The sequence below is a fragment of the Leptosomus discolor genome, chromosome 5 (assembly GCF_034619465.1).
Source record: "Leptosomus discolor isolate bLepDis1 chromosome 5, bLepDis1.hap2, whole genome shotgun sequence".
NCBI classification, from domain to species: Eukaryota; Metazoa; Chordata; class Aves; order Leptosomiformes; family Leptosomidae; genus Leptosomus; species Leptosomus discolor.
The window spans coordinates 71,045,183-71,115,076 of NC_141395.1; the positions used below are offsets into that span (position 1 = coordinate 71,045,183).

General features: G+C 51.1%; 2 protein-coding genes across 2 annotated transcripts; one reads left to right on the forward strand and one right to left on the reverse strand.

Moving 5' to 3' along the window:
• Nucleotides 1-15,800: 15,800 nt before the first annotated feature.
• Nucleotides 15,801-44,174, reverse strand: RHPN1 (rhophilin Rho GTPase binding protein 1). The gene is made up of 15 exons (XM_009961529.2): nt 44,073-44,174; nt 34,737-34,855; nt 30,609-30,737; nt 27,144-27,219; nt 26,666-26,743; nt 25,494-25,618; nt 25,033-25,199; nt 24,294-24,481; nt 23,969-24,125; nt 21,746-21,865; nt 19,309-19,503; nt 18,936-19,012; nt 17,559-17,705; nt 16,154-16,312; nt 15,801-15,995 (listed from the first exon to the last, which is right to left on the reverse strand). Exons 1-15 carry the CDS (start codon nt 44,172-44,174, stop codon nt 15,801-15,803), a joined length of 2,034 nt encoding a protein of 677 aa, XP_009959831.2.
• Nucleotides 44,175-48,744: 4,570 nt separating this feature from the next.
• On the forward strand, nt 48,745-68,399 carry TOP1MT (DNA topoisomerase I mitochondrial). Its single transcript, XM_086464996.1, has 19 exons — nt 48,745-48,788; nt 49,037-49,136; nt 49,265-49,341; nt 49,573-49,666; nt 51,310-51,368; nt 53,473-53,545; nt 53,696-54,621; nt 56,965-57,080; nt 59,227-59,348; nt 60,100-60,222; nt 60,742-60,929; nt 62,121-62,265; nt 63,144-63,287; nt 63,810-63,995; nt 64,594-64,662; nt 65,745-65,859; nt 66,344-66,471; nt 67,199-67,293; nt 68,246-68,399. Exons 1-19 carry the CDS (start codon nt 48,745-48,747, stop codon nt 68,397-68,399), a joined length of 2,958 nt encoding a protein of 985 aa, XP_086321122.1.
• The last annotated feature ends 1,495 nt before the right edge of the window (nt 68,400-69,894 follow it).

Here is a 69,894-nt window from a genome sequence, read left to right on the forward strand (position 1 = left end):
TCCATCACCAGCTTGGCTCCTCTGGGACAAAGATAGGTTGAACCTGCACCTCTTTGGGACAGGAAGGGTCTGGGATGAGCCTTGCTGTGAAGCTGCTCAGCTGGAACCAGGTCAGGAGATGAGGGGATGGAGAACAGTTGTGAAATGACATGGGGTGCCAAGCAGAGAAGATGGGACCACTGGGCACCTGGGGTTTCTGTCTGAAGAGAAGACACTTATTGCTTCGGTCCCGAGGGTTCAGGAAACACCAGCCTTCCTGAGCGCTGCCCCATGCACGCATGGCATCTGTGCAAATGCACACAGGGGTCCCACATGTGAGGGGGATGGCTCTCTTGTGGGCACCCATGCTTTTGGGGCAAGTGGAGGCATCACACCTCGATGTGCCTCCACCTCCTACCCACCACCAGCAGCCCTGTGGGATTTGTACCTGTTCTGCTGAGCTGGTTGCACTTGCAACTGCATGTTGGCAGGGAGTGCAGCAAGCTCACGTGAGGAGAAGGTGCTCTCTCTCTTCTGGATATGTGGGTGCATCACTTGCTTTGGGCTTAGGATGGAAAAATTCAGAGTAAAATCACAAAATTCCCCTACCCCAAGGCAGTCATCACTTCTGCACCGACCTCTACAAGCCCTCTGCTCTGCAAGGGTGAGTATACACCCACATGCACATGTATAGTGTGTTTCCCACTGTCCGTGCAACGTCACAGTGCAATCATAAACAGGAGAAACTCTCTGATTTTAACCCCACCAAAACCCAGAGTGGATCAGCTCAGTCGCTTTCTGCGCTCCGTTTGTACTAGTGAAGTTGTTTGCAAATTCAGTAATCGGGGCATGAAGATCTATGGTTTTACTGCAAGTGGTGTTTCCTCTCATTTATGTTTATTTCTTTTGAAACTCTCCGTGTTTTCAATGAAAAAATGAAAGTGCAAAGCCTCAACTTCCAAGTTTTTGATAAAAGAAAACACTTTTTAAAAAGCAATGAGAGGAAACCAGTGGGTTAGATTTTAACTAACACACCTAAATAATATCTTGAAGCAGTCAGTGAGACTTAGGCTTTTAAAGAAGACCATCCAAACACTACTTTTTCTGGAAATTTTTCCTAAGTAACAAACTCCATTTTCCCAATTCCTCCTTCTCCAGGCGGAGGTTTATGCAGGCTCTGGAGGGTTTTAATCTTTTCTCTTTTTTCCCCTTTCTCCGTCTTTTTTTTTCTTTAAAAAAAATATAATAATCTTTTCATTTAATATTTCTGAAAGAAACCTACCGTTAATCTGTCCAAATGTCACAAGTAAGGGCCGCCCGGTGTGCGGTAACAGCCGTCTACCTTACAGCAATAATGCCGCAAATGGATCCCCGAGGGCAGGTGAAAATCCTGATATACTATCGGCAGCGAATCCCTTTCAGCAGAGATGTAACCATTTTACAACCAGGTAGGATTGTGGAGAAAAGGGGGGGATCAAATTGGAAAGGGATAAGTGCAGGGATGAGCACATTGCTACTCCATAAATGTAGGATTAGGGCAGGTGCCCGGGACCTCTCTGGCTTTGGGGCTGCAGGAATATGAGTGGTGGCGCTTGCACGGTGATGTTGGGGGACATCATCCAGTCTCTTCTGGCTTAAATCCATGCAAATCTGGTCATGCCACAAAAAAAAACACCTTCCTGGTTGTTGCTAGTGAGCCCTGCATTGAGCAAGGATGGGCACAAGATAAAGACACTGCGGGAGAGGGGTCAGATGGGAGATAACATGAGCGGGGCTGCTAACAGGAAGAAGGCAGGATGCTGGGGTTCATTTCCCCTGAAAAAGACCCCCTGGATGCTCTGGGCGATGGGGTTCATCCCTACCCTGCGCCTTGGTTGCAGAAAGGGGTTCAGACCCCTGGCATTTGGTGCCAGTGCTGTGGAACACAGAGTTGTGTTGGATGAGTTCTGCAGACGTCTCTGGTCTACAAAATCCTGAATTCGCCCCCTCTGAAGCTGCCCCCAAACTAAGGCAGCCCCGTGGATAGCACATGGGGAAGTTTGAGGGTGTGCAGGTCTCTAGGACTGTTCCTGGTCATCACCACCCTGTTTGAGCCAGACCCCTCTGGTCTTGCACTTTCTGGTCGGAGTCGTGCATGAGCCCTTCATGTTCTCAGGGTGCAGAGGGATGAGGAAAGGGTTAAAGAGGATTGAGGGTTGCTCGGGGCTCCCTGCTGTGGGGCTGGCAGCCCCCCACTGTGGTCTCGGGGTGGAGAGGAGGGCTGCGGGTTAAGGACACCCCAGGGAAGGCTGCCTTGCAAGCAGCCCATTTCTAGAGGCTTTTTCCAAGCCCTGCTTTATTTACCTGTTCAATATCAGAGAGCAATTCCCACCGCAGCCTTAACATTACACGCTACAAAGTGCTAACTCCGCAAAACACAGCTTAAAGGAGCACATGCCATAACACCCTGCACCCCACCGGTACCTGTGCACCTCCAAAACCTGCCCCACGAGCGGCCCGCAGGCTGCCCAAGAGCATCTGCACGTGGATTTGCACACGCAGCATCTTCCCGCACGCACACAGAGTGCGTTTGCACACTTGAAGGTGGATAGCAGCCCCACGCGCACGCCTGCAGCAAAGCTCTGTTCGTGGCACTGCGCGCACACGTGGAGCTGAAGGGAAATTTGCTCAGATGGGGGCCTGGGTGGAGGCCCCAACTTGCTCATCCTGTACCTGTCTGGCTCTGAACCTGTCTTATCCAGGCAGATATGGAAGTAGGAGCCCACTGCAGCAACAGAGAATGAGGGAAAAGCAGAGGATAACATACGAAGGGGCAAGGAGATGTGTCCCAGAGCTCTGTGTGTTGCTATTATTTGTTTTCAGTGGGGTCTGGGTGAGCTCCAGGGAGAAAAGGGGCTGAGAAACCACTGCCAGAACGAGAAGATGCTGCAGGGTAGAGAGTCCTTCGCGGCATCTTGCCACCAGCAATGTGCCTGTGACCCGTGAGTCTCAAAAGACCTTGTGCAGCCGTGGGTTCTCCCTCGAGTACACCAGTCCCGAAGCCCGTGGGCAACCCAGGAACCCTTGAGCCACCAGTGGTCCCCATCTGCAGTGTGACACCCCTGTCACCCCCCCCAGCCCACTGATTTTCACTGCTCCTGTTTGCACCTGCTGCGGTACTGGCTCGTGCGAATTCCTACCTCCAGTCCCACTGTCAGCCCCAGTTGTGTCCTGAGGTAGGGAGGAAGAGGGAGGCTCGCGAGCACCACAAGCTGTGATCCCTCGCTGAAGCTCCATCCCCTGAACAGGTGCCTCTCCCTGGGAATCAGGATGTTGACCAGGGTTTTCTGGTACAGGGGAGGCCCTGGAGTCCCCCCTGCCTGCCGGTGACAGATGTGCTCGTCTGCTGGTGGCTCGTGCTGCCGGTGGCTCCTCTCCTCGTGCCAGGGTGATAAATGGATTTACCCTGCATGAAATTGCTGGCAGCAGCTTGGCCGATCCATCAGCTGCTCCTTGCTCACCACTTTTCTGTTCCCCAGGTGAGCTTGGTATCCACAGCCTTTCCCCAAGGCTCAGAAAGCCTGGGGATGGGGACAGGGGCAGGAGGAGCTGGGGTGCAGGAGAGCAGGGACATTCTGGTGGGGTTGATCCCACGAGGTGCCCAGGACTTGGCCTGTGGTTTCAGTGCTTGCAAACCAGACAGAAAGCATCTTCGCATCTGTATTTTTTAATTCCATATTTTTAATTCGAAGCTCTACTGTGTATCACCCCAGCCGTATGATGGGTTCTGTCCCCTTGGAAAGCCTGATCCAAGGTGGGGTCAGCTCTGCCCTCCATCCCTGAGGCTGGCAGAGGGATGGGGAGATAGATTGTGGGGGGGTACAGAGGGACGGTGGAGCCAGGGGGAGGCGATGGGTTGGGGATAACGCTAGGGATCTGCTCCCCGCCTTGAGCTCGTGCTTCTGCTTGGCAGAGCTGGACTCCGCAGAGCTCAAGGATTAATGCTTGTCCTTGCATTTCTGATGGAAACCCGTCTGCTCCGGAGGAGACGGCTTGCCTGGTACTTTTCCTGCTGGGACAGGGAAAATCCTCGCTGGGAGGATGCTGCAAGGCAATCAGGAAGGTCATGGGGCTCCAGCAAAGCCTGGGTTTGGGTTGGCCTCGTGGCATGGGCAGCAGCTGTGGATGTCAGTGCAGTGGGGACGTTGACCTGGATTTGGATGGGGTCGTTCGTTCGAGGGGACGAGGAGGGTTGATAGCAGGGTTGAAACCCGCAGCCACAGCCAGGAGAAACATGAAATAAGTCAGGTTCTGCTAAATCATGGGTGCCCAAGCGCCCAGCCAGGGTTTGAGGATATCGTAAATGCCTCCACCAAGGGGATGCCTTGATTCACTTCCATCGGTTTCAGCTGAGCCGAAACCTTTTCCCATCCCCGACCACCCTAGACGTGCATTCAGATGCTGCCTGCCAGGGCTGGGAGCTGTGTCTTTCTCACCTGCAGCAGCAGAAGGGAAGGAAGAGCAAGGACAGGACAGAAGGAAGATTACAGCTCATGGACCAAGGATTGCACAAAGTCCCAGCCCAGCTGCGAACAAAGACTCTCCTGTTCCCTGTGGGTGAGGTTTAAGAGACCCACTGGGCTGCTCTGGCAGCTCACAAGGAGCATCCTGGTGCCTCAGCGAGTGTGTCTCTGGTGAGGGGACCCCCCCAGGGTGTGGCACCCATGCAAGCACTGCTCTTTGCCGCTGTAGCACGGTGTTTGGGCTCAATCAATAGCTCTGGATATAAAGAGCTGCAGCAGCAGCATCCGCGTGGGCTTGGGCAGGGTAATGGATGGGAAAAGCCAGTTCACCGAGAGGAAAGAAAAAAAAAAAAGAAAAAAAAAATCAATGGGAAGGATTGAGATGACATCATATCGCCATTATTATATCATCAGTCCCATGCTGATGATTTATCGCTTGGGTAATCACTCTCTTTCCACACGAGCTCGCCTCGGCTCAGCATCTCCTGCCCTACTTACACCAGAGCTCTCAAAAAGCAGCTCCTGGGTTAAAAAGCAGAGACTGGGGTCATTACGGCCCCTGTGACATCCCTCTGGCCTCCTTATCTTCTGCAGGTGCCCCCAGAGACATTTGGGAAAAACAGCGCTGTTGGTTCTTCGCTATTTGCTTTTTCGCCAGGGCATGCTAGTGCATCGTTTGGGGACCTGAGCCCGTGCTAATCTCTTTGCTTTAATCATGTTTTCATCATTTGCCTTTCTTTCTGCGGAGGAAAAAATGTGAAGGAGAGCCCAGTCCCCCTTCGAATGGCCAGAACTTCAGTGAGGGGATCAAAACGCTTCTTTCAAACCTTCTGATGCATCATCTGTTGTACATACCTATCCTGGTACCAGGACAGAAATTCAGCTTGTTGACTTTCCCACTCTCCCAGCCTCTTTTCCCATCCCTTTCTGTTGAGTTTTTGGTGGAGATAACATCAGCACAGCACAACGTCTGCAGATTTTCACTGTGAAGATGGAAGGGAAAAGGCCACGGTGAAGATGCCACCTCCAGCTACAATTTTCTCTAGAATCACAGAAATAATCACGTTGGCCTCGGTCTCATTTAAATAAAAGACACACACACAAAAAAAAAAAGTCAGGAGAAAGTAAACATGCCCAAAATTGGGTAATTAAGAAGTTCAAATCTCTGTAGAAACATTAGTTTAGCAGTATTACGCATGTATGGCGATTTTTAATGTCTGTTCAAGAAATTTAATATGCACTTTAATATATCTGTGTTCTCCACAATATGCGGCCTGGGCAGGGAGGCTGATTTCGGCTCAGTAAGGATTAAATGATTTGGTTATAGCGCATAAGCAGCTGAGGAAACGCCACCTCCCATCCCTCAACCTGGCGATTAAAGAAGATAAGGGGCAGCAGCAGACCCAGCCTGGCCATCTGACCCCACATGCCTCAGTTTCCCCTCTCTGTAGAACAGACTGCTCCAAGGAAACAACAGCATGATAGATTTGGGGGTGCTGTCCAGAGGACCAAGCCAACTAGACACGGGAAAAAGCCAAATTTTCATACAGGGATGAACTGAACTCAAGCAAAGCCCCTGCCAGACGCAGTTCCTTGCAAGCCACGTAATCCTCCTCCCTGTTTTTCACAGAGCTTAGAGGCACCCTCCCAGCCCAACCGGCTGTTCCCACTGTGGGACAGGCTCTGAACCCTCAACCCTCCCAGTCCCACCACCTGCTATTCATTTTTGAGCTTCGCCAGGCAGTGACTCACTGGTTTTGCTCACACCCCGCTATAGCCTTGGTGCAGCCACCCCTTTCCCTCTGCTGCTAATTTTGTGGCCTCGTTAACAGTAAAAACAAAACTGTGGTGACATCCCGTTTGTTTTGGCAGGATGGATTCCCTGTGAAGCCCCTCGGCCTTTTTTATTGCGGTGCTCCTGCCTCTCCGTTAAACCTGAGTTCGTGATCTGATCACCGAAGCTCAGCACTTCGAGGCTGCAGCAGCGCTGAGGCCGCACAATCTCATCGCACCCGACCTCCTCCCGGGTCGTGCAGCATCCAGGTGGGCAAGGCTCAGCGGTCAGCTGGGCTGGATTTGGCATCCAGCTGTGCCAGGCTCCGCATCCCCACGTGGAGCTCAGCACCCAGATGTGCTGGATTCACTATCCAGCTGTGCTGGGCTACTCGCGCCTGTGTCAGACTCAGCACCAGCCCACGCAGAGCTCAGCACCAGGCCAAGCAGCATCCAGATGTGCAGGGCTCAGCGTTCAGCTGGGCTGGATTTGGCATCCAGCTGTGCCAGGCTCCGCATCCCCATGCGGAGCTCAGCACCCAGATGTGCTGGATTCACTATCCAGCTGTGCTGGGCTACTCGCGCCTGTGTCAGACTCAGCACCAGCCCACGCAGAGCTCAGCACCAGGCTGAGCAGCATCCAGGCGTGCAGGTCTCAGCATCCAGCTGTGCAAGGCTCCTTATCCTTGAGTAGGACACATCATCAGCCTAGCATAGCTCAGCACACAGCTGTGAGGCATCCAGCTGTGTGGAGCATCAGCGCACAGGATGCAGGTTGCAGGGTTCAGCATCCAGCTGTGCAGGACTCAGCACCCTGGGGGATCCTGGCCATGGCGGGGGGGAGCTGTCTTGGACATAAGCTGGACATTCCCCCTAAGGCAGGAGTCCAGGGAGAGGCAGAGACAATCCACAGTTGGTGGCTGACAGCAGGGACTCACTCCAGGGAAAGGGCAGGGAAAGTCTCGGCAGAATGGAAATGTTTCATCACCAAGATATCATCAGGCTGAGATTTTTTCTTGGTGGATAATTTTTTTTATAGCAAAGCATTTCCAATGAGCATTTCCTTGTCTGAAAGGGTTACCTGCACGTTATGGGGGGGTTGCAGTTTGGTTTTCTTTCAAAAAAGTCGAGGACCTTACACTCCTGGATATTATGGCACGCGAGGTGCTGCACATCAGTGTATTCATTGACCCTGGGTGCAGCATCTGTGTGTCTCCTCTTGGCAACTTGCAGCATCGCCAAGGGGTTAATGAAGGATGCAGGGGAGGCAGAAGGGACCTTGGAGACCCCATCAACTTGCTGCCTGGGTGCTGGCAGCCTGGACCGTGGTCTCCAGCTGAGCTGATGGCTGGAGGTGGCAGATGCCACCACTCTGCCCTGCCACACAACTCTGGAGGCAGCAGGTTCCCCTAGGGCTTGGCAGTAGCGCAAGGTTATGGACGCTCTGATTTTTAATTAATGCGATTGACTCGGTGCGTGTTGGGAAAAGGGAGGGACAGGGACGGGAAATTGTCCCTTTGAGGGACAAACCCTGACAACCTTGTCATCCCCAATTAGTGGGTAATTACCTCAATGACGTACATCTTTATTAATCCAATTAATAGAGCGGGTGGCGTGACCTCGGCAGATCTGCTGACTCAGGGTGATGCTTGCCAGGAGGGGACGTGGGAAGGGGGTGGAGGAAGGAGTGAATTCCTCCTCTCCTGACCCCTCTTCTTCATTACTAATTAGAGTGGCTGTTTGTGAGCCCACACACAGGCATGGTTGGAGCAGGCAGGGATGTCTCCCAGCCTGATCCCAAATGTTTCCTCTCCGTTCCTCCTTCCCCTATCTGCCCTCTTGTCTGTTCATCCCCTTTTTCACCCATCTGCCAACAGACACTTCTCTGGGCAGAAATAACCCTACCTCAGTTTGTCTGGCCCCAAACGGTGGTTATCCAGGACATGAGGATGTCTCCCAGCCTGGAGCGTTGGGCTCATCCCCGGTGACCTCTTTAAAGGGTTGCAAAGGTCTCGATGTACAAGGCTTCCCTGGATGGAGAATAGCTCAGTGCTGGATGACAGGATGGATGGTGAGATAGATGGATGGACAGATGGATCAATGGAAGGATAGAGAGGTGGATAGATATATAGATAAACTGATAGGTAGATAGATGGATGGGTAGATAGCTGGATAGATGGACTGGTAGATAGATGAATGGGTAGATGGATGGACAGATAGATAGATGGATAGATTGACTGATGGATGGGTAGATGGATAGACAGATAGATAGGTAGATAGATAGATAGGTAGGTAGATAGGTGGTTAGACAGACTGATGGAGGTAAATGAATAGACAGATGGATGGATGGATGAATGGATATTGATGGGGCTGGGGCAAAAAGATAGATGATGCTGGTGTGTATGTGTATGTCTAGGAACCTGCGGGGATAGCTGAACAGCCTGATGGGTGACTGGAGGGCCACCTGCAGGTCAGATGGGTGGGGAGACCATCAGATCAATCACCCAGGCCATACCTCTGTGCCGCAGAGCACAGGCGGCCGATGCTGCCCAGTATGGATGGTGGTGCTGCTTGCACATGCCGATGGGCTTTGTGGACCACAGCCACTTGTCCCGGCCGATCGTAAAGGGGAGGCTCTTGCAAAGCCAGAGGGGATGCATCACAAATCACCCCTTTCATTCAACAGACAGTCCCAGGGGGCTGGTGGTCTCCCCCAAGGAGAGGACACTCTGAAGGTCCCACATCCCCAGGGCCACTGGCTGAGGTGGGATTTGCTGATGAGCACTAACCAGGCAGGGCAGGAGTGGGGGAAGGCGGAGAGAGTTCTTCTTTTTTTCATAGCTCTCCTGTGGAGCGACCTCTCCTCTGTCTTTCCCCACAGATGGAGCCTCAATTAAATTCGGAAATACATTTTTTAATAGGACTTTCACCTCAGCTCCCTCCTGGGCTATTAAAGCCATTATGGCAGAGTTAAGTAAAGAACTAGCGGCCAGGCAATAAGCTTGAGAGCCTCTGTTGCTGTCATCATATGTTTATGGCCCAGGCAATGTTTGCTTTATTAAAGATTCAGGAGCCATTTCCGAACAGCTCAGTTCTGTCCTCCCCATTAAAGACTGGGCTTTGGTGAAGGAGGCCCTTCGTGACTGCAGGGAAAAAGAGGAGGACTGCTCCTGAGACGGGAAGAAAAATAGGATGAGTTTGTTGGGAGAGTCTAGGGGCATGGCAGGAGTTGCTCCATAGCAGGAGAGAAAGAGGGAAGCGGCAGAGAAGGGAGATGCACCCCATGGCTCTGTTTTGCATTTATTCCCCCTGGGTGCTGAAGGTAAGGGCCCCCATCCATATGCTGCAGGTTTTATTTGGCCCTGGTCCCCAGGAGTTGAGCAAGACCCACAGCTCCCAGAGGGTCATGCAGGCTGCTGGCTTGGCTCAATGCAAGGGAAAAGCCAATGCAAGGCAAAATCCAATGCAAGGGAAAATCCCTGCCCGGCCCAGCTGTTGCACCCAGCCATGCAGGGTGAGGTCGCATCAGCTGGGCTTGCTCCAAGCCATGAGAGATGCCCACTGAGCACCAGGACTCTGAAAGTCCCTTTTCCCCACAGCGTGACCCCCTTGCTTCACAGGATGACCCTCTTGGCCTGTAGTATGTCTAGCGTGCTCCATAGCATGACACCCGTGACCCACAGCGTGACCCTCTTGCTCAATAGCACAACCACCTTGCACTGTAGCATGATGTCCTTGACCAACAGCGTGGCCCTCTTGCTCCATAGCATGGCACACTTGCCTCCTAGCACGATCCTCTTGCTCCACAGCATGGCCCTCTTTCCCTCATTCGTTGATGTAGATCCAGACAGTTCTCCCAGTGCATTCTGCAGCCTGTGAAAGCCTCATATCCCTGGTCCAGCCCCAGTCTCCTACGCCAGTGGAGTGTGTGCCACAGTGGGAACTTGTCATCTCTTATTGCTGCTGTTGCAAAGAGATGGTCAGAGGCAGCTCCTCATCCAGGGGTGCAAATCCCAAAGCGGGGCAGCTTCATACTCTGTCTAGGGTAAAAATTTTGCAGATTAAAGTAAGGAAGAGGAGGAGTTGTGCAAAAGCTACTAGCTTGGAAAAGCTGATCCATGACACCTCAGGACAAGTTCTGTGGATGAATCCAGTAGAGGACCAGCATCCTCCCCCATCCTCTTTTGGACTACGAAGTGCAGACACTTCAGAAACACTCATACCCCACAGAAAATAGGGCACAACAGATCAAAGGAGGTCCCAAGGGGTCAAAGGAGGTCCCATCTCCACCCCTTCACTGCTGCCAGACCAGGTCCACCCTGGGCCATGCCTGACCTGCTCCCACACAGGAGGCACTTGCTGCTGAGCATGGGAAGGCGATTGAGCACTCCCCAGGGTCCACAAAGGGATGGAGGGATATCCCCAGCCACCGCTTTTGTCCCTGACAGGAAGCAGCTGAGGATGACGGGCCCTGGGGACAGGCGGGTGCCTGGCAGGTCCCCGCTCGTGGCAGGTTGTCTTCCCTCCTCTCCCACTGGGCAGACACACAAAGATTTGCTGTCAGGCAGCATTGACGCAATTGCTAGAGCAAGTGCTGGCCTGGGGGTGACCACGTAGATCAGTTTGGAGATATTCATGTGCATGGAGGTACATGCATGGGGGTATGTGACAATTTGGGACTCGAACACCACCCTACCGGGTGCTGGGGTGGCTTGGGGTGAAGAAGGGCTGGCTGGAAGCAGGATTCAGCGTGTACCAGCTCTGCCCTCTAGTGCAACGCTGCCAGCTTACATCTTCACCAGCTCCTGAACCTGCTGGTCTTTCCTCTGCAGCCCCCAGTGCCTTGAACTGAAGCCCAGCCTTGATCCCTTGGCTTTGCTGCTCCGCTGGCTTCACATCCCTCTGGCACAGCCCCTCTCTTGTGGCCTCATGTCTGATGAGTCTCCTGGCGCTGTTTGCTGCCATGCAAGGCCATGCAGGAGGTCTTCAGCACCTCCAAGCTGCTGGGGAGCCAGGGCCAAGAGGGGACTTTGAGAATCTCAGTGAGCACCTTGGCAAAGATTTTAGGATCAGCCCAGAGGAGCAAGTCCCCTCTTGCAGCCCCAGCGGGGCCAGTTTGTAGGAGCAGGATGGGTGCTCCCAGTGCTCCCAGCAAAATTTCACTTTATGGGGTGGATGGAGCTGGCTACGAACTCAAGGTGCTCTACCCCAGAGGATGCTGCACTGCAATGCTTGGCTTTATTTTTTACACACTTCCCCCAGGACTATGCAGGATATACGATTTAAAACAGCTTTTTGTGCCATGCTTTGCAAGGCACTGGTCTCCAAAGCACCCCCAGGGACACCCCTGCTCACCCAGCAGCGTGGGTCGAGGGGTGCCAGCCCCACTGGAGAGATGCAGGGTGCTGGCGCTCTGAGGAGTGGGTGCGTTGGACAGGGTGCTGCTGCCCTCCAGTGGGCTCAGGCTGGAAAGGAGGGTAGCTGTGGGGCACCCTGCTCCACAACGAGCACATGGATGTTTGGGAGGGTCGAGGTGGGATGCGGGGCTGAGGGTGACACCTTTCATGGGATGGAGCTGAGCACCGGACAAGGGACCAAGAGGGCACAGCATCATTCTCCTTATTGGGAGCAGGAGAAAGCCTGCTCTGCCCCATCCTTCTCCTGAGGTGATCTGCTCCTGGCCCAGGACTGTTTGAAAGCAGCCCCAGGTGCTGCTGAAGGGCCTGATGCCACTAACAAATTGCAAATCGAGTGTGGTGAGCAGCGAGAGCACCTCGCATGGGTGCAGTGCCCCAGCACCAAACCATGCTGGGGCTGGAGGCCATCAGCTCAATACCTGATTTCCTTCTATTGCCCCCAGGGACAAGGAGCATTAATTTGTAGCCAGCAACAGCTCTGGAGGAGCCATTATGGGTTACGGTGCCAACAAGCGGTGAAGCGAGGAGGCAGGCGTGCAGTCACAGCTCCGACACTGTGGGTACCTTCTCCTCTTCGATTGAGAGCGCCGCTGTCTACTTAATTGAGGGGGAAAATCAAAACACCTTTCCACCACACTGGAAGGGCTGATATATGAGTTTTTAATCATTGAGTGTGAAGCTCTGAGAGGAGGAAATCTCATCCTCAAAGGCAGGAAACTGGGCTGGACCCCTGTGGGTTTTCTGGGCTCCCCCTGATGGGGTTTCCAGGATAGTGGGCACCATTGTTTTCTGTCTCAAGGACCCTAGAAATCAACAAGGGATAAAAATAAACCCTCTGTGGACCTCCTCTCTGGTCATAAGATGCCCCCCTAAGGGCTGCATTAGCTGGTCCCAGCCCAGGATGCCCAGATTGAAGAGTGTTGCGCATGGCCTCAGCTTCTGAGCCCATCTGGAGCGGTTCTCCACAGAGACAGAGGTTGGAGAGACCTCAAGTTCTTAGTTACTGTAAAGCTATGTTTGCAATGGTTCTTGTGCTTTCAACCCATGTTGTCGTCCCTCCCACCAGGATCCTTCAGGATCCCTTCACCTCCTAGTCCAGATGGAGAAGACAAGGATGGAGAGATCCAGCGAGGAGGCAAGGAGCACCAGGCTCAAGCTGATGGAGCACACATCTCGGTGGAAAATATGTCATCAGAGGGCGAGGCAATTCCTGCAGTGGAGTCACAAGTTTCCCACATCCACTGAATGTGGGCGGGAAAAGGATCTACTGCTGCAGAACAAGTTACTGTGGGTGGCTTAAAAACCTTGGTATGGCTTTGAAGTTGGTGCTGGGTACAGGAGGTCTGAAGAAAGGAGAAACACCTTAAATTCCAAAAATACGTCAAAAAAAAAAGTCAGATTCCATTTTAACCCTGGCTTGGTAGACAGGAAAAAAATAGGGGGTTTTTAACTCAATGTTGAAAGCACTGACTCTGGTTCATTCCCATCTAAGGGGGTTTAAATCCACCTCTGTGCCTCTGGAGAGGAGTTACTCTGTCCTTTCACCTCCTGTGGGTTGCACTGGGTTGTGCTCTCCCTAAGCGAGGGACTTGTCTGGCTGCTGGGAGCCATGGTCCACAGCCATGGAATTGGTCAAACCCCCAAGATGGCTGGGAGGTGGGGTACCAAGTGAAACACAGACCCCCAAGGGAAAATAGAGGGTAGGGTTCCAAGTCAAGGCTTTGCTGTTTACCAGCTACCAACGAGCTCCTTCAGCGTGAGCAATACCTTCATTCCCATCGATGAACTCTTGCAAAAACATGGGTTTTGGAAACCCTTGTTGGAAACACCCTTGGAAACCCTTTTTGGAACCCCAAAACCAGCAGATCAAAACTCTGTGAAGCAGAGATTACTTTCTTGAATAGTTTCCTTTTTAACTTTCCAGGAGAAAAGCCCTCACAGGATCCCCACCTCCCTTCTTACTTCCACGAAATAACTCACGTGACAAAGCCACCGGCTCACATTACACCACACTGGAGATGGAGGCTCACCAAGGGCTACCAGGCCAATCTGGATGCTTAGGAGCTCAGTTTGCTCAGCAGCTCATCAGCCAAATGATCTCTCCTAAACTCAATAGCTCCACATTTCGGTAAAAATGACCCAATACCAACCCATTTGCAAGCCCAGTCCAGGGCTTGTTCCCCTCCATGGCTGGTGCACCCAGCTCACCTGTGATTCGCAAGAGATGTGCGCTACCAAGTGTTTTCCAATCAGTGCTTTTTAATCCATAAAAGGTGGGAGTCCGTATACAAATTAAAAAACAAAACAAAACAAAACAAACAAAACCACCGTTGTTAGGGAAATTACCCAACTCGCACAAAACACAACCCCTCCGTCACCACCAACGCAGGAGCCGGGCGATGCGAGTGGCAACGCGACGCGCAGGCTCGCCGCTTGTGCACGCTTCTTCTAACGAAATACATCTCCAGCTCTGAGATATCTGCGTCAGCAACACGTTTAGGATTGGGGAAAGATGTTGCCAAGATGCTTTAGTGGCAAAGGTGGCCTTTTCTGTGAACCTGCTCCCTTCCTTACCACCCCCGTGCCAAGCAGCTGGCAAGATTACGTAGAAAAGCTGACTGCGGCAGATGGCCTCGTGGTGGCAGCCGGATCTGTAATCCGGTTTGATGATGTCTCGGTCTATGGAGAAGCCTCTTGGTCAATAACACGGAGTTAGAAGCCCTCCTTTAGTTCTCCTTAAATAAAACCAGGGCCAAAAAGCTTGGCACATGGGTGTTGAGCCACCTAGAAGAAGTCACGGTACAACCCCAGGGGGATGCTCGTGCCTGCCGACAGCGCGTGTTCACTTCTGTAAAGTACCTCTACAAATTTGTCACGACTTAAAAAGTATAAAAATACAATTGCCTCTCTGAAGGGTATTTTATACCTACCAAGATCATCCAAGCACTGAAGACCAGACAGCTCTTTAGCCTTCAGAGAAATAATGCACAAGGCAGAAATGGGATTGAGAAAATTTTGCCAATATATCTAAAAATGCGTATTCAGAGTCTCCCAGCATTTCCAGTACAATTACCAAGATGCATGTATCCATCAGCCCAGCTCCGGTACGAATGCTGACAGCACAGTGTTAGGGTATTAGCAACGTGTGCAAGATCCAATACTAGCACAAATTTAGTAGTTTAATAATCTGGAGGAGCTATCTTCTTGGAATTTTAATCTCATACCAAGAAAAAAAACAAGGCTCTTAGCTATTAATCTACTCACATATTTAGGGCAATCCACCTCTACTGATTTAAAAAAAAAAAACCAACGAGACAACAAATGCACGTTAAGTCTTTCCCTTTTCTTCCAAAGAAGCAGGCTGTGCAGCTAGGCTGTATTTGCTGGGCCAACCTGGGCATCCGTTAAAAAAAAAAAAACAAAAAGCACTTAAAAAATAGTTAAACCTGTCCTAACTTCAACTCATTTCACTGGGACATCCCTAACTGGTACCGTGGCAGAGATGCACAGCCCAGTGCTGCCTGGAGAAGGTCTGCACTGGACCCCATGGTGGGGTCATGTTGAGTCATCGATGCCCATGCTATCCCCTCTCCTGAAAAAGGGGGGGTTGAAGGTGGCCTCCAGCTGGAGCTGCTGAATGATTCCATTCTGCCAGCAGCTCTCGGCGACCAGTGGCAGCGGTGCCATCTTCTACCTCGCAGAGAAAGCCTAGGAGACACTCAAGAAGGTTACAGCTTTTACTTTAATGGCTGGGGCTTGGTTTGGCCGCTCCTCGCACCGAGCAGAGGACACAAACCAGTCCCTGCTTTAGACCAAAGTACAGCTCCCCCTGACCACTTAAAAGCAAAAAAAAAAAAATTAAAAATTGAGAATAAATCAGTGTTTCCCAATATTGTTGAGCTGAGGATCGTTTAACGCAGGAGGTGGGAGATGGAGGAGTTCGGTGCTCTGCATCGCTTGCCTCTTTGGAGAGGATCCGACCAGCGGCACGTCCCTGGGGCGGAGGTGGGGGGGGTCCTTGCAGCACCGACTCCAGCACAGCCCCGACAGGCCACCGGTGCTCGTGAGGGTTCACGGGTGGGTAGCCAGCCCTGGAGCTCGTGGGACACGACCTAACCCAGCGGCTGCTTCAGTACATGACCTCGTTGTCTCCCACTGTGGTGAAGGGGACACCGTAGGTGCTGCTCTTGCTCCGCTTGCTCTTCTTGCTCCAGACCAGCAGCGTGCTAGCACTCTTGCTGTTCATCAGGCTCTTTCGGCTGTTCTCCTTGTTGCTCTTCAGCATCCCGCTGCCCGAGGACATCGCTGCTGCCTTCTTGTCCGCCTGTTTGGGAAGGGGAGTGGAGAGCGGCATGAGGCCAGGGCAGCGCCCGGGCTTCAGACACGATACCCACACCTTCAGCCCTCTACCTCCAGCCCGGGAGCAAGACACTGGGGAACCTCTTCTGCGGCTTCCCACCGAAAGCTTGCGATGAGACTTACGGCTTTTGGGCCCTCCGAGCCCTGCAGGGTTATCACACCGATCTCCACTCCCTCCTCCCCGGTGCTCTTCAGCAGCTGCACCACCTCGGCGTGCTTGGACCACTTGCAGTCCTTGCCGTTCACCGAGATGATGTAGTCTCCCTCCTTCAGCCCGGCCTCCTGCGGGGGGAAGAGAGAAGATGCACGTTTGAGCTCATGGATGCCACTGGATGAGGTCTGCTCGGTGTCTGCCCCACGCCGTAGGTCCCAATCCTGCAGAGATACGGGCCACGGGGAGGGTTGGGGTCCACCCTCCACCTACAGCACAAACAGCCTGATGCCTTCATCACCCTAAAGATTTTACAAGCTGCTTTGCAGCGTGCACACGAAAGTGGGAAGCTCTATAGACTAAGGATCTCTTTTGCAGCTGCTGCAGATGGCCATGCTGGATATCCAGCAGGCTATAAACTCCCAGCTCCTTGGCTTTTTGGAGCCGTGCATCCAGCTCTGACTCCTCGATAAAGGTTAAATGCTGCAGGGACCCAGAAAAAAAAAAAAAAAAAAAAAAAATACTGCCTGCAAGCCTCAATCCTTGAGAAAACAGAGCAGGCTCAGCAAGGTTCTCTGCACACCCTTCATCCATCAAGGCATCAACAAGGCTCTTCACACACTTGAAGGGAAGCATGTGCCAGCTCGGGGCCACGGGGACAGCATCAGAGCTAGGAGCAACTCAGCCAGCACATGGAGGTTTAGAAACTTGTCCACACAGGGACACCCGCATTTCAGTGTCTATCTGGAGTCCAATCCCACCCCAGCTGAATGCAATGACCACAACTGTGGTCCAGACATGATCTTTGAGAAGTTCTTAGTCTCCCAAAAAGGGATGTGATCCTGCTGCTAAGGAGCACACTGTTCCTTAGATGCTGGGCTCTTGGATGGCAGGGTTGATGCTGAACAGTGCTGAGGGAGGGGTGAGACCTTTCGGATGTCCCACTGTGATGCTCCAGCAAGCTTCTGCTGGAAAATCAAATTGCCCCTGACACATCAGGAAGCCCATACAGTGAGTTCTCACTGAGATAACTCGCGTTTCAGACTTGCCATCTTGTTCCATTCACCATCACATCCCAAAATGGGGGAGAAGGGAGCTGGGTGCTTGCCAAAGAGAGGCTGCCAGCAGTAAAAACTGAGCTAACCTCCATATTTTTTCCTTAGCTGTCTCCTAAAAAAAAAATAAAATCAATTTTTCCATGACACCCATCTACAAGCCCCGGGCTGAGATTCGGCAGGGATGAGTCTCCAACTGAGCACACCAAAGCAGTTACCAGCTGAGTGTTACGACCTAAAACCACCTGGTACCCCTCGAGGCAACCCCTGGCACCTCACTTCCAGCATCCTCACGGAGACAGCAAGAGCCTGGGGTACTCACGGCAGCGCAGCCCCCCGGGATGACACCAGCAATGAGGACAGGGGAGTCTCCTCGCAGCGTGAACCCAAAACCATTCTCTCCTCTCATCAGGTGGACTCTCCGTGCTGGGTACCACTTGGTTTTGGCCGAGAAAACTGAAAGGGGCCCCTGGAGTAAGGCAGAAACACAGAAAGTACCTTTTGGTGCAAGAACAACTCCCTGAGGACATGCAACCTTGCAAAACACCCACTGATACGGAGGAAGCACAGCAAGAAAACCTGTCTTTTGCATTTCTTGAAGAATATCATTTTGAGCCTGCCCTCTGTTTTACCCTGCCTGCATGCCCAAAAATGCAGATGGATGTGCAATAAAGCTAAAGGTCCATGTCAGACGTTGGCTTTATGAGCAGCAGGAGTCGTCTTGTGAGGGTTGGGAAGGACCTCAGGAGGTCTCTGGTCCAATCCTCTGCCCAGAGCTTAGGTCTGGACATCTTCCCGGCACTTCCCCGCTCCTGCAAGGCAGGAGCAGGAGGTCTCGGCACAGTCAGCGAGCTGGCATCAGTTCAGACACTATAATCCTGGAGCAAACAAAACAGAAAGCTCCGGTGGGCAAAGCTGGCTCCTTAATTTCCCCCTTCAGGATAAAAAAAAAAATCCATCACCCAAGGAGAGATGCTGAGGGTTGAGGTTTTTTCCCTGCTGCCTGGCTCTGGAGGACGCAGCCTGGCTGAGGTGGTCCTGCAGCAAGGTGCAAGGCTGTAGGACAAGTCACCTCTTCAGGGTCAGAACCCCCACAAATCTTTTCTATTTTTCTTTTTTCCTGCTTTTTTACTCCCACAGGAACAGGGTATATCTGGGGCTGTTCAAAAGCAGAGTGTTGCCCAACCTCTCCCTGGGGTGCTATGCAGCCCTTGGGGTGCCTGGGGGACGGGGACAGCACACAGCCAGGTCCCACAGCAGCCCCAAAGCTCAGCCCTTCTCCCCACGAACCTATAAGCCTAATGAGGGTAGGGATAAAGGTCCGGTGGGATTTTCTTGGTGCCTCCAAGCTGGCACCATCCTGCCCCCAAAAGAGGGTCCCTTTGGTCCTTTCTCGGATAAAGCCCACCCAAAACGCCTGCGCCCGCTCCCCCGTGCACTGGAGGAGCTTCACGACACATTCAGGTCTTACAGACAGATCCGTGCCCTCCCGGCCCTCCTCTTGCACGGGAGGAGGGTGCTTGTCCTCCTTGGAAAGCCGCCTGCGAGCGCAGTGGCTGTGCTGGGAGAGGGAGAAGAGGCTGTGGGGAGGAAGGAAACCAGGCAAACAGAGCATGCAGGGGAGGAGGAGGAGGAGGAGGAGGAGGAGGAGGAGATGTCTGCTCCCTCAGGGCAACCTCCATCCGGTAGCTGTACATACCAGCCTGTGGAAAAGGTCGGTCACCTTCACCTGGGAGAAGTTGGGGGATTTTATCTCTGGCTTCTGGTGCGTTTTGGCTAGTGGTAGGGAGAGAAAAAGCACATACACAGGGGGTCAGGTAGTTGTGACAACTGCTGTCTCTACATTGTGCTCCCCAAGGAGGGATGGTATGACCCATAAGAGCTGGGACCCGCTCGGGCAGCTGCCAGACAGGGAACCCAGAGCCCCTGCTCCCACCTGCGACGCTCCACTGCCGTGCAGGGAGCTCTGGTCCGCAGCGATGTGCCACAAACTCATCGTAGATCTTGCCCGCCCCAAGCAACCTCACACAAACAACCTTCTCCCCAGCTGCACCCCCAAAAAGACCACTTACGGTGAATATCTGGGGCATCTCCGGTTTCAAAGAAGTCCTCCTCGTGGTCGATTTCCGAGTATTTGCTCAGCGAGCGCTTGTGGGCGAAGGAGAGGACCTCCTGGAGGATATCCATCTTCCGCAGGATCTTGCACAAGCCGTGAATCCTCATGGCCTCCTCGTGCTTCATGATGGCTTTCTTCAGGTGAGCTTTGCCTGCAGGGGAGCAGAGAGATCGCAAGCCCGAGGGGAGCGGGAGCAGCCCCCGCCGCCGTCGCCGTTCCCTCTCCGCTCGCTCGGCTGCCCACGGGATGACGGCAGCCTCCGCGGCTGTGTCACTCGACGTGACTCAGGGACAGCCCAGTCACGTTCGCAGCCTGCCAGGCGTTCAACGTGCACTAAGTGGAGTAGGTCCCAGCCGTCAGCTCGAGCCCCCCCCCTGCCGATGTAGGGCTGGAAAGGGACCTTGAAGGGTGACCTACTTCACTCCCCCAGCGCCGGCGCTGGCAGATGTTCCCAAAAACCGCCGGCGAAGGAGCTGCCACCACGTTGCGCCGCCCCCGACGTCCCTCCGAACGCTTAACCTCAATCTCCTCTGCAAATTAACTTCTCTCCATCGCCTTGCCTCCCCCCCCTACGGGGGGAGGAGGGGACGGGATGCGGAGGACAATCGAGCCCTGTCCTCCTGGTGACAGCCTTTCAGCTTCAGGGAGATGCAACACATCTCCCTCTTTTCTAGGCTGAGCAAAGCCTTCTCCCTGCCCTGCAGGTCCTGCTTTCCACCCTCTTCGGCACCGGCACTTGCTTTGCTCCTCTCAACTTGCCTTCAACATGTTTCCACCCTTGTGAAAACGGAGTGGTTGAGAAATGGCCAGAAGAGATGAAATCACGATGACCCATGGGTATCAATGCAAACATCTCCTCTGCAAGAGACTGCAACCAAGACGCCCGTATCCAACGCTAAACTGCCGAAAAAGCTATATATATACACCCACACATGTATCATAGAAACACGTGTGCCTGTAGCATTTCCAGTGATAGGACACACGGTGGCAACATAACGCAGGGAGATGGTTGGAGTTTGCTTCAGACTTACGAGGACCACAGAAGATCTCTGCTTTCCCCTCCACGGAAAAGTCACAGTTATATTGAGGCTGGATGGAAACCAGAGAGGACGAGACTCTCCCAAATAACGGTATCATATGCAGTCAATCACATTTAATCAAAGCACTCACTGTCAGCAAGAAAGCAGCTAGGTTTTCATGACTATCAATGACTCCTGCTACTTCCAGGAGATTATGGGGAATAGAGGTGGGGCATGGAAGTTGTGCAAGCTTTTGGCTCCACTCTATTGAAGATGGTGGAATACGTTATGTCTGGTAAAACTTAATGTTGTAAGACTAAGAGACAATGGAAGAGGGGAAAAAAATATCCTTCCAGGGAGGTGATCTTAGTGCCACAAGCTTCTTCCCTCCCTGTAAACCAAAACCAGAGCCGAGGCTGGCATCTGCATGCTCGTTTTCCACCAGCAGACATTGAATGGAGCCCATTCCCCCCAAGAAGAGCAGGCAGAGCTGGAAGCTGGGCTGATGCAAATTGGGAAACCAGATGACAGCAGCCGAAGGTGTTGGAGTGGTGTTACTATAGCGGTGGTCCAGTTTGGGGGTTTATTTAAGGAGTCTCCTCATGCACATCCTCCACCTCCCATCCCCAGCAGTGAAATCCGGCTGAGCAGCTGGGAGGACTTTGCTGGGGCCGGCAACGTGACAAACTCATTCCTGGTGGGACCTGTCTCCTTTCACATGTGGGCAACGAGGGGAAAGAGCACCAGGAGGCACCTCGTGGCGGAGGCAAACAGGAGATGACACCCCAAATCAGGGCGCTGAGCTTGCTCTCGTTGCAGCCGGGCTGCTAAAACATGACTTCAGCTGAATAAGCAACGTTCTGTTTTTCCCCTGAAGCTGAAAATCCACATGGGAGGAAGTTCTCGTCTCCCCAAGCCTTTTGACGCAGCTAAAAAAGACACCCCCTGGCATCTGCTGTGTCTTCTTGTTATCAAGCCAAGTCAGCAGCAAGGCCAAGCCAAGGAGTTTCCAGGATCACTGTGTCCCTACAGATTTCTCCATGCTGTGTTGGGTGATGCTACCCGGCTCAGGACACCTCGGTGCCTGTGGTTTTACTGTCAAACTCGGCTGGACAGGTTGCTGCAAGCACCATGAGTTGGTCCTCAACACCCTAATAGGCAACTGTGACGCTTTCCTGCCTTCCCAGGAGAGACTCTTCTCAAAGAAAGCCCCCCAAAAAGGCGTCTTTGCATAGAGAGATCCTCCTCCAGCAGCTCATCACACACCTTTGTGGAGACCTTGCCTACACAGGTAGGGTTGTGACGGGGCTCACTGCCCGTGCACCAAGGTTTCATTGCAAGAACTGGGGGCTTTGCCCCCACCAATATGCTTACCCAGCTTCCTCCTCTCCTCAGGGTCCTGCAGCAGGACACGGAGTGATGGTCCCTCTGGCATGGTGACATGGAACTGGATAAAAGCCTTCTCCTGCTCTGGCAGTTCAGCATCAGATGCCGCTACGTGAAAAAAAAAAATGGGGTGGGGATGGTCTTAGAGAGATGTCAGGGTGCTGCTCAGCCACCTGGACCCCTGTGGTGGTGGGGACAAGGGGACCAGGAAGCCACATCCACGTTCAAGTGGCCTCAATAACTTCAGCAGCAGCTTCCTCTCACCCAACCACAGCCTGCAACGACCAAGACATCACTGAAGGGGAGAGGGATGAGTTATCGCATTCAAGGCTGCCCCAGGCTTTGAAGCAGAATTTGTCCTTTGCCCAGCACAAGTACCCGGCTCTTTTGCCTCCTTCCCTCCTTTGCTCTGCTCTGGAAGCAGGATTGGAAATCAAGAGCCCTGGATTTGGCCCATGTGGATGTTAGTGACATGGAGCCAAGTCAGACAACAACTAGAACACAAGAGCTGGGCAGATTAAAGGGTAATTTGGGAGTTTAGCTCCCCTTGCTGTGCCTGGGACCCCTGCATGGGCAGAGAGGTTGCAGTGCAACCGAGAAGGTCCTTCAATGGAGACACTGAGATGGATATGGTTTGCACAGGCACTCCGAGCAGCATGCTGGGCTCTGTACGTGTGATTTTTACACCCTTATTTCCAGCCAAGGAACTGGAACTGTGCTGTTCCTAATCCCCTTTGCCCACAGGGAGCCCAGGGTTGCATGGCAGCCTCCTTCCCTAGGCACTGAGCATGGTTAAGAAGCAACCCAGAGGGTTCCAGGGAACTTCGTGGACTTGCTGGTCCAAATGGAAGATCCCAAAGCCTGGTGAGCACCCTGGCATGGGCATCCAGCAGGCTGAGAATCGGCAGCTTCAGGGCTAGCTCTCCCCATGCCAATGCTCTCCCTGTGCCAGCAACCTGGTGGATTAAACTGCAGCGTAAGGAGTTTATTGCCAGCTGGTTATAGGAGTGAAAGATTTGTTATCCTGAACAAGGGCGTCAGGGAGAGACAGCAAGCAGGTATGTGAGATCTCAACAGCATGCTCTGGATAGAGCAAAAAAAAAAAAAAAAAAAAATCCCCAAACACCCAAATAAGGCTTCTCCTGCAGATTCGTGTTTCCCTCAGCACCTAAAGTTACTAGGACAGGCAAACAGCCTCAAAATTTTAAGGGAAAGGTTTGCCCTGTCCCTTCTTACCCCATGCAAACCCAGCTCCATCACCATTCTCTGCTGTTTCTGTCTTTAAGCTGCTCCAACCCCACAGTACCCAACCCTCTCCTGTCTCTCCTTGCTTAATCAGTCTTCTGCAACGCCCACACGGCGCAAGCCCAGCAGCAAGATTTCGGGCAGGCTCCGGGGCGGGGGAGGATGCTGGGACAGTCTGGCAGCCGTCGCTGTCACTGGCACAGAACCGCTTTTGGCAGCCATCCTCCAAGAAGCCTTCCAGCCTGTCTTCAGCCACTCCACCAAACGATGGATCGGCACAATGGGTCACAGCGTGCATCAGCTGCCTGCCCCCAGATCCTCTGCTTGACCCAAAATTCCTGGCATGGGTGTCAGCGGTGGCGCAGATGGAGATCATGGGTTGCATCCTACATCCACGCTCCAGCTGGCTCCATGGAGCCACGTCAGCCCGGCTCCGACACAGCCACACGTACCCTTCTGCCAGCACCACACCACCCTGGGATGTCCAGGGCAGCCTGCCACAAGGCTGACAATTAAATTCGAGGGGTTTTCAGTTTTATTTTTATATTTTGAAGCCCCCAGCTGGTCCTCCACATGGACTGGGGTGCCTCTGGAGGATGCCCAACCGAGGCCACTGGCACACATGCGGTCAAGCAGGCAGCTGACCCCCCCCCATTCACCCACCCAGCCCCAAAGGGGGACAGCAGGTGACATCCCTACAGCACCTTTTTGCTCACCTTCTTGGAAGGACTTTGCAAACCAGAAATACGGGGAAAATTTGCCCTGTGCATGAATCACTGGGTCAATAAGCAAGATCAACAGCTCGAAGCATCCCAAAACCTTCAGGTTTTGTATCCATCTGCCCTACGCATGTGTCTCTTCACTTCTCTTTTTTTTTTTTTTTTGCATTCCCTCCCAAACACCAAGCTACTGTGTGGAGCCACCACTTGGCTGAGCAGGCAGCTGCCTCCGAGCTGTAACACTCACCGGGGCAGTCGCAGAGAGCAACGGCAGCGAAGTAGTGGGAGAGGGCTTTGAAATGCTCCGACTTGACGTGGACCATAGTGGTCCAAGAGAAGGGAACGTAATCCTTTACGTGGGCCTGGGTCATCGTCTGGTGCACCAGTGAGTAGACGTCTTCCACCTGTGAGGTATCAAGAGACAAGTTACTATGCCATGGGTTGAGATGTAGGACATCCATCAGGAGGCAGTGACAGCAGGCTGTCCTCTCCTGGGGGGTTCTGCTGACCACAGAAGGAGCCTCTCCAGTGGTGACAGCCCCACTAAGTCCTCTTCTCCCCGAGGTGCTCACCCTTGCCGCCTCCTGGGCTAGCTGCAGCCAGGTGAGGAAGTCGTGCTGGGTACGTAGCAAGGTCACCTTCTCAAAGACGCACTCCTGGACCTGGGCGACCATGAGCCGCACCAGCATGTTCAAGGAGGTGGCGCTCATATCCAGGCTGGGAGCATTGGAGAAGTTTTCCTTCAAGTAGTTAAAGGCACCTGCACGAGGGAGAAGCTCCTGGTAGCCAGCGGGCTTGTAAACAGGAGGGTCAGGCTTTCAGACCACAAAGGTTTGCCCATCAGGAGCACAGAAGAAGAGCTGGCAACCCAGCTCGCAGATGAAACATTTCACCATAACCAACGAGCAAAAAAGTCAAGGTCCCTCCCTTGCTATCTAAACCATCCTTGTGCCCACAGCTTTCTTCTCCAAAGCCCTGAGTGACTGCAGTCCCAGGGTCCCTTTATTCGCCAGCTGCTCACAGATGGACCAGCATCTCTCCTCTCCCCAGCTGGCACATCCCTGCTGCCGTGCAGGCAAGAGAGAGCCCTTTGGGTGGCTCTTGGGTCATCCCAGCTCCTCTTCATAACCCACAGGAGCAGCGTGGTACCAACTGGCACTTGGTTTGTGGTCCCCTGGAGACACCCTGTCCCCACCTCTCTTTGCACGACTGCTCCCCTCCCCTTCTTGCACTCACGAGGATTATTCCCACCCTGTGGAAATTCTGCCTGCGCACCCACGGGGAGATGGGGAAGCGGGGAAACCCACGTACCAGCCGCCTTCTGAAAGGCATCGATGGCCTGGTTGAGCCCTGGCAGGGATGCACGGTCCTGCCGCGCTCCAATCTGGGTGTGAAGGGCTCCGATGTTGAAGAGCACGCTGCCCTTCTCGAAGGCCAGTGCCCGCTGGTGGGATGGGACCCCCGTCAGGGAGTCGTACCTGGGGAAGGGAAGAGTCAACAGCTGCCCATCCCTGGATCCTCACCCACAGGCGCAAGAGGAGCCAGTTTTCAGGGCTCTGCGTGGGCTTGCAGCCACCGTTCCCACCACGTCTCATCCCCACGAGGTGCGTGCTTTCCCCTGCCACCCCTAATTAACTCACTCAGGGCAACAGTCCCCTGTGTCCACCAGCCCCGGCTTTGCTGCTGAGGCAGTGATCCCATCGTGGAGGCTTTGTCCCGACTCCCTCCCCCACTTGTGATGCCCCGGGTGGGATGGGGAAAGCGGCACAAACCAGTGGAAGAAGACACCCAGGCTTTTGGTGGGAGGGAAGAAACGGCTGTCGAGGAAGTAGAGCTGGTTGTAATACTCCATCAAGAGCTCAAGCCCAGCTTCATTGCGGCTTGGGGTGCGCATCGCCTGCGGGGATGGGAGAGGAGACACGTGGGTGGGAAGAGAAGGGGGGCAAACGGGAATGAAATGTCAGATTTACGTTGCACATGCTGGCCAGCCCAGGAGGGAGAAGCTCCAGCTGAGTTACTAGATCAATAGGATCAAATCAAGACAATCAACAGGATTAGATCACGAGCGGACAAGAAGCTGCGCAGCAGTGGGAGGCAGCCCCTCGGCACAGGTTCAGCCGTGGGAAAGGTCAGGGAGGCACCAATTCGGTGCTGGGGCATCCTAATCCGGAGCCAGTAGGCTGGGAGCCGTGCTGGAGGCGATGCTCATCTAAACCAAGCTGGGATTATTACATTTTTTTTTATGAGAAACTCATGGAAAGTCTGCTGAAATCAATGTGAGGGAAGAGACAGGATTTTTTTTGCTCTTAATAAAAAAAGCCCTTGAGGTTTTGACCTGACACAGGGAAGACGGTCAGAGCTCTCCTAATGCCTAGTTTTAACCACGGGGCTTTTCCCAGCTTCTGGCTTTGCAGGGCTCCTCTCCCACAGCCTGAAGAGCAGGATCAGGCCGTTCACAAGGGCTTGAGCAAGCCTCTTTCCCTCCGCTCTCGCAGATCAAAGCTTTGTGGCAAGGCAAAACTTGAAGTTACTTATGACAGCTGTTTCGTAGGAGAGGAAAAAATTCACCTTTACCGGGTTGCTTTATATTTCCTCCTCTCCAAATGCCAGCTGGAGAGAGAGCAGTTGTTTAGCCTTGCTGGGGATGAACTAGTATTCGTAAATCAGTCATGGATTGCATTATAACTTTTATTGCTGTTCAGTTCTAGGTTAGCAGGGTGTTAAAGAATGGGGAAGGAAAACAAGTACTGAACAGTCTGTAATATTTTGGAACGCATGAACTGAAGCTGAGGTGCTCCAGCATGGGAATCCCATACCCTGAGGCACAAGGATAAGGGTCCAGGTTGGAGAGAGGATGAGGGGACCACCAGAGCAAAATGTGGCACCTCCAACAAGCGTTTCTGGGGAAGCCAAAGCAAGACTTTGAAGCTCAAGGGACACTGACCTGCCGCAGCTCCATGAACTCTTTGATTTCTTTTTCAAACAAGACGCCCTCCTCTCCGTAATGTTCACTGATGAGATCCTGGACAGGGAAATAAGAGAAAAGAAAACCCCAAGTCACCCTTCAAAACAGATTGTCATGATTTAAAGGGTGACTTTGGGCGATTCTCTATAAGCAACTTGCCAGCTCTCCCCACAATGAAACCTGCACCACAGAAAACCATCTCCTCCCCTGCCTGGATCTTGCTCTCCAGCATCTCCAGACCCTCATCTTCCACTTTCCTATGTTTTAAGTCCAGCTCTTCCCCATAAATTTATTATTTTTTTTCAGCTGTTCCAAAACAGAAAGTGTTTTGCAGCTGCTGCAGCATCTCCTCTGCAGTGCCAAACCGTACCCATGTGCTGAAACATCCCCCAAAGGGCCTGGTCACTCCTCTCCATCATCTTGTGTCACATGGAGTGTGCAAAACCGCAACGCTCACCTTCAGTGGTACCAGCAAATCCAGCTCCTTCGTCTCCTTCAGGCCCAAAGGGATCATGGGGACGCTGATGGACTCGCTGGAAGAAGACAGCAACCTATTTGGTGGTTGGTTTAAAAGCCTTGGAGGGACTCTGTGTGTCAGGGATTATAATGAAGCAGCTCTTTGCCCTGGGCTTCTATTAAAGGGTTAAACTAGAAGAAGACCTGACTCCAAACAGCAGAAGGATGCTCTTCCCAATGTGATTTCGGGAATGGCAGCGTGCAAGGAGGGGTGCACAGAAAACAACCTGAAACCATCGCCCTTATTCCTCCAGTTTCTGCTTTTCTCTCCATGACAAGTTCAACAGCAACAAAATAGGACCCAGTAACGAAGCTGCTTTAATTACCAGCCCTTGGGAACCAGGCGTGACATGAGCACAGGTCGCAGATTCACCCACACCTATGTGCTCATCTGGGCTGGGGCGCTGATAAGGATTTGCTCAGGCAGCAACGCTGTGCTTGATACTGAAATTTCTGACCTCTGTTTAAGCAGTTGTCTAATAATAGCTCTTATCGCAGAGCCCGTTCGATATTGTAAAACGCCGAAGACGATGACAACTCCGGGAACACCCAGTTGGGGAGTAGTTTGCGTTTCAACACTAAACCAGGGCAGTTGTGCTGTGCTGCAGGATGACAAGCAGGAAGGACCGTCTTCTGGGGGATTGGCTTTTTCTGCTGCCAAGAAGTAAAGAAATGGTCTGTGCAGAGCCTGGAGCACGGAGAAGATCACAGCCCTGCAAAGAGCCCCACGGTTGGACCCATCATGCAGCTCCTGTACACAGAGATGAGGAACAGGAACCTGCCGTAGTACCTGCAGCTCACATCAGCTCCGCAAATGCTTTCCCCAATACCCATCTATCCCTTGGGGATGTCCCCAACCCCAGCACTGAGCCATGTTACCGCATCCTCAGACACTTGGCCTCCCAGGGGACTGGTTTAAAGAGATGAGAAAGTTTGGCAGAGAGCGAGATGTGTCAGGCAGGATCAAGCCCCTGCCAACCCAGGTTTGCACAACAGCCCCGTCTCGTTGCCTCCAGAAACTGCTGATAACTTGTTAGCACACCACTCGTTAGTCCAGGGAGGAAAAGAGGCAAAGAAAGTTGAAAAAACCTGGGGAGCAAGGCAGGGAGATTGCACCCACATTTTCATCTGTTCATACTGAATAAACAGCTTCAAGAGCTATAATTAGTGCAGAAAGGCCATTATTGCTTGTTCCCTAACAAGATTTCCGCTCGAATTCAATGCCTAGAACAAAGGGGCTTTTGTTTGACCTGGGCAGGGTTTTGGGGTTGCTGCTGCTGCTGCTGGTTTGTTTTTTTTTTAAACCAGGGCAAACAAGCAGCAGGTTGGAAAAGCCAACCATCCCTGACAGGGAAGAACTTGAGGAGGATGCATACAACACATGAGATGTTGCAAGCATCCCTACCTCTACCACAGAAGAAGGACCAACGTTCAGGATTACATTCAGAGACTGCAACTGAGTGCAGCCAACACCCAAGGGCGGTAGAGACATGGGCTCCCTTGGCTTTCTCCCCACAGGAGACCCTGTGACCGTAACACAATCTTGCACCCAGATCAACCTGGTCCTATGTTTAATATCATTGCAGCAACCTGCAGGATGGAGTTGCTGATGCTCTCCTGGTCTTTGCACCTCCCTCCATCCCCGACAGCACAGCAATCCTCCCCTGAGGAGGACCATGTGCCAGGAAAAGCACATGAACAGACACAGAATCATAGAATCACAGATAGTTTGGGCTGGAAGGGACCTTTAAAGCTCATCTAGTCCAACTCCCCTGCCATGAGCAGGGACATCTTCAACTCGATTAGGTTGCTCAGAGCCACGTCCAACCTGACCTTGAGTGTTTCCAGGGATGGGGCATCCACCACCTCTCTGGGCAACCTGGGCCAGTGTTTCACCACCCTCATTGTAAAAAATTTCTTCCTTATATCTTGTCTGACTCTCCCCTCTTTTAGTTTAAAACCATCACCCCTTGTCCTATTGCAACAGGGGATGCTAAAAAGTCCCTCCCCATCTTTCTTACAGGTCCCCTTTAAGTACTGAAGAGCTGCAAGAAGGTCTCCTCAGAGCCTTCTCTTCTCCAGGCTGAACAACCCCAATTCTTTCAGTGTTTCTCCATAGCAGAGCTGTTCCAGCCCTTGGACCATTTCCGTGGCCTCCTCTGGACCCGCTCCAACAGGTCCATGTCTGTCACATACTGGGGACCCCAGACCTGGATCCAGTGCTCCAGGGGGGTCACCAGAGCAAAGCAGAGGGGGACAATCCCCTCCCTCGACCTGCTGGCCACGCTGCTTTGGATGCAGCTCAGGATGCCGTTGGCTTTCTGGGCTGTGAGCGCACATCGCCGGCTCATGTCCAGCTTTTCATCTACCAGCACCCCCAAGTCCATTCATTCCCCAGCCTGGATTGATACCAGGGGTTGCCCTGACCCAGGTGCAGGACCTTGCACTTGGCCTTGTTGAATCTCAATGAGGTTCACATGGACCCGCTTCTCGAGCTTGTCCAGGTCCCTCCGAACGGCATCCCATCCCTCCGGCATGTCAACCACGCCACTCAGCTTGCTGTCATCAAACGCCATCCACCCATCCATCTCGAGAAGGGAAGGAGCGGCAGCGGCTCCCACGTTGCTGCAGCGTCCCTGGTCTGTTCTGCCTCGGGGATTTCTGCTTTTCTCACCCAGCAAAACGGCGCTGCTGAGCCGCCCCAGCACGTTGGTTTGCTGCTGGCAAGCGTGCTAGGATTACTTCTCCAGTGAGTCAAGCCCGAGGTGGCTGGGTAAGCGTTTCAAAGCGACAGAGGATTTCAATTAACAAAAGGTCTAACCTCCGAAAGGGAGAGAAATAATCTAATACCCTCGATGGGAAAAGAAATCAGTGAGTAATCTGCTCTGGGAACAGGCAGAACAGAAGGTTGGGCACCTAAGCAGCCACGCTTTTAATTTCTTCTGCTAAACACCCTATGTCACCTGCTGAAAAAAACTCATGCTTTAGTGGGATGCTCAGGAAAGGGGTATAATGCAAGTGAAGATGGTTGTTCCTGACCTACTCCTCCTGGACATCAGTGTCCAGAGAATGCACCATCCATCCACAAACATTTAAGTATCTGCTAGGAAAAGCTGTTGAGTTTACTCTCCTTGCAGCTCTATAAATGAAACACTGACGCTCCCAGGATGAAAAACCGTTTCCAGGAAATCTGGACCATGCCCAAGTCCTCCCCTGTTCTCCAGCCACCACCTCATGGTCCCTGCAAGAGGGCTGAACCCTGCACAGAGCAACAGGTACAAGGTGAGAGGCTGCCTTGCTCCCAGAAAAAGCAATAATAATAATAATAATAATAAATTCCCAACTAAGCAAGCTGCTCTTCCCACATCACAGGTAGCTGCCTGCCTGGCTCAGCTGCCCGGCGTACCTGTCGTTCTGGTACACGTCCACGCTGCTGTTCAGCTCCTCCAGCTCCTCCTTCAGCAGCTGCAGGTTGGAGTTCACATAGCTCAGCTCCAGGGCAACCGTCTCTTTGACCTTGTGGTTACTGGTGGCCCTGCAAGACAGCACCGTGCGGATCAAACCTCCCCCATTTCATCCATGCTTTTATTTATCGAGGCTCGGTTGCATTGATAAATAGAGATTAAGTTACCCAGTGGTGCAATACCACGTGCAACGATCTAAACCTTCCCGCAGAACCATGCCTCTTGCTCTTCACGTGATCATGGAATCACAGAATGGTTTGGGTTGGAAAGGATAGTTAAAGGTCATCTAGTTCCAAGCCCCCTGCCATGAGCAGGGACATCTTCAACTCCATCGGGCTGCTCAGAGCCCTGTCCAACCTGACTTTCAATGTTTACAGGGATGGGGCATCCACCACCTCTCTGGGCAACCGGGGCCACTGTCTCACCACCCTCATTGTAAAAAAATTCCTTAACTCCAGTCTGAATCTCCCCTTTTTTAGTTTAAAGCCATTACCCCTTGTCCTATTGCAACAGGGCATCCAAAAAAGTCCCTCTCCATCTTTCTTATCAGCCCCCTTTAAGCACTGGAAGGCTGCTCTGAGGTCTCTTCTCGGAGCCTTCTCTTCCCCAGGCTGAACAACCCCAACTCTCTGTCTTTTGACACCAGGGAAGCCAGAGCATCCAGATCACTGGAGGTTGAGGCCAGGCAAAACTCACTACAGTGCTGCACCCTGCTACTTCTGCCCCAGAGCAACCTTCCCCAAGCCCATCCATGCTTCCACTGCCAGTGCAGCTTCAGATTTGGCTATGAGCTCTCAAGGTGCTCACTCACACCAAAGAGGAGCGCTTTACACTTGGGTTTGAGGAGGAAAACCTTATTTTTGTGTGCAAACAACCTCCTGCTGTGCTCCCTCATTAGTAAAGCCAGACCCTGCCCTCCCTTCTCCACTTGTGCACGTCAGGAGATGTATAAACACCAAGGATTGATTTCAGCTGCCTGCTCCCAGTAAGACAAGCTCCCAGGCTGATTATAACCTTCTTATCTGCTCCGAAGGAAAGCGGGGAGAGATAACCCAGAGCTGACAGCGTGCAGTCGTCGGCTGAAAGGGGCTCTGGCTGCTCGTTCTAAATCATGCCAGGCTCCAGGAAAAACAACACGTGCCTGAGCTCTGCTCGGCCAGGGCACCACTTTCCCCACGGCTTTTGTAGAGCACATTGTCTTTGACTTGGTTTTTTGGGGACAGCATCCTTCAAGGGCCTTGCCCTGGCCTGGCTCAGGGCAGCAGAAGGAGCTATATGCTGGTTTTCTTTTAAGATGCTGATCCTTTAGGGTCTCCTCCCCTTTGCTGGGATTTCCCCCAAGACCAACACATTTTTTTTTATTTTAAACAAACAAAGCAAATCCACAGCAGGTCCAGAGATCTCCACAGCCGCTTCCATGTAAACATCCTTCAGCATTTCTGCAATTCCCCACACAGTACCAGCACAGTAATCACCCTCTTTCCATATAACCCAGTATTTAGTCACTATTGTAGCCCTCCACACATCACAACACCTGGAGGACACAGGTGCATCACTGCTGTCGCTACAATTTTCTTCCAATATGAATTAAATAGAGTCTCCCCTTCCTCCTTCCTGCTGGCAACAACGTTTTTTTGGGGTTTTAAATTTTCTTATAGGGCTGATTTGTGCTGATTTGCAACCCAGCAACACCAGGGTAACATTTAGCACATACACATAATATATTCCTGACTAGTGCTTTCACCCCTGCTCTGCAGCAGAAAGGATGTATCACCCTGCAAAGCGTGACTTTGCACGCACATGCAAGTTTTTCCAGGGCTTGTCACCAGGTATAAGGTTTTAAAGCCCAACGTCACTTCGGGGCACTTCAGTTTGCACTCTGCGAGTGCCACGTGCAGCAATTAAGAGCATGGTACTTCTCAGAGGCGTAATTTTGGGGAGGGCTCGATGGTTTCTGGGAGCAAACCTGCACGGAGACACTTCGTACTCCCCGCCCAGGGAAAGCGCTGATCTCCGTACGAGCACGCAGAGCCTACGTGTCACCTCCTCGGTGAAGTTATCAGCTGTTTGCTTAGCTAACACCACACAAAGATTCTGATTTATTTCTTTTTAAGAAACTGGTTTATTGGCGACACCTTTATCTCCCCTGATTGCTTCGCTCAGCCCCAGTATTTGAAGAAGAAAGCAAAAGGTTTCCGCTGCCTCTGCCCATTTATTTATCCAGCAAACAAACCCCCTTAACACCACTGAGCAAACACCACGTGCATTTTTTTCCAAACACACCATTCATGGCAACCTCTCCAGGAAAAGAGACCGATATGCTGAACAGAACAGCTCAGGAGATTATTTTTCTTTAAAGCATTGAGAGGGTTTTTTTGGTTTGGATTTTTGGGGGTTTTTTTTGTTGTTGTGTTTTTGGTTTTTTGGGCAGGGGGCAGATATTTCTACAGAGGCAAAGAAACCAGCAAGTTCAGCTGCAAACTCTGCTCCAAGCTGGGCAACCCATGACTTCTTCTATTTACATTTAGCACCAACCTAGAGAGATGCAGGAAGTTTCCCCACGCAATTCAAGTCTATAATTTTTAAGCAATAACCTTTACACTGACAACATATTCCTCCCCCCCCCCAGCCTTCAAATTCAGGCACAAGCTGGATTCCCCACCCCAGGTTTCCCGTGTTTCCCAAGCTCTGAGCACCGCAGCACCCAGAAACCCACATTACGACTCAGCTGCAAAACGGACTTGTGGGAGGGAGGGAAAGCGGCTGCGACCAAAGGACATTCAAACTGCTGATCCAGCAAAACCAAAACAACAACCACAAAAAAACCCCCACCACCCATCAGTGCATTTCCCTGGCTGAGTAATTAAGATGTATTTTGCACCACATTTTTTGCTCACTCCCCTGCACGCAGCTCCAATTCCCACTGTTTGCACCAAAACCGCGGCCAGGCATGTTTCTGCTGAGCCAGCACATTTTCCCTCTATTTATTTCTTTAATTTTTTTGATAATAATAAAGGGGAGTCGCGTGGAGCAGCACACGTTAGGATTTCATGGCTTTTTTTTTTAATTAGATGAGGCACAGCAGCCTGGTGGAAGCAGCAGGGTATGGGGGCTGTAACCTCACCTCCCCTGGGAAGCCCTGCCTGTCCTTGTCCATCAGTAAAATACCATTTCTTCCCATAGTTTGGTAGAGCTACTATTGCTCCCTTCTTCTAGGTGCAACGCCACTGATGTTAAATCATTCAAATTCAGAAGTGAAAAGTCAATTGTATTTTATTGGGGAAAAAGAAATAAGCAGACTGGCAAAATCTGCCAATAAAAGCTATTTTAGGGCAGCCTTATGATATTTTGTTGTATTAACAGACCTGCCCACTCACACACATGTGGTCCAATGTCCAAGGAGGTACACAGAAGAGCTACAAGAAAAGGTCATCCTTGGGTTAAAAAAAAAAAAGACAAAATAGCTGAAAAAAAAAAAAAAATCACACAATTGCATCACGAACACTCTACAGGGGAAGGCAGCAACACACTGGCTCTTCTCGTGCTGGACCTGCTGCAATCCCAACGCCATGCGAAGGGGCCAACTTCTGCACCAGCCCATAAATAAATGCACCTTCCAAGAGGGTGGAGAGCCACTGGATTGTGCCCATCAGCAAAGACATACCTGAACTTCCAGATTCTGCTCTGGTGGAAGCGCTAGGATGGGGATTTTTGGAACCAAAGCTAGATTTGACACGCTTGCTGGGGTTATCAGACAGGAGCTCTGCAGTCCAAGCTCAAGCCCAGTTAAACATTTATTCCTGTTACTCCATCTGTTCACACCCTGCTTTGTACCAGGCTTCCAGGATATTAACATTACAATTTTTCATTAAAATGCATAGAACTCGCATCGCACCAAACGGAGGGCCGGCATTTCTAGGATGAGTGCTCCAAAGTCAAGGGAAGACTCAGCAAACCCCAATAAAAGCCACGGGAGCGTCAGCATCATCTGCCTCCTCAACATCAAGACCGTATTTCCATTCCCAGCCAAATTCCTGGGCCACAGGGATGCTCTGGGGACCAGGACTCACCTGAAGAGGTTCTCTGCCCCGGCTCGCATCCTCATCTCCTTATTGATCTGCTGGTTAATCCGCGCCCGGCGATGCTGCAGTTTGCTGCGCTGCGTCTGGGCGAAGGGGTCACAGCCCTGCTGAGAAAGAGTGGCAGAGTCTCACCAAAAACCCCACCATTTTGGGATGAAAAATGGCACTTCCAGAGCCCGGCCTTGCACTCGAAACAAGAGTTTTTATTATTTAATACCACACATCGCTTACAGCAATTTATTTTCTAAGCTCTTCAGAAAAGGCTTCCAAAATATAACCGTGATCAGGAACTAAGCATCTCCTTTCCAGGGTCTTGCCATCTGGCCATAAGACCCAGGGGGCTGCAGATGAGCTCAATATAACCCTCGAGCTCAAGAACAGACATGACCCTATGTCTATAAGTGCTCCCATCTCCTGTCAGCTATAGGGGATCAAGTGCAGGCAGCAAGTCAAGAGTTCACGGGGGTGGAGAAATGCACAAAGCAGTAAATTAATTCCATCCCTGCCTCCTTCCTTGGCTTCGGCTTGGACTTGCTGCAGACAGGGAAATACGTCTAATCTCCGACTTCAGGAAATAACAGTCGGCAATATCCCTCTGTCTCACGGGGGCAAAAGGTTATTATGGAATGCCCCAGGCAGAGAGGTTGCCATGAGGAGGGTCTCTGAATCCAGGGCCACAAAAGCTCTGCCCAAGCAGAGATGATTTCCATTGTGTGAGGAGAGGTTCAGATGGATGAAGCGAGCCTTTAAAAGACCCCTAGATTAAAAAAAAAAAAACCAAACCACAACCAACCCTGTTTGTGTTGGGCAAGTCTGGGAAGTTTAAGAGGAGATGGAGACCTCAGAGCCTGCTTTTTGTACACCAGTGCAAAGAACAGGCAGATTCCTCCAAGAACATATTAAGATCCACTGTAGCACTAAAAGAAATGCCTCAAAGCTCCTATTTCACCCTCTTGCTTCCCTTAAAAAACCCCCTTCATTTGCTACGCACATCAGTCTTGCCCTGCTCCCCACTGCTTTCCCTCCACCACTGCTGGTGGACACCTTGCCTCCACATCAACAAGGGGTTTTGCCACCCAAGAAACTCTACAGAGGCCCAACAGTGCTCACTCTTGTCCTGTCCGAAACATCTTCTCATCTAGTTTCTTCCATGTAGAGATCTCTGTGGGCTTCACCAGGTCTTACCTCATCCTCCAGGATGGGTCACAACAGTCTCAAATCCAGTAAGCCAGGGCAACACTTGGTTACCTCTCCAGAAAACACCGTAGGTCCCAGTGTTACTCTGGGAAAACTTACTTTAACAAATTATTTCATTTTTCTGGGAAAGTAGGAAAGGAAAAAAAAATAAATCCTTGCTCAAAAATGCGCGAGACCAGGTTTGATTAGTAAATAGGAAAGGGAAAGTTTTACATTTTCATGCACTTCAGTTTTCTGAAAATTAGTTTCTCATATTTGAAGCCCACTCAGTGGTGCCCCCTTTGAAAAGAGTCCAGAATTAACATTGGCATTTTCGTTTAAGTGAAAGATTTCAGCTCCTAATTGGTACATTGGAGACTGAGGAATCAGAGTCGCTCCATCTGGTCCATAAATCGGCAGGCTTAGTGCTTTATAGTAATCCATGACTTTGTTGAAATTACTGAAGGAACAAACTGGAAGCATGAGATCCTGATTATTCTGGAAAAGCAATTAAGTTGGATGTTAAGGAAAACACCCCCAAACAGCTACACAAATCTTGGGTCAGAAGCAAATACAGGAAAGGCTCATCCAGAAGCACTGCTTCTGGACTTGCCCTGGGGAACCCATCCATCCTGCACACATTGTTGGCTCCTCAGAGAAAAATCCAGAAACGGGATGAAAAGGATGAGGAATCCCACACCGTGAAGCCCAAGAAGGGACCATGCCAGCTTTTCTCCAGCAAGAAGGAACTGCGTCATCGCTGAACATGGCCCTTGGAAAAAAATAAAGCAAACAACAAAACCAAAAGACAACCCCAACCCAACCATGGAGGTACTACTCAAATCTGAGCACCCAGAGGCTCTCAAAGCAAAGGAGACAGCACCAAACTCTTGTCTAGAAAGTAGCTGCTCATGCAGATGTAGTCCAAGATATTGCACAAATATTCCTTTTATTAATTAAAAGCATGTTACAAACATTGTACCTTCAATGATGTTTCTTCACACAGTGCCAGACATTAACCTATATATGGAAGTTAAAGCTTAGTCAGGGGAAAGTGAGCTTGCAAAGAGAAGGTGGTGCTTATTAAAATTTCAACAGCCCCTCAGGTTTACAGACAAGAGCTGTGCGCGCTTGTCAGCTCCAGACACGCAAGCCAAATGCATATGCAAATACATCCAAATAGCATGCAAGTGAGCAGGATACAGGCCCCTCAGCCTCCAGAGCCATAAAAATCCATCCCAAATTCAACAGCCCCGGTAACAACTATCGGAGGTGGAAAGAACCTCTTGATTGCCTCCAGCTTTTCCTACAAGAGCTTTCATCACCTTTGAGACTTCTCCACTTCTTGCAAAGGTTTGCTTGAAAGCAGTCAGAGGATTTTTAAGATTTTCTTCACGGGGAAGAGCAGCAAAGACTACTTGAATACATGGGCAGGAGGCCAGAGGAACTGCAGGTGATGGAAGAGGCATGAGTGGAAGGGCTATCCAAAACCACAGAGAAGGTCCATGAACGCCTCCTTGTCTGGAGGCAAGACAAGAAGAAACTAAGTGAGAAAAACAAGTGAGATGCAGAGCAGCATAAGACTCTAGGATGGCTCTACAGGAAAGACAGTGTTAAAACCTCTTCACTGCAAAAGCAATTAAGAGGTTTAGCTAATTGACTTGGCAGCTCTCCGCTTCTCCCATGCCCGGCTTGAGACACCACCAAGAGACACTAAGCCATTTGTAGAGCTGCGAGTTTCTCCCCCCCTCATCTGAACACTGGGTGTCTCTTAAGTCAGATTTAATGAGATAGTTATCAATTCCCATCCAGGCTCGTAACCCAACAGCAAGTAAGTACTGGAAAGTCAGGTATTGGGGCACCTGATGTAATACCAAAGTCTTGTGAGGAAGCAGAGTCAGGATATCTAGACTTGCTGCCCTTAGGGACATCATATGATCTCCCTGCACCTTGCTTTGCCTCTCACCCTTTCTGAAGTTGGGTAACTGCAATAACCCATGGGATTGCAGCACATCTCACCTCAAGAGGATCTGCCATCAGTCCCAAAGCATCATCCCTGGCTGGCATGGACCAATATAAGCATTATGCCAAGGCCACCATGGGGAACAACAAAGCCTAGCCTGCAGCTGCTCCAGGAGCGTTGCAGAAATGATGTTATTTCACAAATATTGATGCAAGGGGAAAATTCAGCTCCAGAATAAGATGCTCAGGCCAGGTTAACTTACATATGAAAGGAAACACCATCACAAGCAAAAAAGGGCCATATTTATATGAAAAGTGGATAGAGGAGATGGAGAGTCAAGAGGAGAGCATGCCCATCCTCCAACAGCTTGCATTCAAAGGAATCCAATGCTTTGCCTGTCCCCTGTACACTCCAAGTTGCAACCAAGAGCTAAAAACTACAACATGGAATTTCTGAGGTAAGCGGTGATGAATTTAAGCATGCCTTACATAAGGAAGCCTACAGAAAAAAAAACACACCAAACCCCACTGTTAGGTTATAAAAGGGATTTTCCTTGCTTAATTCTTCTTTGTACAAGCTCTTGAGGTCAACCTTTTAAGGTCAGAGGAAAGATGTGTTATTTCAACCAGCCTCCTGGGCTTTGAGGTGCACCTAAGGACATCTATAGAAGAGTAAAGTTGGGCGCTCAAGAAGTGGCCAAGTTGAATATGAGATTTCTCAGCCTTCCAGTTTAAAACCTTTACAAAGGAGAAGTAAGCACATAACTCTTCCAGTAAGAGGCCATAAATTGTGTAGCAGCCAGGGAACAGTTCAGCTTGTATGTACACAGAGGACAGTACATGCTAAGAAAGACATGAAAACAAATAAGGTGTGGCTCTGAAGTTTATTGCCTCTGACAATGCAGGATTAGAGACAGTATTATCGTAGCAAAGCCATTTCATGCTCAGAAGACAGCTGCCAAATAACATTGCATTCAACCCGCAGCATGGAAAGATGACAGCATTGCAGGAAGTGCTCAGCCGATGCCTCCACGTAGGGAAGAAAAGGGAAGAGGCCAGAAGACAGCTTCCAGAGGAGGCCAAGACAAACAAAACCCCTTTGAGGGATGTCAAGGCTTCTGCCAACTCAAACCCTATCTTTGCAGGGAACATATACAACACTGTGATGGTGGTGTCAGCTCCCCAACACATCTTCCAGTGCAAGAGCACCCATCTGGGGTGTTAAATAGGGCAATTACATAGGTAGGTCTCCTTGTATAAGCAAGTCCTTAGGGAATGTTTGTTTAGAGATGATCACCAAGTGTACTTTGCACTTCATGTCTCCAGTGAACACAAGGAGACAAAGCTTGGATACGTCTTGGGTGACGCCTAAAGCGTTATTTGTGACCCTGGTGCCAAAACAAGGCCACCACCTCCCAGCTTACTCAGCATTAATGGCAGAAAAAACTCATCACCTGTAGGAAGAGGCAGATGCCAGCAAGTCCCACAGGCAAAGCCATGCACAGAGGGACTAATTTCTGCTCTTTTGTTTCTGCTAGAAGAACAGGAGCTCAGTTGCTGGAAGTGATGGGGGGGGAAGCAAACCCTAAGCATATGAAGTGATGAAAGGATGACCATGAACTGCCAGCATGTGTAGCTGTGAGTTCAGTTATAGCCCAAATGGCTACTGCAGTAAAAGGTCCCAGCTACCCGCAGAGCTTGGCTGGATCACGGGAAGTGCTCCACAGCCCACCTGCTGGAGCACAGACCATCCCCAAGACCAACTTTATCCACAGAACAGTCACCACCAGGATTATTGCCAATTCGAGCAGCTGGAGAGCACCCGCAGAACAGCAGAAGCAGCTGAAGGAGTTTATTTTGCACATAGACATCCATAACATGGCAGTGGTGAGACAAGTCATCACCTGGTGCTAACCTAGGCTCTATAGCCAGCCCCACTGCCAAGCAGACAACCTTCACATCCCCAAGGAAAGGGAAGTTCAAGGAGAAAGCTGCAAGGAGAGCAGGGCACCGGCCAGACCTGTATCACTGCCATGTGGGTGTACAAGCATACGGAGACCCCTGGTGCCAGGCAATGCACTATATAAGGGAGGAGGTGCCGCTTCAGGGAAGGCAGGCACCTTTTCCCCCACAATTCTCTCTCCTTTTTCAAAAAAGGGAATAACCTGGTTTCACAGAAATCAACTTATTTGCCCCCAGATTTGTTGTTAAGGTCATGCACCGTAGCGGGCAGCAGCATACCTGCACCACAGTCCCAGGACCCCATGTCAGATCCACAGTCTCAACGCAGAGCAACATGGTTGCTATCAGATCACCAGGGCTCACGCGCATTGCTGAGGACTCATGGCAAGATCAGGCCCATCTTGGTTGCTCAGACCAACTCAGGAGATGGTGGATACCATGAATATGTTAAGATGAGCCCAGCTGCATTTAGCCAAGGGTCCAACAATGCTCACCAGCTACATCCCCTGAAGCCTCAACTGTCTTCAGCATTTCCATTACCCCAGGCTGCTGCATGTGCTCCTTAAAGCCTTAAGGATGATTTTGTTTTAATTTTATACTCTATCCTCCCAGGAAATAGCTTATTGCTTTTTCTAAGGGAGGAATTCAAAAGGCATCAAGAGTGTTATTATTCAACCCTTCCCCAGGGAAGGAAGGAAGAAGACATTGTTCAATCCTCTTGATGGAAAACTCGTTGGGATTTCACTCATTTGACCTCTCCAGTGCCGCCTTGTTCCCTCCTCACACCAACCAGTTGCTGAGGTTGGTTGCTCAGGGCAGATATACCCCTCAGACAAAATGGCAGGAGTTCTGCTGGAGCCTGGCTCCCCATGACTCACCTCCACCTCAACTCCCAGCAGTTCCCACAAAAGCCACCCCAAGTGATCCCCACACACACACACACACACACAGAAGTCAGAATAAAATAAATATTAAAAAAAAAACCACCTTTGCAGCCAAAAGCAAAGCCAAGCAAGGCTACAAAACAAGCCTGAGATACCTCTGTTTGACACCCACTAACCACGAGCGCCATGCTCCAGACAGAGCCACAGCAACTGTTGGACATCATGAGTCATCCCATCTGCACACTGTCCTCTCATCCAGAGGGGGAATTCCTTTAGGTAAGACCAGGATTCATGGAAAACGTCCAAGCCATGCCAGTGCTAGACTGGGTTTGTTGCTAACCCTGAAGGTCCCGATTCATCAGGGCTGTCAGTGAGTCCCAGGTGGGGAGCTCCTACAGCATCCAACACCATCAAGTGAGCAATCAACCAACTTCTCCAGCACTACCAGTCTGTACTCACGATGCAGTTAAAGAAAACAGTGTGAGAAGGAGCACAAGGTGCTAAAGCACAAGGAAACCAGACGGCTTGAGCCCAGGAAGCCCTCAACCCCAGCAGGGATGGCAAACAGAGCTGAAGATCAGTGCTGGGGTAGGGGTCAAGCACCAACGACCAAGAGTAATTCAGGCAGAGGTGGGCAACTCCATGAGAGCTGGCCAAATCCAAGCTGCAATTCACCCAGCTTCCATCAATGGCATGCTCCAGAATATCAACATTTGCTCTGTTGTAAAAACTAAAGCAAAACACCTGCGTGGAGACAAGGAACAGCTAAAAAAAATTACAGTTTCTGCATCTCCAGGAAGAGCTGATACATGAGCTACCGCTGTCATTAACAGAGGTACCCTGGCCCTGTGCGTTGAGCACATGGTCTCTAGGTAGAACTTCAACCCTGCAGGTTTTACCCAGTAAATGCTTACCACATTTCCCACTCAAAAAAAAACGGCAGGTACTTATTTTCATCCACTCTCAGGAGCAATAATACTTCCAAACAGAGTTTTGGCCTCAAAAAGGGATGTTTCCCAAGTGGACAGATGGTCCAGCAGCTAGAAAGCTTGCTGTAGAAATTGGGTAATTGGAGCAACAAGCTCTCAACACCCATTTCATTTCCAGGTCCATGCTGGTTTAAAAGCTATTTTGATAGAGTCAGAGCTGTCAACTGGAATTATTATTCCTCTTTGCAAGCCATGAGTTTGAGTCAGGCCAGCCCAGGCCAAGTGACCCTGGTTTCGCAGCATTAGTCCACGGGATAGAGCGCAAAACAAAAGTCGGTGAACCACTCCACACACAAAAGCAGGCTTTAAAAGTCTCCTTTTTTAAAAGATTATTGATAATTTCCTCCTCCCAGCCAAGGGCATTTCAGAAAGTAATATGGGCTGTTACTACAAGACAACCAGGAGGTCACAACAAACATTTTTTGCCTTTTTTTTAATACATAGAAGTCCCTATCATGAAACTAATCTCACGAAGCACTCCGGCTGTGAGCTGTTTTTCTGTGGGAGACATTACCAGCTAAAACCTCTAAAACCTTTTATTGAGAATATGGTTACATCACACAGCCTTTTAACAAATGAGCAGGGGATTAAGGTTTTAAATTTCCCAAAGAAGTGCCCTCACTGTTGGCTAATGCACTCAGCAAGAGGAATGGGAAAAAAAAAAATTGGGGGGGGATTGGGCTCTTAAACAACAAAACCTTCATCCAGAGCTTGAATTTTAGGAGCGTGAAACTGCATCGGGGATCTGGGGGAGGCACAGGGCATCACGAGAGCTGGGGCAGGGTGCCAGCAGGAAACAGATGTATTAAATCTTCAGCCCCAGTATGTGAACTCTGACAAAAAATAATAAATAATAATTAAAAAAAATCACCATCGCAGTGGTGTTCAGGCTCCCCTGCAAGAAAGCAAACAGGCAGTGGCTTCATCCACAACTCTTGATGCTGTCAGGGTTAAAAAAAACTAGAAGAGGCTGTATTGATACTTTTAAATAAAAAAACCTGGTATCATTAACATGAAGTCTAATCAGGTGGGTTTTTTAATTAAAAAAAGTAATCATGTTATGACAGAGGCTGCATATCCCCTGCCAGTTCCCCCCCCCCCCCCCCAAAGTTTCGCAATGTTTTCCTACGTTATCCTCCTCTGTGCTACTACCCAAGAGATCCGAACAGGGCAGACTGCTCACACACGGGAAATGGTGTGGCTGTGCACAGAATAAATTGGGAAAAAAAAAGTCCTGTTACTCTTCCCTTACAAGCAGCACCTGCTGTTTAGACCAAGCCCTGGGTAAACACCAGCCTGGTTTAAGGTTGCAACCTCTTTAGCTGCAGTCAGAGAGGCCAGGCTCAATTGACTCCAGATCAGATTGGTCCTTGTTCAGCCAAGGTTACAATCTCAACCCTTGCTCAAGGAAAAAAAAAACCCACAACACTTGAGCCTGAGTAAGTTTTGCTTTTTTAGTTGTTGGGGTTTTGTTTTGGTTTTTAGGTGGTTGTTATTTCTTTTTTTTTTGCCAAAGGGCTGCAGAAACGCAGCGCTCCACTGAAGAGCAAGTTGTGAAAATTATAGACTTGCAAGAAGAGCTCAGATGACAGAATTTACTTCAGGTTTATAAAGCTGGCTCCCAGGGGACAGACCTAACAGGAGACACACTTCAACGGCCCCAAAACCTAACGTTTATCCCTCTTTTCTTGCAAAGAGGGGCACTATTTAAAGCCTTCTCGACCCCAGGTGCGTGCATGGACAGCGTGGAAAGTTGAGCAGCGGGGTCGGTGGCAGCCTGAGGACCATCCCCATTGGTTTCACCCCGCTGTTACTAATTAAATGAATGACGCCAGCAGAGCTATCAGCCCCATCTTGCACGCATAGCCAGGCTGCCGTTGCACCAATGTTCCTTACAGGCAGCTCCCGGGGGAAGGAACATGTCACCGAGCGACACCCTGCCCGGTACATCCAACAGTGAGAGATGGGAGCAGGCAGTGCTGGGCTGGACCATCTTCCTACGAGCAGGAAGGAGAAAAAAAGCCAAAAGACAGGAGAATTTGGTTAAAAGTAGTCAGCAGGAAGCTTGCAGATGGACCCAGCGGAGGAAGATGTGATAGAGAAGTAGAGTTTAAGAGATGAGCTACGAGATAGTTGTGTAAGTCTGCTTATGATGAGCTACTGGATGCATTTCTACCCCATGTTACACATCCAGCCCTTCCCCAACCAGCTCCCTGCTGCCCCCCAACAACCCCCAGCATGGTTTGATGACCAGGATGGACCACCATCCCCATGGACCAGACAAGGATCCCCAGCTCCACAGAGCATCAGTCAGGTGCTTTGTCATCCTCCACCCCACCGCCGTGCCTCACCTTCCGGGTGCTGCTGCTCTTCAGGGCTTGCAGGAGGACAAGGCCACTGTCCCTGTCCCCTTCCCTGCCACCATCTGGGCTCTCCTCCTCGGGGGTCATCATCTCCAGGGGCGCAGCATCCACAGGCTGAGAGAGGTGGGCCCGCAGCTGGGGGCTCCTACCTGACCTTGTGGGGTGGCTCTGGGGCTTGGTGGCCCCCTCCTTGGGCTGGTCCTCCTGGCCTAGCCCCACACCCTGCTAGCCCCCTGGAGGGTTCAGAGCCCAGCCCTATCCTGGGTGGGGGCTTAAACCCCAGCTAGTCCCTGCTCTCCTGCGCTGCAAATCCCCATGCACCGAACATCTGGCTTGATGCAAGCCCACAGCCTGCTGCCCCCACCCCCCCCCCTTGCAGAGCTACCCCAGCTGGGGCAGGGGGCTACAAACCCCTACAGACACCCCCCCTGCAGAGCTACCCCAGAGGGGGAACAAACCCCTACAGACACCCCCCTTGCACAGCTACCCCAAATGGGGCAGGGGGTGCAAACCCCCACAGACCCCCCACTTGCAGAACTACCCCAAATGGGGCAAGGGGGTGCAAACCCCCACAGACCCCCCACTTGCAGAGCTACCCCAAATGGGGCAAGGGGTGCAAACCCCCACAGACCCCCCCACTTGCAGAGCTAGCCCAAATGGGGAACAAACGCCACAGCCCCCCCTTGCAGAGTTATTCCAGCTGGGGCAGGGGGTACGAACCCCTACAGACACCCCCTCCCCAGCAGAGCTACCCCAAAAGGGACAGGGGGACAAACCCCTACAGACACCCCCCCTCCCCCCCCCCCCAGCAGAGCCAGCCTAAAGGGGGCAGTGGGACAAACCCCTACAGACACTCCCCACCCCCCCGCAGCAGAGCTACCCCAGCTGAGGGGCAGCCCCCTCTCCCAACCTCCCTTACAGAGATGCCCCCGCTAGGGGCAAAGCCCGCACCCCTCCAAACGCCACCCCCTCGGGTGCCTCAAGCCCCAGACCTCCCCCCCTCTCCAGGAGGCGACGCCCCCGCTCACCCCCTCGGTGCCCCCACACGGCCCTGCCGCTGCCGACTAGGAGCGAAGGAGGCGCCGCGGCGCGGGGCATAAGGAGGGTGGTGGGGGCGGGGCGGAGCTCCCTTGCGACCAATAGGAGAGGGGAGCAGCGCGGATCGGCGGCGGCGCTGTCCAATGGGAGAGCGGGGACAGGAAGAGGCGGGGTGGAGGTTGGGGGCGGTGGGGCCGGGGGCGGGGGGGGGGGGGGGCGGGGAGGAACGGAGCGGCCCCGGGAGGGGAGGGGCGGAGGGGCTGTCGCCCGTGGCAACGGTGGGAATTAGAACGCCGAGGACGTCACGGGCGGGGCGGGGCCTGGCGGGGCGCTGCGCCCCGCCCACGGCCACAGCTGGGCGCACCGCCCCCTGCCCCCCCCCTCCCCAGCGCCACATCTGGGCTGCTGTGGCGGGGGGGGGGGATGTGCAATAAGGCAGCGCCCACCGTGCACACCCCCCCCCCCATCCCCCCCCCCGCCGTGGCCCAGGCAGTCCCCTCTGTGTGGCCCCTCCCCCCCCTCTCCCCCGCCCCCCCCCCCCCCCCCCCCCCCCCAAAAAACCCCAAACATCTGGATGGTGACACTGCAGCTGGCAGAGCTGCCGGAGCAATTCTGCAACCCTGAGACTTGCCCTGCTACAGCCGTTAGACCCCGCTCCTGCAGAAACCGCAGCGGAATACAAAACACAGTGCAAGAATAAAGGAAAAAATAAAATAAAATCCACTTTCCGACTTTTCCCAGCCAGATCTAGGCAAATCCTACCCCATTTTCCCCTCTCTGAGCCGTATTGTTGAACCACGGGAAGGTTTTACTTCAGCGATGCTCCTAAATGTACGAGCTGGATTGGGCAACAGCATGAAAACTGGCAACATTTCATGGAAAAGTGTCCAGGGGTTGGAAAAACCCAATTCCAAAGAGGCACATGGGACCCTAACACGTACAGAGCCCGGCAGAGGGATGCTGAGCTGGGTTGTCACCTGCATGTGTCACCACAAAAAGGTCCCTTGGTCTTCACTGGGGCCTCGCTTCGTTTCCATAACAAAGTTAATGAGACCGTGCTTGTGCACGATGCGTCCTATTCATGTCAACAGGGCACGGGCAACCCCGTGAAGATTCAGCTGTTTAGTGACAGGAAAAAATAAATTAGCCTGGCATACATTAAAGTTTTTATACTGCATGAATTTATTTTATAATTGCCTGAATGTATATTAAACCATTTCCACCTTCCCCAACTAATTTTTAACCTGTTGGGGCTTCGAGGATTGCACGCGATCCCAGGGAATGGACTATGTTAGGAAGGACTTTTCTCTCCCTCCTGGATTTCCCAATCCAAAAGGACTAGAAAAGCAAAATCATTATTTCATCCACAGTGTCACCAAACCATGCAGTGACCCCATTCTTAGTCTGGTTTTCCTCAAGGATGAGCCAGACCTACTTTGTGGTCCACGTTTCCCCACTGCAGAGCCCTGGATGGAGCCACCCTGTTCACATCTCTATTGCAAAGAGCACCTGCAAAGGGAAAATACGTAAAAATAGGCAAAGCTCATCTTATTTATTGAGAAGTTTAACCAAGATTCTGCTTGAGCAGCGTGTGTAGGCAAAGTGGAGCTGGTTTAGGTCAGGACAAGGTTCTTCCAGCTCACCCACCCTGCAAACCCCATCGTTTCCCATCATGGACATCCCAACTGTCATCGAGAGCTTGGGAGAGACCTTCACCAACCATCAGGGCTGAATAAATCTACACAGGACCCAGGGTGAAAATGGAAGAAAACCCAGTATACATCAGTCCCTGGCTTGACAGAAAGCAGCCAAGAGTGAACAAGCCCTGACATGAAGTCGCCCTCTCCTGCTCCCTGCCCCGGGGCTGGCTCCCATCCCTTGACAGCTTTTACTCATCCAACAAGAAAGGTGGCTTGGATGCTTTTTTCCAATGATCCTTTTTTTTTAGGATCAAAGAGGCTTTCCCAGAGCCAGCCCTACCTCTAGGGATTTCCGCTCCCGGCCGCAAACCGGGTGGCACCTTCCCAGGGGAACGCGTGGCCCCGCTACTTGCGAATAATGCGTTGGGTTTTTTTTGCCCCAAACCCCAGCATTTTGGGGGAAAGCTTGGGTTTCTCCATGCTGTGTAAAGCCCCCCCCCCCCCCCCGTGGCCCCTGTGCATCAGCCCCTTCCCAGCAGCGCTGCTTGCACCAGGTTGGGACCATTTTGGGGCTCAGCTGCAAGGAGGTGCTTGATGGCAACATGGGCAGGTGAAAGCAATAGGCTTACCTGCATGAATACGGCTGAGGAGGAGTGGGATGGGTGAGTGCTTCAAGATGAGGGTAGAGGGCTACAACATACGGTACCTTGCAGGATTTGGCCTCTACACACAGTGCCTGGGCTCAAAGCCCTCTCTAAATCCAACCGTGGTGCTCTGATGGGTCAGGGGCAGCTGAGAAAGGCTGGATTTTGGGACTAATTTAATCATCTAATTGCAGGAGGGATATCTCCTGGAAGGAAGATTCTCCTATGTTGTTTTTAAAGCAATGTGTTTGTTCCTACCCTCCCCCTGAGCTGTGTGAAGTGTTTCCCCCCCTAGCAGGTCTCCTTGCCAGAGAGATGCTGGCTAAGGGGTCTCCTCAAATTCAGCTTTTGGGCTTAAAACTTCATTTCCCAGCGTGCATCTTGGGCTGAGAGCCTCCAATCAGGGCTGAGGGAGTCTTTAAATAAGCTGCCTGCAGTGGGGCACTGCCCGTAGGGAGGCAACGGGGTAAGCTGCGAGGTCTTTCCCAGTCTGGGTGGCTTTGGGGGAACATCTTACCTTCTGCTGAGTGACTGTGGTCCCACTGGCAGGTGTAAGTGCTCACGGCTTGGTAAAGGCTGGTAAAAAATGGAGGTTTTCAATGTGTTTTCCACTCCTTGAAAAGTTTGCAGGGTGTCTCATGGTGCTTTGTAGCTTGTATTCTCTCCTTGAAAAGCCCCCTTTTTTCCTCAGTGGTGAAGGTCCTTTGTGGCTGGGGACCACCTTGGTGTTGTTTGAATTTGATCTTTGCTTCCTGCATTCTCTGAGGCCTTGAGTTTTCAGGGGGAGCAAGTGCTTTGGGGGGGGTCTGGCTGCTCCAGCCGAGGGAAGGCGAGGTGATAGCTGGCTGATGGTGACCCAGCTGCCTGCTTTGGTGGGGGGAGCCAATAACTCAATTTTTTTCTTGTTTCTTTGTTGAGTTTTATTATTTTTCCATTTTTCTGGCTTCCTGGGGACCTGGATAACACGTGCTGCTGTTATCTGAGGGTGCAGATCCAGCCCAGTACACAACCCCCATCTACATATATGCACTTGTGAATTCCCATGCTATTTAGGGGGAGGCTTTCCTTTTATTTTAGCAGCAACTTTATTTTTACCACCCCCCAAGACTTTTCCATTTGATTCTCTACTTGAGTCCTGGTTAAAGCTGAGCTTAACCCTGTGTGTACATGCAGACTTGAGGGTTGAGCTGCAGAGTGGTCATCTATTGGGGTTTCTCCTGGAAGCAAACCTGGGGTGCTACTGGCCGTGCGCTGTCTCCATCTCGTTGCAGTGGTCATCCTCGGGGATGCTGCCTTAACCTCGTGTCACATCTTGAAGAGCTGGTGGGTGCTGGAGCCATGGGAGTCTCAAGGGCCAGCGGGGCAAAGAATGGCAGCAGCAGGTGGGTACCATGGAGCTTGGCAGGGGATTTTACGGGCCCTCCAGCGTTGAGTTCTCATGCTTGCTGCAGCTGACTCTGGTCAGCAGGGAAATCCCTCCAAATGGCCTTTTAGGAGTGCTTTTTTGGCTTTGCTGGACATCAGGGTTAGGCAGTGGGGCAGCATGCCGTGGGTTATTTGCACCACCAAGGGGTTTGCTGCAGGTGTTGTCTGTTTGGCCATGGTGGGACAAAATTGCCCTTGTCCCCAGGAAGCGAAAGAGTGAGTCGGGAAAGGGGCAAGAGGCGTCGAAGGCACCCAGGGGAAAGGCTGTGAAGAAGCAGCCAGAGGAAACACCATGCATGGTGCAGGTACCAGCCAGCACTTTCCATGCCCAGGCATTGGGGGTCACCCTTGTGACGGTCCCCAGTGTTTTGTGGGCATCGAACCCACTCCATGAACTTCCTTCTCTCTCACACTGCTCTGACCTGACATGCAGCCCCCTGCAGTAAAAGGCAAGAAGAAGAAACCACCAGAGATCAAGGAGAAACCTCTGCAGGAGAACGTCATCAGCAGGTAACACCTTGGCTGGATGAGGGGGGGGGATGATGGCAGCAGCCAGGGAGGAGATGGCATTAGTGGGACTTTGCCCCCCTCACATTGAAGTTCCCCATCTGGGTTCACCCCAGAGTTGTGCATGCGAACGCCATGTCCAACACCACTATCTTTGGGCTACTTTGATTATTGAAAAGGTTTTTTAATTGGGGGAAAAACTTGTGTTTCTTCTGTCTCCTTTTTTTGGCCAAGAAGCTCTCTAAAGCAAGAGGCTGCAGAAGGGAAAGGTCTCAGCTTGAGCCTGCAGGATGGGATCCAAGCAGAGGAGGGAGCTGCATCTGGGTTGGTACGTGGTGGTCTCTGTGCCAAAGAAGGACTCAGGTGGTTTGAGCTCAAAGGAGCTGTGAGGATGGTGCCCTACAACTCGTGGTAACATGCAAGCCCCTAAAAGGGATCCTTTGAGCATCTGGAATTAAATTAAAGAGTAAATTGCCTGAAGCTCAGATGCATGTGGCATTGATGTTGAATCGGTCACCTTTTGCTGTTGGACCAAGAGCATGAACTGTCGGTGATGGGGAGCACCATGACATCGATGACTCTGTGACTTCTCAAGCACAAGGTTGGGATTGGTTTCATCTTGGATGATGCTGGAGAGCACGGATCCTGGCTGATTTCCCCTATGTTTTGTTTTGCCCACGTTAACATACTGCATTTGTCCTCTTGGTGTGTAAAAACCTTTTTTTCCTTCACCACGATGAGTCTCCACCCCTCTTGCAAATGGTGTCTGAAATGTTAACAAACTCTCCTGGATGGGTGCAATCAAGAGCTGCAGCCTTGAAACCCCCTCAAGGGTGCCTGTGGTCAGTGTCCTGGTGTTCCCGGTGCAATTGCCAGGCATTTGCATGCAGGAATTTTTTTGGAAGATCGTGGCTGTCTGCTCTTGAATTTACCAACCTCATTTCTGACAGTGGCTGAAGGATTGTGAATACAAGAGCAGGCGTATTCCCAGAGAATGAAAGTGTATATTGCCATAACCAACGTATAATTAACTCAGGTTTTTTTCCTCCTTAATGAGTTAACCCAGCAGCTTCTCAGCAGCAGCTTTCAAGAAAAATCCCTGTGTGGTTTTGGCCTCCTTTGAAAGCCTTTGAAAGAGAAACTTGGGAAAATCAGAATTTATAACGAGAGCTTCGATGCTTGGCAAGCATCAGGTGAAGCTGGGATGGGTTTCAGGCTGCTGTGAGGTTAGACGTAGCCTTGCACAGCCAGGAGCAGAAGAACTTGACTTCAGCTTTGAAAACCAGCATGCAAACAGTGTGGTAATATTTCTGGTGGCCACCATGGGTCAGCTCTTAAGGCTCCAAGTCCCCTCTGAGTTGGTTTCCTTCTAGGTCCTGTCCCCATTTTCCCTACATTTTGCTTTTTCTTTCTCTTTGCCCTTCTTTTCCTTGCCCTCTGTTCACCCTTGTCGTATTACCCACCTTATGGCTTTGCCCCCCACCTCTCTTTCCCCTTGCCATCTGCTACAAGGGTCACTTAATCTTCTAAGGACCAAGCTGGCGTGGATGCGCATAAGCTGTCATGTGATGCATCTCTGTTTTGGAGCCCTCCCATCCCTTCTGCTGTTCTGGACTGGTGTCTCCAATAGCAGCAATGCATCTAAAGAGCATGATGGTTGAGGAGAGGTGATAGTTTTCATGTATTTGCTCTATAAAATACCTTTTAAGTGTTGTTGGAAGCTAAGACAGGGATTTCCTAACCCCATAAAACCTCAAAGCTCTCCCTGTGGCTGGAAAAGCCTGCTGTTCTGGGCTCCTAGGTTCTAGCCAAGGTGGCTGAGGAAGGGCAAGGTGATGTCAATGGGACATGGGTGCTGTGGCCTGGCTGGCTGTCATTGCAGGGGCTGGGTGATTGCATGGGGGTGATGCTGCTGTTGAGGTATCCATGCCAGCTAACCTCTCCCAGATCAACACTGTTAATACCTTTCAGGAGGGGACCCAATCCACCCTCCACCAAGGGCCATCAGTGGGGCTGAAAGACTCTTCAAGGTAAGTTGGGCTACTTTCTGAATGCTTTTTGCCCTGAGAACTGGAAATTTGTCCTTTCTCTTCTCACCACAGGGCTTGCATAGCCCTGGTTTTCCATGTTGTATCCCTGAGCCCACTCTGCTGCTGATGCCTCCACTGGGCAGCCTGCTGTGTCCCTAGTGCCTTCAGTGACCTTAAAGCTTGCCAAAAACATTGCAAGTGGAATTTGAAGGTTGAAAGGGAGGCTCCTGGCCCCATCCAACCTCTTCAAGGATGGTCGAGTCAGCAGGGTGCGATCGCTCAGATGCACATACCTACATAAATACGGAGGTAGGCAGTGGGGAAGTGCTAGTCGGGACAACTAGCCACGCAAAGCCTGGGAAAAGGGTGTTTCTTTGTCTCATCCCATGCTAGATCTGGGCAGAGATAGGAAGCTGAATTCATAAAGCTGTCCCTTAGCAGGCTAATCCTCTCTGAGTCTTAGAGGCAGGGGCTTTCATGTCCAGTGAGAGGCCTCTAATAAGACCTTCTGGGGAAGGAGCCGATCCCAAAAGGCAGCAGGACTTTGCCTTCTGAGTCAGGAATCTGCTGGTGCTCAGCTGCTAATGAGATTGGAAGGGCTGAGCGTGGTTTGCCGGGCTGTTTGCCCTAATGAGTTTAGTGGCGATTGTGTAATGTGTGCTCCGGCTGCCTGGAAAAAGCGTCGGGCCCCTGGGTTTTTTTAGGAACTTGCTGTTTCTATCCCAAGCAGTCTCAAAGGCTTTCCTGAGCCCTGTGTAGCAGTGGTGTCCCACCATCCTAGTAATAGAGCATCAGCCTGAGTGAACTTTTAGAAATGGGCCAAAAAAAGAAAAAAATCTCCCTTTTGCTTGCAGAAACCATGTCTGCAGGATGTTTTGGCTAAAAGCAAAAATTGTGGCTCTGCTCTGTTTGTGCTCACCTGGATGTGCAGGAGAGATGTCTCCATCCTCGGATGGAGAAACCTGGTTTCCCAGCTCCTTCCTGGGTGGCACCAGGGCAGCTGGACATGCTTCCAAACTGGCCCTGCTGGGGAGTGCCAGGAGCAGGGAAAAGGCAGGCAATGGGTCTGATCCATGGTCTGGTACAACAGCCTGAGCTCAGTGCTAAGCTTGCCCAGCATGGACTGGAAGAATGCAGCTCTGGTTGCTCTGCTGGCCTGGATAAGTTGTGTTGTGGTGATGCTGATCACAAGCTGGGCATGTGATGCTCTGTGACCTGGTGGGCATCTTGCTGTTGGGAGGTAGCAATGACCCAGTGGGGACAGCTCCAACTTTCCCTGTGGGCAAGGGGACACCATCACCTCAACCCTGTGGAAATGTAGGCTTGACCTACAAGATGCAGGCTTGGTTTAGGCTGTGCTTGCTACTCCATCTCTTGCTTTGCTCTTTTGGAACATGAGTAACTCAAAGATGAGGTTTCCAACTCCCTGCTTGGCTTGGAGAAGCCTTAGGATTTTATAGGGGCAGGCTGGTGCTTCATAAAGTTTGCAAGTCCCACAGAAATCTCCAAAATTTACCTGACTGTTGACCAGGGAAATATTCCTGCATTCCTCACCCATATTGCTGATGGTGGAGGTCATGGATCTGGACACTCCTTGTCCTGCAGCGTGTTGCATTGATGAGGCTGTGTCCTTCCCTGTTGTACCAATGCTCAGGCTGCCTTCTTGGGAGGGGAGCGGGGCAGCCCATCCCCACAGTCCCAGGAGATAATGTCCCATCATGAGGTCTGCTCCTCCAGCGTGTCCACGATGCTGATGCCATCTCTGTCCTCTTTCTGTTGGTACTGCCAAACCTTGCAAACCTGTCTTTCTCTGGGCAGAGGTGTCTCTGGGGGACATTTTCCTGGGGCCTCCCCTATTTGGAGACCTTGTGGTCCTGCTCATTAGAGCTTCCTCATCCTGTAAGCTGCAACCTAGGGCCATCTAGTTCCTACAGGATCTGGTCACTGCTGCTTTGGGTTATCTCCCTTCACCACAGCACCCGAGGTGCTGCCATACTTGAAGAGAAACAAGGGCTTGTTTAGGAGCAATGCCCTAATTTTGCATGTAAGAGGTGGAGGCTGCCTTTTACCACTGTAGTGAGAAGTGGCTTTGCTTTTCCTGTAGGTCACAGCGCAAACCCTGGAGAGCAGGACCCACAGCAGGACAGTGGCTCTCGGAGACCAAGGCTGGAGTTGGGGTAGGAAACCCAGGGGAAACTGTCACCCCCCCCAGACCCAATCCTGCACGGGGCACATCCCTTAGCACCTCCCTCTTGCACCTTGGCCTGGGGATAGTTGCTCTCCTTTCCCAACTTCAACCTTTCTTCCTTTCTGGCTGTTTCCCACAGGTCCCAAAGCCAAGCGAAGGTGTTGCTAGTGGGGCTGCACCCCCCTCTGGAGAACCTTTGGATGTGGACGTGGGGCTCACTGCTATAAGGGAAGGTGAGGGAAAGGAGCTGGACCCTCCTGTCCCACAGCAGCGAGGGGATGCCCAAGACCTGAAAAGAAAAAAAGGAAGAGAGAAGAAACAAGAGCAAAGGAAACAGCGGGGAAAAGCACTGGTGAAAAAACGAGGGAGGAAGAAAGATGAATTTGAGGAAAGCCCCAGGGATGTGATGGAGGGCATCGAGGAGGAGGGTGATGATGGGGGCAGGAATCACGCAGCAGGACGAGGCAGAGTCAAGCGAGGGAGCAGCAGCAGCACCCGGGGGCAAGGTGATGGGAGGGAAAAGCAGGAGAAAGAGGAAGAAAAGAAGCGCAAGAAGGTGAAAATGGAGGGGATGGAGAAGGTGGGGAAGAAGAAAATAAAGAAGAAAAAGATGCTAGAAGAGGAGCGAAAGCTGGACAGGACAGATGAGGAGGAAGGAGAGAAAGGAGTGGGGGATGAACTGGAGGAGAGAGATGGGGTGGGAAAGGAAAGCGAATATGGAAAAGGAGTAAAAGAGGAAGAAGAGGAAGATGACAAAGGGGATGAAAGATGGGGAGAGACTCGGAGCACAGAGATTGGGCAGGAGGTGAAGGAGGAGGAGGCAGCGCCAGGGAAGGGAGATATGCCTGAGAAAGAGAAAAAGTGGAAAACAACAGAGAAAAAGCCAAAGAAGGAAAAGAAAGAGAAGGGGAAGAAGACCAAAGAGAAGAGTGAAGAGGATGAGACCCCACGGAAAACCCGGAAAAGGAAGTCTAAGGACGAACGAGAAGAAAAAAACAACAAAAAGGCTAAAAAGGAGGTGAAAGAGGAAGAAAAGAAAGAAGAGACAGAAAACAAGTGGAAATGGTAAGTGTCCTGTGTGCCTTTGGCCTATGGATGGGTCTGACAGTAACACAAATAGGGGTTTAGTTTTATTTCTTAGGGTAAAACTGTGGAAAAAAATTTTATCATTTTTTAACTGCTCTGCTGTATTTTCTTAAGTCTTGAACTCAGCCCTCTTGGCAGGAGGAAGGGGATGAGAGATAATGGGAGGTCCTGAATACACAATAGTATTTGTATATAATTTTTTTTATACCTTGTTTTAACTCTTGTAACAGTATATACAATATGTATCCCTCCTGAAGTGGCTTTGCTGGTGCCCAGCCAGGGAAGGGAGGTGCTCATGGCTGGTGGAAGGAGATGATCCTGTAATAAAACAGCTCCCAAAACAGTTGTAGAGGATAAAAAGGGGCTGTATTTCCCCCCTCCCCCAGCAGTTGTTGGATAATCCAGGCAAGCTTTTTGGCAGGAGAACGCTGGGAAAAGATGTACAAGCGGGGCTGATGGATGCTGTATTCCTTTTTGAGGTGGCAGGGAGCAGTGGCTTTAGCCACTTGGTGTCACTCTCTCCCAGAGCACCCCAATATCTGGGGCAGAGAAGGAACATTTAAGGAGCTGGATGCTTTGGAACCTGTTTGCAAACCCAGGCTGTGGGGAGCTGCTAGGCTGTTCCCTCGAACAGGGACACCCATGGATGCCTGGACCTTTGGGACAGCACTTGTGGGGCACAGGGTGGTATGAAAAGTGGGACTATGCAGATTTTTTTTTTTTTGCTAAATAATGTCTTGTTTAGGGGCTGGAGCCTGGTGTGGAGGCGAGAGGCTGGTATGCAGCATCAGCTCGATTTGCAGCAGTTTTGCCCCGAAAAAAACCCCACTGTGCAGGACTACATTTCCCATAAGGCTTGCACAGCCTTGCCACGTGGGGAGTGCCACAACCCGGACTGCTTGGAGACACTGGTGGCTTCTCATGGCGGTGCTTTGGGCACCACCACCACCACCACCATGCCCTGGTGGGTAGAAGGATGCTGGGGCAGAACGCTTGGGGTGTTCTGGGCATCGACCAGCCTCGCTAGATCTGTGGGTGGCTGGTGGCATGTACCGGCATCTCGCCTCCTCGCTGCTTGGCTGTAGGGTCTGTCACCCTCAGCTCACCCTCGTTTGCCTCGGGCCAGCTTCGAGGGGCTGCAGCAGGTAAGTGGGGGGCGATGCTGTGCCAGGATGGGGGATCGCATGGATTTGGGGTGAGAGACGGAGCCCTTGCAGCAACCCACAGATCATGCTTGCAGCTGCCTGCCTCCGAGATGCTTTCAGCCAAGTTTCCTATAGCTTGATGATTTTTCTTTAATACCTTTTTTTCTATGTTTTCCTGGCACAATGCGCCTTTCGAGGCAATTGATTTATTCCACGCTGCTTCCCATGGGAAGGAGAAAGGTCAGAAATACTTCCGGGGCACTGCTGAGCGAGAAACACTGGGGGTTTTCTTCCCCAGCGTGAAATCTTGCTGTGTTTTCCCAGCAGTCCTTGTTTTTTTTTTTTTTTTTTTTTTTTTTTTTTTTTTTTTTTTTTTTTTCTTTTCTGGAAGTGCTAGGGTTAAGTAGCCAGCACCAGCCTGGCCAGCACTGAGCCTGAGCGGCAGGGTGCAGATCCCCCCCCCGCCTGTCCCATGCACTGCTGTCAGCAACGATCTTCCAGTGAACCTCTTCCTCTGCCCCTGACACGGGGGGCTATTCTGATCTTCAGGGTGGGTGTTTTCACAATTTTTTTTTAAAAATTATTTTTTATTTTAATTTAAAAATCTTTGCTTTGCAGCTGAGGCTTGCAGTGACTTTAAAATCCTGTTTGCTTTGGAGGGGGGAGAGGTGCATTAAGATCTTATTTCATTAAGGTCATGGGTATAAGCAGTCATGAACGTTGTGTGTTGCTCGTCTCTGGCATATGCCTGTGAACCTGTGAACTTTTTTTTTTAGGTGCTTTTTGGAAAAAGGAGGCAGTGAGGGCTGAGAAGGGAAGGGGGAGGGTACATTTTAGTGCTTGCAGCTGCTTCTGTGCAAACTGAGGAGCCTTGGTGGTCTCTCCGCCCATGCCGGTGGGTTTGGTTGCCTGATCCACCCCTTCACTCTCCCCTTGTGTCCCTCCGTGTCACTGCACTGAGCGTGTCCCCTTCCTCAAGCCTTTCCCTGGGTTGTATGGCAGCCTGCCTTTTTTGAAGGAATGGGGAAACTGAGGCAGCAGCAGAGACAGCAGGATTTCACCTGGTCTTTGTGGCAACCATCACTGCTCACAAACAGTCTTCCCAGGGTGACCTTGGGAGAAGGTCCCAGACCCCAGGGTTGGGCTGCTTTCATGAGTCCCTGTGCATCTGTCCCAGGTGGGAAGAGGAGAAGAAAGAAGATGGGGTGAAGTGGACCCAGCTGGAGCACCGAGGACCCTACTTTGCCCCCCTCTATGAGCCACTACCTGATGATGTCCAGTTTTATTATGATGGTACGTCCACCTTGCGATGGGACCTGGGGCACGTGGAGTTGTCCTTTGCCTGGCCAAAGAGCCAGTGTCTTCTCTTGTATTGGGGGCAGGGGGGGAAGCGTGGCAGACCACAAGTTATTAAAAGGCCTAAATATCCCATTGGATAAAGCCTGAACCTGGGGTTGGAGCTGGAGGGTTTTGGATGTGGTGGGAATTATGGGGTTATCAGGGAGCTAATGAGCCAGTTACAGGGTGCTTTGTGCATACCCTCCCTGCAGAGCCCCCTGGGACAGAGGGAGTGCTCCTGTGTTGCTGCCTGCAGCTGGTTTTAGAGTGCTGTAATGCACCCGTGTGTGGACCTGGGACTTGCACCTCTGCTCACAGCCTCCCCTGGCTGCAGGACATGTGGTAATGGGGCTGGACCTTAAGTTTCTCGAGGGGAAGCAAAGCATCTTGATGCTGTTGCCTGAAGTCCTTATGTACCTTGTGAAAACGGACTGGAGGAAAAAAAAGAATAATTTTTTTCTCATTAAGATTCCTTTTGGGTTTGAGCTTTGTCAGCTCAAGCATGGTTGCCTTGTAAGCTGGGAAAATGTGATTTTGCTTTCAAGAGCTGCAGTTTGCCTGTCCCATGGCCTCAGTGACTGACACATCACTTGCCCTCAAAGATGTTGGCTGGGCTGCTCTGAGCTCCTGGTCATGGCTCCCGATGTGGTCCTCAGGGCCACCATGTGTGGCCTTACAGCAACTCGGTGCATCAGTTGAGGGGCTGAGATTGACAGGACAGATCCAGGTCTCTGCTGTCCTCCTTGGTTTCCTCCTATGCCTGCCTGGCTGTGTTCTCCTCCTTGCTCTGAGCTTCATCCCTGGACTGTTTTCTGATAGATCAAGGGAAGGAGGCAACGAGGACCTTGGGGCTTGACCAAGGGCTGCTGGAGATGGGAGGGGACCACTGTCCCATGGGGTCTTGGTCCTCCTCAGCCCCCCTCACTGGGGCTTTCTATACCTTGTGGGGTTTTTTACGGGAGGAAAAAAAAAAAGTCAATTTGGGGAAATGAGGTTTCTGGCAACGCTGTCACCAGAGGGCACTGCTGGGACATCGATGGGGCTGTCGAAGACTGTCTCTGAGGAGCCCTGGCAGCTCTATGTAGTTCTGCATAGGGTTTGGATCTTCTCTGTGGCCTCTGATCTGTTGGGCACTCATCTGTGTATTGTTTGCACCTAGGCTGGTGGTTTTGGCCTGGGATTTTGGGTGTTGTTGGCTCGTTTGCTAAAAGGTATCACCATTCCTGGATGAAAAAGCGTCTGTGCCCAGGCGGCAGCCCCGTGTAGGAAGGGACAATGGCTGAGCTGGTGTATGTAAGATGTCATGGGGCTGTTGTAAGGCTGTAACCTGCCATGCCCTGCAGTTCAGATGGAGGTCAGGAAATCTAAAATCCAGAGTGTCCGGTGCAGGTAGGATTGAAATAGCTTTTCTAGGCAAAAGCTGCAGGGAAAGCACCTTGCAGACCTCCAGGTGACAGTTCAAAGTATTGGCTTCCTAGGAAAAGCCAAGATGTTCCTTGGAATCACTAGACTTCATTGCTCTAGCTAAAGAGCTCAGGAGAGGACAGTGGCTTTGTCATCTCCAAGAAATGTTCCAAGATCCACTGGACAGCCATGAGAGGCTCTTGCATCTGTACCTGTTGCGCAGATCTCAGTTTTGATCTTCCCATGATCACTCCACCTGCGTGGGAAAGTATTTGAGATGAAACCTCCCCAAGTGGAATCCTGGCTCTTCAACATGGTTCTGGAAGTGATCATGGTCAGAAAGCAAATTTTTCTGTGCTGTCTTGTGGAGCCATTAGTTTGGGACTCATCATGGCGTGGTGGCTGCTGAAAACCCTGTGGCTGAGTGACCTTAACACAAATCAGGATTTCCAGTCTCCTGGAAAAGAAAATAAAGCGTGTGGTTGCAGATGGGCTGTGGTAGCATCCTGCTGTGCCGAGTGCTGATCTGCAGGCGAGGCTGTGCCTGGTGTAGGGAGGGTGCTGGAGTCCCACCAGTGTCTGTTCTCACCCCCCATCCCTGCTTTGGCACCGTGCTGAGTATGAGGACTCACCAAACAACTGCCGGAGGCTGCGGCGTTGGGCTGTCCCCATAACCAAAGATCCTTTCTCTTCCTAGGCAAACCCCTGAAACTGAGCCTGGCCACGGAGGAAATTGCCACCTTCTATGCCAAAATGCTTGATCATGAATACACGACCAAGGAGATCTTCCAGAACAACTTCTTCAATGACTGGAGGAAGGTATTCTCCGTGCATGGGCTTCCTCGCTGCCTGTCTTCCACATAAATCTGTCATCCCCAAGCAAGACCCTAGGCTGCAGTGTGGGATGGAGGGGAGATGACGGGGTGTTTTTTTTTTTTGTAGGTTAGCTCTTGATTTATAACCATATAAATAGGAGATACTAAATTATTTGATTTATCGCCTTCTTGTGGGTTTGAACTGGGGCTTGTGGTGTGCAGCATCCTCGAGTGCTTCATGTTGCTCCTGCTGAGTTTGTGATGCTACCTAAGAAAGCAAGTGCTGGGTCTTGCAAATAGCTTTGACAGCTGTTTGGAGCATATGTCCCTCTGAAGGATTAGCCTCATGGGTCCTGCAGAACCACAGCTTAGTCCACAAGAGAAAGCGAGACCCCTACTTGGGCAAGTTTACACACCCCAAATACCTTTCATGCAGTTTCTTCAGTCCCTGTGAGCTGCTTGCAGCCATGCCTGTGGACCGCTTGTTTCCACAGCAGAGGGTAGAGATTGCTCCACTCCAGAGCTGGCTGTATTTTGCTTTGCTCTGAGTGCAAGCTCAGGTTTCTAGAGGCAGCCTGGCCTTCTGCCACGGCAGCTCTGTCTGCCCTTGGGTGGCTGCTTCCTTCTGATTTTTTTCTGAAGAAGTGGCACGTAGGTCTCTTTCCTTTTCTGTGAAGGAAAGTCACAGGCAGCAGGTCTGTGTGGAGTTGGTTTTGCCTCCTGGCTTTACCCAGCCCCTCTCATCTCTTGCTCAGGAGATGACCTTGAAGGAGCAGGAGATAATCAAAGAGCTGGACAAGTGTGACTTCACGGAGATCCACAAGTACTTCATGGACAAAAGTGAGGCACGGAAAGCACTCTCCAAAGAGGAGAAGCAGGTGAGGACTGTTTCCTATGATATCTGGGGCTGACTGATATGTTTTGGGGCCAGCTTAGGGTATTTCAGTTCCTGCTTGTCTCCTTTCCTAGTGTTATGCCCTGACCTGGGACCTCTTTGGCCCTTGGATCAGCTCTGTTTCTTCATGACCGTCACATCCCTCTTCATTGAGTTTATCTGCAGAGGCTGCCCCTTTCATGGCTCTGCAGGGTATCAGTCATCCTCAGACCATGATTTGGGGTCCTGCCATGTCCAAAGAACGGTGGACCTTGCCAAGGGGCTGGTGGCACACAGGCTTTGCTCCATTGGCGTCTGATGTGGGGACAGCATCACCACAAGGGCTTGCAAAGTGGGTGGAGATGAGCCGTGTGTTGGGAGTGGACTTGGATCCATGCTCATGTTTCCCTCCAAGCCTTTGAGATCTGCCTTTCCAGACTTGCTTTCTCCAGGGAAAGGAGGGTAGCGATAGGCATGAGTCATGGTGTTTTGGTTTCACCCTGTGGGATGGTGCTCATTTCAGAAACTGAAGGAGGAGGCAGATAAGATCCAGGAGGAGTATGGGTACTGCATCCTTGATGGGCACCGGGAGAAGATAGGCAACTTCAAAACCGAGCCACCGGGGCTGTTCCGTGGACGTGGTGACCACCCCAAAATGGGCATGCTGAAGAAGAGGATCATGCCAGAAGATGTTGTCATTAACTGCAGCAAGTGAGTTGCCACAGGAAGAGCTGAGCTCCCAAAAGCTGAGCTGCTTTTGGGACTGGGATAAACAACACATCTGTGCCTCCAGTTGCTGTGGGATTTTGCTATCTCCTACAATCGCTGCTTTGCACACCCTCAGGCTTGAACTCACTTGGAGCCCTTCTATCACCTGCTGGTCATCTCCATGTATCTGTTTTGCAGTTGGGTCTGACTTTTAGATTCTCTGTAGATTTACAGTGGTCAGGGAAGCTGGTCAGCAGCTCCCATCTCACTGGTGCCTGCACGGTTCACCCAACACCAACTGCAAAAGCCCCTACAGCCTCTCTGAAGAAGGGACAACTCCGTACTCCTTCTTCTGTGCTGCTTTTCCAAATGGGCCATTCCTTCTCACTTTATGGGTCCCCTGTGCTGGCTGGAAGCATCAGGATACTCACTGGAGGCAGGAAAAATGGTGATTGGGTTAAGAGGTTTTTCCCTCTGAGTTGGATTGGTCTTAACCACCCCTGTGAAGACCTGGTGGTCTTGATTCAAAACATTCCCCACCAGGCCAGCAAGTACTCCCATTGTCCCCAGCATCCGAAGGATGAAGACCTGATCACTGAGGTGCTGGAGAGAGTGCAGAAAAGGGCAACAAAGCTGGTGCAAGGCCTAGAGAATAAGTCTTATGAAGAGTGGCTGAGGGAACTGGGGCTATTTAGTCTTAAGGAGGCTGAGGGGAGACCTTATTGCTCTCTACAACTACCTGAGAGGACATTGTAGAGAGGTAGGTGCTGGTCTCTTTTCACAGATAATTAATGATAGAACAAGAGGGAACAGACTCAAGCTTCGCCAGGGTAGGTTTAGGCTTGACATCAGGAAAAATTTTTCACTGAAAGAGTTGTCAGGAATTGGAATAGGCTGCCCAGGGAGGTGGTTGAGTCACCATCCCTTAACGTTTTTAAAGGTCATTTAGATGTGGTGCTTGGAGACATCGTTTAGGGGTGTGATTGGTAGAATAGGGTTGATGGTTGATGATCTCAAAGGTTTTTTCCAACATGTATGATTCTATGTTGTGGAGCAATTTTGGGTGGGCTGTATGTTTATGTAAGTAATGCTGCAATGTGTTGACCATCCTTGATTCACTGTGAAGAAGCACTTGAGCTGATGACCTGTTTCTTCTTCATGGTCCTGAGGGCTGTAACCCTGCTCCACTTACAGGGACTCCAAGATCCCTGTGCCACCAGAAGGACACAAGTGGAAGGAGGTACGCTTTGACAACACGGTGACCTGGCTGGCCTCGTGGACGGAAAACATCCAGAACACTTTGAAGTACATCATGCTGAACCCCAGCTCCAAGCTGAAGGTTGGAGTGATGATGCTGCTCAGGCAGAGCTGTTGCCTTTTGGGCTGCTGGCTTTTTGCCAGGTGGAAAGATCAGGGTGAAGCAGAGATGTGGCATGTCAATAAAAATGTATTTCCCCCTTTGCCCCCACCTTCCCCCCCCCCCCCCCCTCCCCAAAAAAAAAAAAAAAGCAGGTAAACTAAATTAATTGATCTGCTGTTGGGTGGTGAGGGGAAAAGGACAGAGTTGATTAAGAATTAAGCCTCTTCCAGGGGATGGGTTGCTACTGGCAGAGCCATCCCTGTGCTGTGCTGCTCATGTGTGTCCAGGGAAGGCTGTTGAAAGCCATTGAGGGGCTGAGAGGGTCCATGGGGGACCAGAGTTTATGGGGTTGAATTCATTTATGCCAGTAAACAGAGGGTAGGAGGAGGTGGGATCACCATCTGTAGTGCCCTCGGAGGGAGGCAGGTAACACTGTGTGGAAGGAAAGGTGATTTAAAGCCATTTCCAGTCCTCAAAGCGAATAAGGGAACTGTGTGGAAGTTGGGCATAACTGAGCAAGCGCATTGTGTCAGTCCGTGTTGGTGATGTTCAAGCAGCAGTGGCCATGGCTATGCAGTGCTTGATCACTTGACTCCTCACTTGCTGTGTACTGGAGGATACCTCCAGACTAGGAGCAGCTTGGACTTGGCCAGGATCCCAGGTCCAGCACAGCCAGCAGAGGGCACAGAAACCCTAGATGAGCCGTTTCTGCTCTGATTTTTCTACTTCGTCGTTTTTTCCTAAAGAAAACACTGGGCTCTGAGCAGTATTTAGATGCTGGAGGTATTTCCAGAACAGCGTTTGACTAGTCGGGGTGGAAGGAAGATGGTACATTGGGTCTTGGCTTCTCTTTCCAGGGGGAGAAAGACTGGCAGAAGTATGAGGTAGCCCGGCGCTTAAAGGATGTTGTTGACAAAATCCGTGCTCAGTACAGAGCCGACTGGAAGTCCAAGGAGATGAAGAAGCGGCAAAGAGCAGTGGCCCTCTACTTCATTGATAAGGTATCTGCAGCCTCACCCTGACCCCCAGGTCCCCGATCCCTGTTGAGGTTTGGGCTTAGCTTACATGATCCCACCCCACCCTGTACTGTTTTGCGTGTCTGGTGGCTGTACTAGCCAGGGCTGTTCTTCATGAGGCATCTGGCAATGATCAAGGAGGACGGTGACCCCTATATCTGCTGATGCTTGTGTGAGGAAGCAGTTGTGTGGTAGTGCAGGAGCTGTACTGTCCTTCCTTGACTTTACCAGCATGTGTGTATCTGTGTGATGGCACAGGCCCTACCAGAGAGCTGGATAACTTTATTCTGGGGAGATATTTTAGGATTTCCTAAAGCAGTGAAATAATCTCCTGCTGGAGACAGTCACTACTTCGTTTCCAGCAGGGTCCCATTAGCCGCTCAGTGAGGCACTGTCCTGAGAGATTTCTCTTCCCCCATCTCCCTCCTGGTGTCCACATCCATTTTAATAACCTTGGAAAGGGGAAATGAGGTGTGCTGGCATGGATGACTTGCTGTGTCCTTCCAGCTGGCCCTGCGAGCTGGCAACGAGAAGGAGGAAGGGGAGACTGCAGACACGGTTGGCTGCTGCTCACTGCGCGTGGAGCACATCACACTTCACCCCAAGCTGGATGGGCAGGAGCACGTGGTGGAGTTTGACTTCCTTGGGAAAGACTCGATCCGTTACTACAACAAAGTGTCGGTGGAGAAGCTGGTGAGTGGGGCAGAAATGGAGGCAGTGGCCAGCATGACAATTTGGTGTAGGGTCAGCTGGATGGCTTGGTTCACCCAGTGGTCATAAATCCCAAATCTGCATCTGAAACCTGTTGCAAAGATGCCTCCTGTGCTTCAACAGCATGGTGGCAGCAGGTGCATGAGATGCAACAGTGCAGGGTGATAAGGATGCACATGTGCTGACCCTGTCCTGGAGAAAGGGGAGGAACTTGGAGGGAGGGCTTTCAAGGTTGTTCTAGCCCATGAACCATGAGAAAGAAGTCCTGCCTCCTGCTGGAGCATCCTCAGTTGACTGGTGGGCATTAGGATGTGAACTGTGCTCATTGCTATTTTATTTTTTTGCTTTGCTTGTGGGATAGATGATTTTTAATGGTGTTTGTGGGGAAACCAGAGTGCCAGGGATAGCAGAGATGGGGGGCAAACAGCCAGAGGCAGCCCTTGAAGCTGAGAAGGTTGGTGGTGTAGTTGTACATGTCTGAATCGGAGTCTATCTGGATGAGGAGGCAGAGGGAGATGAAGATGTCTGGAAGCAATTTGCTCCTCCTCCCTGACCAGGGCCATCCTTTCCTCCTCTTTAGGTGTTCAAGAACCTGCAGCTGTTCATGAAGAACAAGGACCCAGGAGATGACCTCTTTGACAGGCTCAATGTGAGTTGTCACCTCTAAGCTTTTGAAAGAGCACTACTAGCCCGGAGGGAGTAGAAGCAAATCCCTGACAGCCCTGTCCAGCCTGCAGCCTCCCAGGCTGTGGCGCTGCACCAGCATCATCCCTTACCCTGGTTTTAACTCTCTCTTGCCTTCAGTGACACCACTGTAACTGTTTGAACGTCCTGTTGGGATGCTGTGATACTTCGTGGGTTTTTTTTCCATCCTCTTTCGGCACTGGCAGCATCTCTTGCTTCTCTGAATGCAGGAGTGGCTGCCTGCCTGCACCCACACAAGTAACCTGTGTCCCTGCTAAGGAGGTGGCTTTCTGCTCCTTCCCTCCTCTAACTCATCTGCTTGGGCTCTTTTTTTAGCCTGTGAAGGCCTGCCCACACACATGTCGCTCCGGGCATTGCTGGAGGTGTCAAACCTCAGCTGTTTGATGCTTTCGCACCTCGCAGGGGCTCGGCAGAAGTGTGCGAGGCTGCCGGAGCACAGAGATGCTAGAGAGATGTGCTGTAGCCATCCCTCCTGAGCTACTCCCCTGAAAAAACCTCCTCCCTCCTCTTCCTCAGGATGGATATGAGGTGCTGCCATCCACGCTCCCCTCTCTGCCTGCATCCCCTACAAAGCCACTTGCCCATCTTTCCTCTGAAGGGGCTGCTCCTCTCCAGTTATATGGATTTATCTGTGATAGGCTGTCTTGGTACAAGTAATGCTTCCTTCAAACCCCAAATGACTCTTCTTGGCATCTTCTGTTTCCTGTCCAACTGCAGCCCCACGTGCTCAGTAGATGTGATACGTGAGTTGTGATACTGGATGTGGAGATGTGTCCTCTTGGACACAGATGGGCAGAAATTGTTGACATCCAGAGAAATTCTTTGTGGATTTAGGTGGATTTTTTGTCAGTTTTTGGTAGATAAGGGCCTGACCCAACAAGTAGACTTGCAAGTTGAAGTTTATTTTTTTAATGCCTTATTTGGTTGCTTAGGCAGAAGAATGGTCTGGAAAAAAGTGCTTTATTGTCCTGCTTTCTGCTTGTTCTCTTCCTTCCTTTCCCCTGCCATTGTCCTATCTTCCTCCAGACATCCATCCTGAACAGACACCTCCAGAGTCTGATGGACGGTTTGAGTGCCAAAGTGTTCAGGACCTACAATGCCTCCATCACCCTGCAGGAGCAGCTCAAGGCACTCACTAACTGTGAGTTACTAACAGTGTTTGTGGTATCACCGACCGGATTGTGCAGCCGAGGAGCTCAGCGATGTCCACCCATTGCCTTGGGGTCCCTAGAACTGCCTGCCACTCCTTGGCAGGCGATACACCACGTTGTAGGGTGGTATGTAACTTATGGGGGGCTTGCAGCAGGTTGGGAACCATGCTAAGTGAGAAATAGTTACCCAGCCAGTGATAGTCTGACTGATAGCCAAGATGGGAGTATTTCTTCTTCCCCTTTCCTTGCATTGCTGACTGGCTGCATTATTTTTGCCTGCTGTGGACAGATGAGTGATGAGGCACAGTGTCAGATTCAGTGATGCTCAAGTGTCCTTCACCAGTTTCCGCTATCAGTATTGCTCTCCCCTGAGAAAGGATGGGAAAGGCAAACAACTGGTGGTTGTTCTGGTCTCTTCCCTGCCTTCCTCAACTCCCAGAAAGGAGATACAGTGATGCTGCCATTTATTTCCAGCTGAAGACAACGTGACGGGAAAGCTCCTCTCCTACAATCGAGCTAACCGAGCTGTGGCCATCCTGTGCAACCACCAGAGATCTACACCGAAAACTTTTGAGAAGTCAATGCAAAACCTCCAGGCCAAGGTGAGACGGACAAAACTGAGAGCCCTCAGACCTAAGGGAGGGTGAGCTGGTGATGGGGAGAGGGAGAGTGAATAACTTGATGCCTAAAGAGATCATGTTGATCACACGTGGCAGGGAGTGAACCAAGAATAGTGGCTTTTTTAACCAGGGCAGAGACATCAGTGACCCAGGGGGGTGGAGAGGGATGGTGAAGGCTCAAATGATGGATGAAGCATGCTTGGTGCAGAGTTTGTTTGTTGTTTTTCATTGATTGGTGTCATCAAACCAAGTTGGGGGCCTTTTGTGGTGGCACAGCTTTGGCACAGTTGGCTCGGGACCAGGGAAACTGGTTTTCCTGTCTGACTGTTTGTGGGAGGACCATCTGAAATTTCATGGGTCTGCTATGGAAATACCTCAAACTACCACTTTTAATTGTCCTCAGCTTTTGTTCACACTCTACTGGTGAGCTTTGGGCTTTGCAGAGGGCTCCAGCACTGTCACGAGCCAGTTGGTCTCGGGTATTTGCACAAGATTAACAGAGAAGAGCCTCAAGTGTTTCTAGATTTCATGCTGTAAGGATTTTTTTTGTAAGATGCCAAGAAATGGTGAGCTTCAGCAGATGCTGCAGGGTCAAGTTGTTGGCTCTGCAGTGAGAAATTGAGGAGCGATGTGGCAAAGGAAAAAGGGAGGCAGCTGAAATCTCCAGGGAGGACAGAAGCACGGGCTCCCTTTGTGTTTGCCTTCACAGATCGATGCCAAGAAGCAACAGGTGGAGGAAGCCCAGCAAGAGCTGAAAAAAGCTGAAGATGAGCTTGAAGACACAAAAGATGCCAAAGCGGAAGCGTGAGTGACTTTTTCTTACAACCCTCTTGTGCAGAGGGCCTGTGGATGGGGATGGTGTGGTCCGACACCCTACGTGCAGCTTGTCAGAACTGACAGGCCATTGTTTGGTACCAGCTGCCTCCTGTTCCATGACAACCTGGCAGATGGATGGAGGTCTTGTGGATGGTTCCTTGCAAGGATAGGATTGCAAAGAGCTCTTTCAGGGGGATTTCTTTGTGATAGGGCACACCTCACTACATACTGAGACTTCAACCCAAGCTGCTGGCTTGGAATTATCTTACAAATGTCATGGTGCAAAGGATGCCCAGTTTGAGATTGGAGTTGGGGATACACAGACTGGACTTGATGGATATTTTTCTTGTGGGATTGTGGATTGTGGCCCATCAATTCTCTGCAGTAATCATTGCACAGGGTCTGTCCAAATTCACTCCCTCACCCCCTCCCGGAGCTCAAATGTGACTTGCTGCCCAGAGACAGGAGGAGCCTGGAAGAGAGAAACGAGGCTTATATTTTATATTTTTCTCTGTTTTTTTGTTTTGTTTTGTTTTCTGCTCATGCCCTGTGTTGGTGAGATACAAAGCAGGTTGTCAGAGATGTTTTTTGCTCGTGGAGCCTGGATTTGAGGGAGGTGGTTGTTGCTGGATACTGGCTTTTGTACTGGCCTGACCTTGGTGGCAATAACATTTTTTTTATAGAAGTGTCTTGTCAGGTAAAAGTACTTGAGAAATAGTTTAGTGCTGAATGGCATCTTTGACTCAGCCATTCTGGAGTATTTCTAGGCTCAGGCCTTATAAGACTTAGGGTGAATGTAAAGACTACTCTGAACTGAAGCTCATTGCCTTGCCATCATGCTCCCAGGCAACAGCAGACCAGGAGAACTGCTCTGTATTTTTCTCTGCTGCTTCTTTTCCTTTTTAACATGCTGTCTGTGTTGCTCTTCCTCTGTCCCCAGCAACGTGGAGAAGAAAAAGAAGCTGTTGAAGCGGCTGGAAGAGCAGCTGGCCAAGTTGAACGTCCAGGCCACCGATAAGGAGGAGAACAAGCAGATAGCTCTGGGCACGTCCAAGCTGAATTACCTGGACCCCAGGATTAGCATAGCTTGGTAAGTCTTGGGCAAGCTATGGGGCAAACTGTCCTTTAGAGATGGGCAGATCACCTAGCCCTGCCTGGGGAGGGGGATAAACACACGCCTGAGCCTTTGTTTCTGCCTGGAGAAACCTGCCCAAGCCCTGGAGGTGTTGTGGGAGGCCAGCGAAATCCAAAGCTAAGGCTTCCCTTGCTGCTAATAACTGTTTGCAGGATGTTCCTTCTGGGTTTAGGGCAAGAAGGGGTTACTTTGCCTGTCTCTCTGCCACTGCCGATAGTTAATTTAAGGAGCTTGGAGCTAAGGAGTTTTCATGGGTGGCAGATGCTGCATCCTGAGTGGAAGGAACTGCTGTGGCGGGAACAGAGCGGGATGGGTAGCACATCCCCCACTGCTGTCCTGTGGTCTGTACAGGTGCAAGAAGTTCGGCGTGCCCATCGAGAAGATCTACAACAAGACGCAGAGGGAGAAGTTTGCCTGGGCGATCGACATGGCTGATGAGGACTTTGAATTCTGAAATTCACGTTTGAATTCTGAAATTCACGTTTGAATTCTGAAATTCACGTTTGAATTCTGAAATTCACGTTTGAATTCTGAAATTCACGTTTGAATTCTGAAATTCACGTTTGAATTCTGAAATTCACGTTTGAATTCTGAAATTCACGTTTGAATTCTGAAATTCACGTTTGAATTCTGAAATTCACGTTTGAATTCTGAAATTCACGTTTGAATTCTGAAATTCACGTTTGAATTCTGAAATTCACGTTTGAATTCTGAAATTCACGCCTTCCATGTTACGAGGTGCTGTTGGAAAGCCTTTTTCTTTTACATGCTGCTGCAGTCGTTGCAAGGGTGGGGCCAGGGGTGTTGTCTAAGAGTTTGATATGGGTATTTTGTGCCTTTTTTGCACACAAAAGCAACACGGTTTCTGGTTGAAGCAGGTATTGCTGACTTGTGACACTCATCCTGACTGCAGCGACTTTGACTCCTTTTCAGAGTTGCCAAGTGCTTAGGATCTTTTCTTTTCTCCTGAGTCTGGGAAGAAGATTGAATGAGAGCCTTAATTGTGCTGACAAACAAGATTAGATCTAATCCTATCTCCTTGATGTAGTGGAGCTGTGCTGCCCTTTTCAGACTCCCTGAATTGGCTTGATGGGAAGACACAAGCACTGAAACTGGCAGCTGCAGTGTAAGACATGGAACCTCAGGCTTCCTCCCTTGGGAAGAAAGGAAAAATCTCAGGGTTTTACCTGTCAGGGTATTTTGTGTCCTTTCACCACCAGGAGAGGAGAAAATTGTGCAATTGCACAAACATAATTGAAATGGGAAAAAAAATGTTGTGGGAGGGAGCAAGTGTCGTGGCAGGAGGAGGGAGGGAGGGGAGGATGCTGGATTAAAAAGCAGGCTTCACATTGGAGGGATTAAATTCACCTTGGCATAAGCAAAAATGTACTTTAATCACCCCTGTGTGGTTAAAACTTGGTCTGGGAGAGGACATCTCATTTGGGGTCATACTT

Coding starts and splice junctions, on each gene's coding strand:
- TOP1MT (XM_086464996.1), top strand. CDS start 48,745: ATGGGAGTCTCAAGGGCCAGCGGGGCAAAGAATGGCAGCAGCAG. Junction 63,288..63,809: donor CCCTCTACTTCATTGATAAG/GTATCTGCAGCC, acceptor GTGTCCTTCCAG/CTGGCCCTGCGAGCTGGCAA. Junction 63,996..64,593: donor AAGTGTCGGTGGAGAAGCTG/GTGAGTGGGGCA, acceptor CCTCCTCTTTAG/GTGTTCAAGAACCTGCAGCT.
- RHPN1 (XM_009961529.2), bottom strand. CDS start 44,174: ATGATGACCCCCGAGGAGGAGAGCCCAGATGGTGGCAGGGAAGGGGAC. Junction 27,220..30,608: donor GACGTGTACCAGAACGACAG/GTACGCCGGGCA, acceptor GTCTTCTTCCAG/CGAGTCCATCAGCGTCCCCA. Junction 15,996..16,153: donor GCTCGGAGGGCCCAAAAGCC/GTAAGTCTCATC, acceptor CTTCCCAAACAG/GCGGACAAGAAGGCAGCAGC.